At 39.9% G+C, this 62,022-nt stretch overlaps 1 protein-coding gene and 3 long non-coding RNA genes across 4 annotated transcripts in view; 3 read left to right on the forward strand and 1 right to left on the reverse strand.

The window, feature by feature from the left end:
- Positions 1-1,053, forward strand: part of LOC120441875 (gastrula zinc finger protein XlCGF42.1-like) — a 9,232-nt gene extending 8,179 nt beyond the window's left edge. The window contains exon 4 of the mRNA XM_039617370.1: positions 764-1,053. Coding sequence (XP_039473304.1) covers positions 764-771 — 8 coding nt within the window. The 3' untranslated portion in view covers positions 772-1,053. The remainder of the gene's footprint in view (positions 1-763) is intronic.
- A 17,691-nt stretch (positions 1,054-18,744) lies between these two features.
- LOC120441885 lies at positions 18,745-19,422 on the forward strand. Its single transcript, XR_005614353.1, has 2 exons — positions 18,745-18,800; positions 19,064-19,422. It is a non-coding gene; the product is annotated as an uncharacterized LOC120441885 (long non-coding RNA).
- Positions 19,423-47,587: 28,165 nt separating this feature from the next.
- On the forward strand, positions 47,588-48,712 carry LOC120441878. The gene is made up of 2 exons (XR_005614342.1): positions 47,588-48,189; positions 48,515-48,712. It is a non-coding gene; the product is annotated as an uncharacterized LOC120441878 (long non-coding RNA).
- Positions 48,713-49,512: 800 nt separating this feature from the next.
- On the reverse strand, positions 49,513-51,836 carry LOC120441883. The gene is made up of 2 exons (XR_005614351.1): positions 51,266-51,836; positions 49,513-50,647 (listed from the first exon to the last, which is right to left on the reverse strand). It is a non-coding gene; the product is annotated as an uncharacterized LOC120441883 (long non-coding RNA).
- Positions 51,837-62,022: the final 10,186 nt, after the last annotated feature.

Genomic DNA, 62,022 nt, shown 5'->3' on the forward strand with positions numbered 1-62,022 from the left:
TTATCCCTTATACCAAAACTTCACAGAGTCTCGTGGCTGAACTGGCTGCATGCATCTCTGAATGTAAATTGGTGCACTATTAATAGATCACTCTGGAACTGTTTCGTCACCCTAATTTGCCCACTTAGTAAATCTCACTCATGGCCAAGAAATTGAAATAAATCTTGTTTCCCTGCTGGATAGTGATCCACTGTAACTCTGCTCCTCCTTCCTGTTTAGGATTTCTGTGGCTGGAGTAAAATTCCCTCCATCCATCACTTATCTCAGCTAACCCAAAGTAAAATAAAGTTTTGATCATCTTAAAAAAGCATTACAATAATGGGCATTACCAATGCAAACTGAATAATACAGAAGATGAAAGAATAGACTTTGATCAGTTAATAAAGCTCATGATCTTGATTCATTGTGGCTCCTACACAGATACTTCTGGGTCACTTCTCTCAGTTAGGAACCTTCCTCACCAAAACTGACTGTTGGACCACACCCCTGGTTTCATGAGAAATTGTTTCAGCCATGATTTCTCTTCCTGTATTTCAGAGTAAAGACTGAAGTGACAAATGGAAACATGTTTACAAAACGCAATGTGAGAGAGACGTTGAGGTCCTTAGAAGTTACCCTGGGTTTTTTTGTCACCCTGCTAGATGTTACACACCTTGTTATTGGACTGATTTCTACTGCTGGACTACTCCTGGGGAGAGTAACAATACTCTTACTAATTAGCTCCTTTTCACACCTTTGAGGATATTTATTTTTGTGCTTGCAGCGCTGTGAGCCAGAACAGCGAGAGAAAAATCTGCAACAGTGACGAGCCGAATGCTTAAGTGAATCCCAGCAGCTGCACATGTGCTACGCTGATTTAGAGGATATCTTTGCTCTGGATTTATATTTATACTCTTTCATTTCTATATGATTCTAATTGCATCTAAACGAAGATGATTCAATTTGATACATTTTGAAGGCTCTTCATGCTTTGGTGTAAATGAGACGTAATATTTGCTCTTGGTTTGGTTCTCCTGTACAGAACCTTGCAGTACAACAGAAACCTAAAAACATTATTTGTAGTTGTTATTCTTAGTTGTTCTGCTGCCTAAATACCACAGGGTCTAATTATGAAGTTATTGAGCTGCACATACTTTACGACCTGCTTAAGTTCGAGGTCACAGTGTCTGTAGAGCAGCTGGAACATAATAAAGTCTACAGGTTAAAGTTTTCTCTTCTCTTATTGTTCTTTCTGCTGCTTGGTTTGATGGATCTGAGAGCTTTTGTTTTTATTACTGTTATTTAATTATTATTAATATTTTACTCTTTAGAAGCTTTAAAATAGTGTTTGTGTTTGGAAAAAATGGATTTAAGAATTGAACAGAAACATCTGTCCTTCTGAAAATCGCCCAAAGGCACCGAGACAAACTCAAAGGATGCAACCTGTAACTTTCTCTTCCTTCATGTCAGTACCATCATCGATTATTTATATAAAATGCATATAGCATCAGTAACACTTTAGTTTGGACTTCATGATTTCTGTAACTGGAAAATATTTTGTTTAAAGACAGAAGTGACCGCATAGTTACAACATTAAAGTGAAATATTTAATAGTCTAATAACAGATTAAATGCTGTGTTGAGGCTGTCGTTTCAGGAGGAGAGAAGCTGCAGAGAGGCGTGTAAGACTGCAGCTCTGCTTCCTGGTCCCAACTCTGGATAGTCATATTTTGGGGGGTTTAATAAATTTGTCCATATTTCTAGAAATGAGAGCTGCTCCATCCAAAGCGGGATGGATGCCGTCTCTCCTAACAAGACCAGGTTTCCTCCAGAAGGTTTGCCAATTATCTATGAAGCCCACATCGTTTCTTGGACACCACTCAGACAGCCAGCAACTTAAGGAGAACATGTGGCTAAACATGTCACTCCTGGGCTGTATCCCAATTCAGGGTCTGCATTTCCCTGAATTTTAAGGATGTGTCAGTGTAGACTTCGTGGCCCAACATATCCCAGATTACATAGCGCGGCGGTGGGTGTGGATAATTTTGCCGGAAAAAAAAACAGTGGAAGCAGAGCAGCCAAAGAGTAAACGTTTAAAAGTAAGTACTCATATGATGTCTCAACAGGACCTGGAAAAACTAGTCCATGCATTCATTTTTAGTAGGCTTGATTACTGTAACAGCATCTTTACAGGTCTACCTAAACAATCAGTCAGACAACTACAGCTCATTCAGAACTCTGCTGCTGCTCGAGTCCTCACTAAGACCAAAAAAGTGGACCACACCAGTCCAGCTCTGAGGTCTTTACTCTGGCTGCCTGTCCGTCAGAGGATAGACTTTGAAGTTCTGATGCTGGTCTATAAATCTCTGAATGGTTTAGGACCAAAATACATCAGTGACCTTCTGACCCAGTATGAACCTTCCAGATCCCTCAGGTCACCTGAATCTGTTTTTTTTTATCAGTTCCCAGAGCCAGAACCAGACACAAAGAAGCTGCATTCAGCTTTTATGCTCCATATTAGTGATGGGATTTCCGGCTCTTTTTAGAGAACCGGCTCTTTCGGCTCGGCTCACTAAAAAGAGCCGGTTCTTTCGGCTCCGAACCGGCTCTTCAGGTTGTTTTGTTGCTTTAATTTATTTATTTTTACAATAATATAAAATTATGCACAAAAGGAATTACTAATGTAAAAAAAGTGGTTTTATTTATATATGTTTATAAATAAATATATACAGTGGCCCCTAGAGACACGTACAAACTCCAAAAAGCATGTACAAACTCTAAAACACATTTCTAGCATGAACTGAACTTCCAAAACAGAGCTACCTAGATCACTTAAATTACACAATTGAAAGCATATGTGTATTGTTTGTGTATTTATACACAAGCACTCATATATATTCAAATAATTTAAAAAAAAGTTCATTTACCTCTTACTACCACACACCGGTCGTTGGTACTTGCTGGCTTGTGTAGCCTCTAGGTAACAAAAGCTCAACACTGCGCCTAGCATTCTGGAGCACTTCTGTTGTCTTTTGTACATGTTTTGGAGTTTTTACGTGCTTCTGAGGCTACGTCCACACGTACACGGGTATTTTTGAAAACAGAGATTTTCTGTTTTTGTTTTAAAAAATAATCCCGTCCACATGTAAATGCAGAAATGAAGGAAAACGCTGCTAGGAACATGCCAAAGCAACAGGTGCCAATATATTCCTAAACGTGTAGAAATGTTGGCCAATCAGAAGTCTAGAAGCCTCGGTGGGAAATAGTAAACAAAGATGGGGCATAGAAGCAGAACTGAGTCGTATGTGTGGAGGGACAGTAACTGTGTGTGTATATGTAAGCATTTAAACACTGCAGAGAGTACAATTAACAGTAACAGTATTATAGAAATTCATTTCACTGAAACAAAACGTGGCGCACAGTGTGACGTCAAAAAAGGCGCACATCTTTGACGCTGCGTTTTCTCCGTTTTCCTCATCCACGTAAATGCAAAAACGGAGTTTTCGAAAATAGACATTTTTAGAAATCTCCGTTTTCAAAAATACCTGGGTACGTGTGGACGTAGCCTGAGTTTTTATGTGTTTTGGAGTTTTTACGTGTTTTGGAGTATGTACTTGCTGCTCTGTCTCTAGGGGCCACCGTAAATATACTTTTATTTAGTCACTCCACATAAAATGTAATAAATAAATCATATAATACAAAAACCAACTAGTCACTGTTCAACTTTTAACTATTTAAATTTTTAGCTTTTCCTTTTAAACAAATTTAAAATGAAACAACACAAAACACTGCAAACCACAGCACAATTAAATATAAATTAAGATATGAAAAAGAAGATGCATATTCTCTGTCATATGGGCTTGCATGAATAAACTTTCTGAATCCTTTATCATCTGCAACTGAAAATAGTTGTGGATGATTACTATACCTTTCTAATGTGACGTTGTTGTCCCTGGATCTCTTTCTCTCTCTCTCCCTCCCGCTCTGTTCCTCTGCTACTGCGACTGTAACTACCGCCCCTCCCCCCTCTGCCCAGCGCAAAGCACAAGGCTCGCGTGCGGAGTGAAGCAGAAAAAAAAGTGCGAGAGAGAGAGAGAGGGTGAGAGAAAGAAAAAAAAAACCCACGGCTAGCGTCGTTCACTTCAAAGATCCGGCTCTAAGAGCCATTTCGTTCGCGAACGACCCATCACTACTCCATATATCTGGAACAAACTGTCAGAAAGCCTCAGATCAGCTGAAACACTCAGTTTATTTAAATCCAGGTTGAAGACTCACCTGTTCTCAGCTGCATTTGAATAAAGCACCAAATCCACACTTTTAAGCTTAATTTTTTTTAATCAATTTTAAATCATGCTTTTTATTTGTTTTTGTTTTTTAATGTCTCTTTAAAGCACTTTGAATGACCTTGTTGTTGAATTGTGCTATAAATAAACTTGCCTTACTGAATATTATGTCACTTATTTATGTGTAAATGTTTAATAATGAAGAACTTTAAAACATCACTGTTGGCCACATGTCGGCAAAGTTATGTGTCATTAGTGATGTTTGTACTAACTTGGTTTTAAAGCCTTTACTTTAAAATATTCGCCGTTAAATAGTCGACCTTAATCTTACAGAGAATGTGATGATTTCATGGATAATTAAAGTCAGTCATATATCCACAAACACAAGCTGAAAGTCAGTGATGCTGCTCGGTTTGCAGTCCTGAATATCACGGCACAAGCAGGATTCACTGCACTGTTAATGTTAGCTATGTTATATTGCTGCCTCTGTTCGGTGGTGTCGAGCCAAACGGACTTTAACGTGTGTTTGAACGAGCTGACGGTTCACTCGTTAAGCTGAAAGAAAGATGCCTCCGTGCAAGCTTGAACATGTTGCATGTGCCGTTGGAACTGGATTTCAGTCTAAACTGATGTCCGTGTTGGTCCTGCAGAGAATCAGAGTTGGAAAAGTTGTTAATGTAGCAAAAAACAAAATGTAATGCATTTTGTTCACAATCTCTTTAAAGCCATGATCTTTTTTATCGCTGTCACTGGAGTGGGTAAATGAGTCTGCAAAGTTTAAAAAAAACAGATTTACATTTATTGTTTATTACTTTTACATCATCCCATCCCATTTAAACACATTTAAGAAATAACGTGGAAAATATCCTGTTGTTTGCATTTGGAGACTCTGCATTTGAACCATCCCAAATATCTGCACCAGGGAACCAACTCCTCAAGCCGGTAAAAAGGTCAAGGACACAGTTACACGATCGCTAAAATAACCTGTTTTTGAATAAAACAAAACCATATATGCATGAGCCCTGGAATCTCGGTTTAAAAAAAAGAAGCACTACAAATTACTTTTCTTATGTTTAGTATACAGGAGTTGCTGCTCACACTCTGAGTTGCACTAATGTGTCTGTCAGACGTCCCAAATGGACAGACCGCACGCGCACTCACGCCGGAAACCTCCTGACCTTATTTCCACGAGCCCTCGACTCAGCTGCAAAGTGCTTACAGGGTCAGTTTCATCAGAATTATCTGCCGTCATTCAGACATAAGTTGAGCAATGGTTTAATCAATTTTCCATCAAACCATAAAGGGATGCCGGAATTAAACAGAACATAGGATGTAAGTTAAGGAAATATAAGTTTGACTATGGAGCACATCTCCTTCAGCGTTCACAATAATGGATTGCATTTCTCTCAGTCAACTGACTGTTTAGGGGGGAAAGCGGCTAATAGTTAGTGGGCTCTGTGTTTGTGGTTGTTGTTTTTTAATCACACTAGGAGTGAACAAAAGCAGAAAACAACCCTGTAAAGATGCAGACTGTGAAAGTCTGGTTTATACCATAAATCTTACCAGCTGTAACTGAGTTTTTTGTGTTTTAAGTTATAAGCACGTGTCAAGACTTCTGTCTCCCAGCAACATTGCCGATGTGATCCTTCTTTTTTGTTCCCTATTAATGATCTACGGTAATTTGTGATATTGCCCCCATAAAATAATAAGGCTTTAATGAAATCATTGTGATACAGAGATTTGGATTCTTGTGCATGCAATGTGCATCAAGTAGATAAACAAGAAATTTTGTCAAGGTTGGATGTACTTCTGTGTTTACCAACTGCTCCTCAGTCCAAACTGACTTTATGGTTCATACGTGTCAACTCAGGGAACTCCTGTCGTGACCTCCCCTCTGTGAGCACACACACACACACACACACACACACACACACACACACACACACAGAAAGAGAGAAAGAGAGAAACAGAGATCATTAATGCAGAGGATTGCAGCAGCTTTTGGATTTTCACTCTCTGCTGGATTTTAGATGAACAGTCACATAAATTTCATTCCAAATTTTTCACCTTTTCTTCAATTAAGATGTGTCTTTAAATCCTTTCTAGTTCGAATAGTTTATTCACATAGTAAAAAAGTAGCTTGGGAACTCAGTAAGTAGGAACAGCGATAGTTTAAAGACATTTTCTAAAATAAAGAGGATTTCATCATCCACAGTTTGTGAAAACTGCAGTTAAAAACAAATCAGTAAATTCACAAATGATGGACTCTTTTCAGAGCTACGCTTCATGTACTGATTAACATACACTTAAAAGATGTACATTAGGCTGCAGACTGGTTATGTGGATTTGCTATATGAATATGCTCAAGAGTCTGTTTGAGCTAAAAAACTTGAAATATATACATATAATTTTAAATCAGTAACATAGATCAAATGTTTTTGGATAACAAACGAGTCACATTTTAAACACTGTTTGAATAAACAAAGAGACAATTATAAAGCGCAGGCTACAACAGACATGCTTACCGGGAGCAGAGAAACAGGCTGTATTTTCCATAAGCCACACCAGAAACGCTCTGTGGGGATAGCAAATCTGCGCCGTGGGAGTGTCTGGACCCTCCATGCCGGTGTTCTGACAAACCATCCTACTTTGGCAAAACGTCCTACCGTAGGTAGTTTCTGCACATTTCTGCTGGCACAGAGTAATTCCAGCACAAACTAAAGTAGGTATGGTGGTTTGCCACTTAACGTTGCCCATCAGAGTATGCTTGTAGCTCATATTCTTAAAGCCAGGATGGTTTGCCACTTCATTTTACCCATTAAATTATGCTTATAGGTAACATTCACAAAGGTAGCATGGTTTGGCACTTAATGTCACCCGTCAGAGTATGTTTCTAGCCCTTATTAACAAAGGTAGGATGGTTCGCCACTGAATTTTAGCTGTTAAAGTATGCTTCTTGCCATTTTCTCCAAAGGTGGCAAATGTCAACTTCCAACAGTCTCCTCAGTTCTCCTCAAACGTTCTTTTCACAAGCACAGTGAAGTTGCAGCTTGTTGGAAACACAGTGCCATTCATCCAATCAGTCAGGATGATGGGTTTGCTCTTCTTCTCCGATGCTGTTTGTCCACACTGCTGCTGCTTGCTGGGACTCTTTGCTCAGGACTTTGCTGCTGTCTCTTTATCTGCCATGTTATTGCTCTTTGGAACTGCATTCCTTGTCTTCAGGGAGGAGTGAGAGCTCGCTTATGAGGTTGAGGAACACATGGTGCTGTACATAAGTTAGCCAGAAATTGGCCTGAACATTTCCAATGGTGTAAAACTATAACTTTCTTCCGACCGCTGCATGTGGAAAATCGATCCAGGTCTGCTTTTCATCTGAAAGTGACAAAACTAAGACATTTTTCATTATTATCATCACTGCTTAACCGACACACAGAACTCTCTCTTTTTTTTTGAAACCTCCTTTTCTCTATGATTGTTTTTTTTTCATCTTCAATGTAAATTTTGTCTCTTCTTTACTCTACACTTTTTTTTTTTTTTTTTTTTTGCATAGTGACCTACAGAATCACCGCTCTCACAATTGGAGGCTTAAAAGTTACTTTTACACAGCGCACACACACACTGCGACGTCAGACACATTCACACTCACTTTTTCATCTGCATATATAAACCATATGACTGATGATGGTGATCCATAAGTATGATCACAAGTTTATCTAGTTAGTTTTCAACCCAACAAAACAAATAAACAAAAACATGATGCTGATGCTATAAACACTCTACACACATAAGTCAAGAGACAGGAAAACTGCTGAGCATCTGAAAGAACTCACGAAAACGCTGCACACTCCAGTTATCATAGTTATCAAAGTTCTGTTTCCCTCTCTTTGATGAGTTCTCAGCCAGCTCCTGATCTGATAATGTGTAGCTTGCTCATCAGCTCAGAAGAGACAGCAACGCAACCTCACACAGTGGTTGCGTGCTTTGCCCACAGTGGCAAAGACTTGCACTTTCATATTCAATTCAGCTCCTCCATCATGTAGTTTTCAGCGGTTTCATACAGGGTTCTAGAGATGGCACGATACCACTTTTTTATGTCCGATACCGATATCATAAATTTGGATATCTGCCGATACCGATATGAATCCGATATAGTGTGTTTTTTAATCAATAAAACTGTTTTTTTAATATCTTGCTGCATTTTGTATAAGTTCATACTCAAGTTTAAATAAACAACAACACTAAAGCTATTCTGTTATACCTGTATGTAAAAAAATACACTGCACCCAAAATATTTCATAGTTCAGCAACACTGATCAATCTAATAAACTTAAACCTACTCCATCCTCCCTATTCTGGTATTTTAAAGAGTACTTAGCAGAAATATTAAGCAACCTAACTAATAGGGTTGCAAACTCCCAGCAAAAAAAAAAAAGGGAACCACCCCCCACCCTCCACCTCATGATGCTTAATCGATGTAATCAACTTTAATTTGATGCAGGGTGAAAAAAAATGCACAGAATTAAATTATTTTTCAAGAATAATTAAATAGATTCAACATCTGTCTTCAACAGAATTGTAGACTGCACAGACGGTACCTTCCCAAAGGAAAAAGTACTAGCTTACTAGGGTATATTAGACTTAACAGTTACTATATACAGTAGCCTAATGGACTTCTATACATTTTACATCAGATTAAAACTTTGGGTGTAAGATTCAGATAATTATTTATTAAAAGCTAGATATTTTAAATGAGAATAAGAAAGAAAAGTATGTCTTTGTGCCCCTTTTCCCTGTTCATGCCCTATCGCCCCCTGGCTAAACTTTGCTAGATCCGCCCTGCACAGTTACCAGCCGTCAGCTACTAGAAAAGGATCCTGGTGTAGAAAGTAATATTAAATAAATTCTAACAACAGCTTATCAAGCTTAAAGGTGCTGCTGTTGTTCCGCCGCTGGTTTCTCTTTCTGGTGCAAAGTGGACCAAAATGGACCAAAAACAAAGAAGAGAGACGGACTCGCGACAGAAAAGCTGATCAGCTGATCATTAAGCAGTTTCACGATTGAAGTAGCAGCAGGAAGGTGAGGGAGAGAGAGAGGCAGTCGCTCCATGTATCGGTTGTTAAGTTTAACATGGGAATGCTTTACAAACATTCAGAGATGAACTTACACATTTGCTTTACTTCTCTCTATAACTTCCTCGGAGATGAAATGCTGGTTTGGGAGCAAGGCTACAAATACACACAGCCGCTCTATCACGTGACGCACACTGCTCCGACATGCTACGGTTATGAGCCGAGTTACGCCATGTCGCAAGTTTTGTGAGGTGGTTTTTTTTTATATTTAATGGATCGGATTATATTTTTAATTTCTCACCGATATCCGATCCAGTAATTTAGGTCAGTATCGGACCGATACCGATACGTAATATCGGATCGGTCCATCTCTACAGGGTTCAGCATATTAGTTGTTTTCATATCTGTGCTCTATATCTCAACAATGGCTCATATTAGGATGACAGTCTTTCAAACAGGTCAAGTGCCTCTATGCACGTCATTAGTTCAAATATTTACCTATTTTACTTCATCTCATATGTCATTGTACTGTATTTGAGCAACCTTAAGCTTAATGCAGATTACTGTTACACAACGCACACACACACATAGACATTTGCGCGCTAATTTGTCACAAAGTATTTCACGGCTACCTCTGAAAACCAGTCTAAACACAGTTCCTTTTGGCGAACTTAAACCTAATTTAATTTCTTTATCTCAACGTGTTTTAATTTGTCACGAAGTAATTTCAGCTACCTCTAAAACTGGTCTAAACACAGTTCCTTTTGGCGAACTTAAACCCATTTTATCACGTTTCTTTAAACCTTTGCGGCCGTTTTATATATCAAAATAGTGTTTCTCACCCTCAGACGTCTCACTTGTGGTTTGGATTGTCAGACTGAATCCCACCGCCGTGGAACAGACCGGCCCGGACTCAAACGTCCCGGGTCCTCCTCGTCTAAGAGGGCTGTGCACAGTCTTCGGTGCTGGCTCCACGGCGTCAGGAAACAGTGTGCCAGATCCTGGAACAGAGTCACAAACAACAGTTCTGATGTTTCTGATCCGGCTCGGAGGACCAAAACAATATCAGGAGATTTATTCTAAAACACTTCTTCAGTTGAGAATCAGAGAGGAGAAACACACACTGCAGTTAGTTACTTGCAAGCAAGGGCCGCCACAGAACTCGCACAGAAATGCGGGCTCTGAGACTCGCGCCGTGCCACTGCCCTGGTCTTTATTTATACATCAGTGGGTGTTTGTTCTTTACATTGGAATGTGGATGTTTAGGTGTGTGTGTGTGTGTGTGTGTGCGTGTGTGTGTGTGTGTGTGTGGTCAAAGCATGACCCCATATATGACTTCCCTAAACCTGCTGGTCTGGAAAATCCAACAGTTCATCTATATGTAAAAAAGGCACTTAGACTAAAACTGACATAGCTACGTTAATCCTACCGTAAAACAATAAGACAAGGTATGTCCTTTCCCATGCTCCCAGGATGTGGGGGGTGAATACCAGAACACTCTGGAATCACACAAAGTTGTTACAAACTTCCTAGGATGGTACATTCTTTCAATATGCCAACAACTATATACTTCTAAACACAAATGATTACATGCAGTATTCTACCATATCCAAACTTACATCATTAAAGATTATACTGACTACTAAGTACAGTACAATTTTCCATTGACACTCAGGTACTTTAATGTTATATAAAAACACTGACAGTTGGTCTGTTGGTCTTCCTTGGTCTCTTGTGTTCTGAGGGCCTCTGGATGTCTGGAGTCTTGATCTCCTCCATACCTGCTTCATGTCCTGGAGGACGGGGCAGTGGCCCCCCACACCCTCTAGCAGATCATTACATGAAGGAACCTTTTAAAAAATAAACCAGCTTGTCCATGCTCACAGGTGTACACACGGGTGATCTCACACACAAACTACACCCTTTTTGGCTTCTACCTCCAAGCACACTGTGCGTTGTCGATCTTACGTGCAGCACAATAATGTTTAACATTTAATATTTACTGCCATATTCCCATATATCATTGTGATGTTGTTTATTCTATTACTCTCGTTTTCTTCTGTTTGTTTTCTTTTTTCTTTCTCAACAGGTGATCCAGGTGATCGATATATGTATTTTTTGTCTGCTTATTCTGTTGGTTTTGTTTTTGCCTTTTTCCCCGTCCCTCTTCTCAGCTGTTTTTCTTTCCCTCTTTCTTTCTCCCTTTCTTTCCCCAGTCAAGTCTGTCCCGTATTCAGCAAGTGAAAATAAAATAAACAATAAAAGGTGAATCAAATAGACTGATACGGCAAGGCTGGGATGGTCAATTTGGTAAAGTAAATCCGTTGGGCATCTTTCTTTCTTCAATGTTGATTTATCATATGTAAGAGAATATGCACAAAGGGAATTGTCAGGAAAGAGATGGCTGTTTGGAGACACATCTCTTTTATTAATATTTTGAAAAACAAGTTATGGGTACATATTTGCATAACTTTTTAGGTATATGTACAAGTACCGGTAATTACAAGTACAAAACATGTACTGTGCTTCATAAATGAGTAACAAATGTAGTACATAACAATAACCTACAGCACACCAGAAAATAGATTCAGGCTACCTTTTAGGCTCAGGTGCAGTGACACGGCTTTAACAAGAAGAAAAGTCAGTCATTCACCACCACCATCCTGTGCACTAAAACCACCAAAGTCCTCTTCTCCAGTGTCGGAAACGAACAGGCTCAGGATGGCTTCGTCATCCACTCTCCGCTTCTCTACTTTGTTGTCACTTTCAAAACCAAAGGAATCCTCGTTGTCAGTGTCAGAGTTGAACACCCTCAGAAGGGCCGTGGCGGTGTCCTCCTCTCCATCATGCAGCAGTCCAGCCCTTCGAAATCCGTTGGTGATCATGGATGTTTTCACACTTTTCCACGCTGTCAGAATCCACTGGTGGAGTTGGGCATAACTTGCTTTTCGCAAGTTTATCGCCTCTCATCATCCACGCCTCCCACTGAACGCGTAGCGCTACTTTGAAGTTTGTTTTTCGCGCTACTTCGTACGCCACTACGTTGCCTGGCGGACGGACATATGACCAACATACCACTCTTGTCTTAAATAATCAGGCCCCACCTTATCTTAATGACCTTGTAGAACCATATCATCCTATTAGAGCACTTCGCTCTCGCTCTGCAGGCCTACTTGTTGTCCCTAGGGTATTTAAAAGTAGAATGGGAGGGAGAGCCTTCAGTTTTCAGGCCCCTCTTCTGTGGAACCAGTTTCCAGTTTGGATTCGGGAGACAGACACTATCTCTACTTTCAAGATTAGGCTTAAAACTTTCCTTTTTGCTAAAGCATATAGTTAGGGCTGGTGCCCTAACTATATGCATTGAGTTTTTCCTTTCCAGTCACCTTCTCACTCACTATGTGTTAATAGACCTCTCTGCATCGAATCATATCTGTTATTAATCTCTGTCTCTCTTCCACAGCATGTCTTTCATCCTGTTTTCCTTCTTTCACCCCAACCGGTCGCAGCAGATGGCCCCGCCCTGAGCCTGGTTCTGCCGGAGGTTTCTTCCTGTTAAAAGGGAGTTTTTCCTTCCCACTGTCGCCAAAGTGCTTGCTCATAGGGGGTCATATGATATGATTGTTTGGTTTTTCTCTGTATTTATTATTGTGCTATCTACTGTACAATATACTGTGGCGTGTCCAGCGGGGTGGCCTGGGGGGCACAGGCCACCCCCAACCAGACTGGCCACCCCAGGTGCCACCCAAGCCAAAACAATAAAATCCAATGAAATATCAAATGTACGATTATGTTTTCACAGTGAAGCTCAGATATCCGAGTGTACGTGAATGCAGCATCGGCTTCTGCGCTATGAGCATGTTAGCAAAGGTAGGAGAGCCAAGCACGAAAGACAGCACCACAGAAAACAGTTTTTCGGTGAAAGATTAACAGTTTAACATAGCTGGACTGGCCATCGAGCATGGCGGAGCTTCCACGGCGGCTAGCAGGTGGATGAGGGAAGGGTAGGCAGGAGGAGGAGAGACCCGAGGCAGCCGCCAGTCCGAGTGTCAGGTGAACTGAACTTCAGGTAAGAAGTTATGACCTGCAGTCTATCTGGGTCAGATATAAACCAAATTTAGGTGGAGTTTATTTTCGTTGTGCTGACTTTTTACAGTCAGTTACAATAACTCGTACTGCGTGCTAGCTAGCATGATGGAGTTTCTATACAGCTGGGCGGGTGCTGTGATGTTACTGATGGTGAACTTTATTTTATTCATAAGGTTAGTTTGTAGAGTTGCCAACGGCTCCTTAAAAATGGAATGGTCCCTCATTCAGAGAAAATATTACACGTTTCGTATTGAGCTGAGAAGAGACGCAGTTTGTCCCGGACTTCAGCTAGAATGAAAAAAAGACACAAATCTGGAGTTATTCTGTGTCTTTGCTGCACAGCTGCCTCTTCTTCTCTCATTCTCTCTCCTCCCTCTCCTGTTCCTACTTCAATCATGAAACTGATCAATGATCGGCTGATCGGCTTTTCTCTTGTTTGTTTATCACCCACTTTGCGCCAGAAAGAGGAAACCAGCAGATGTCGCGCTAAACAACAGCAGCACCTTTAAGCTTGATCAGCTGTTGTTAGAATTTATTTAATAATAATTTCTAGTATCAGCTGATGTTTGCTGGAGCCACAGCTGTAAAAGCTGCTGGTCATGATATCGGTTTGGATATGTGGTGAGAGGAAACATGAAGATGAAACCAGGAGATGTCCTTACTGAATCATCAGAGCTGAACAGGTGATGGAGAAACAGGTTTACCTTTTAGGTGACATGAATGAGTTGAAGGAAGTTATGAACTGTTTCTGAGAGACAAATAACACCAGGATCCTTTTTCACGTAGCTGACAGCTGGTAACTGTGCAGGGGCGGGTCTAGCAAAGTTATGCCAGGGGCCAGGTAGGGCATTAACAGGAAAGGGGGCACAAAGAAATACTTTTCTTACTTATTCTCATTTAAAATATCTCGCTTTTATTAAATAATTATCTGAATCTTGCGAACAAAGTTTTTATCTGACGTAAAATGTATAGAAATCATACATATACCAACAAGACAGTGTACATCACTGTCACAACAGCGTTGTTTTCATTCAAAGGCTTTTATGGCTTTAATACCTGGTGGGCGGTCTCTGGTCAAAATGCCCAATTTTTTGTCCCAGTCCAGCCCTGCAGGTTTATACTGGCAGTGTCACCATGCCAGCTGACTGTATTTCATCATCAGCCAGTGTTGTTCTTTATACATCAATATTACCAAAGTTTACCATAAGGCAGCATAGAAAGTATTTACTTGCTTTCAGGTTTCATTCAAATGTTAGTCTTTTCATTTGTTTCCCCACTTTTTTCCTGTTTCAAAATCAAACACCAGTTTGTAAGAAGATTATCTTCTTTTTTTAAGAGGCAGATAAAGTTTTGCATTGGCTAATTTGGCAATTGTATGTTAAAAATGTTTGTATTTTAATATTCAAAAATGTTTTTGCCCAAAACATATGTGCACTATATGTCAGTAAAAATACTATGCAAATATTGCTGTCCTTGATTGCTGAATAAACACTGACAAAGCACTGATTGTATCTTTTCTACTTCATCAGCGCAGTATCTAAAAACTTTGCACCGTAGTGGTTAAAACCTCATTCTAATAAGAGTTAAAAGCGCATTCAGTTATTAGGTTTACAGGGTTATTGAATTATGGTTAACAGTTGGTAGAATTTTTTTTTTAACATTATCTGCAAATTACATCTGCCACCCTTCTCCAAATCTGTGCCCCTACCTGGCCCCCCCAACAAAAATTTTCTAGACACGCCACTGTTCACACCAGCCAACTAATCAACGAAACCAGTCTTATTTGTCAACATCTATCATCCACCTGGGCCTTACACTGAGTTTCTCTCTGATTTCTCAGACGTTTTATCTGATTTAGTGCTCAGCCCAGATAAAATAATTATTGTGGGTGATTTTACCATCCATGTAGATGCTAAAAACGACAGCCTCAACACAGCATTTAATCTGTTATTAGACTATTAAATATTTCACTTTAATTTTGTAACTATGCGGTCACTTCTGTCTTTAAACAAAATAATATTTTCCAGTTACAGAAATCATGAAATCCAAACTAAAGTGTTACTGTTGCTATATGCATTTTATAAATAAATAATGATAATAATAATAATAAATAAAAATAAATAATTTATGATGATACTGACATGAAGGAAGAGAAAGTTACAGGTTGCATCCTTTGAGTTTGTCTCGGTGCCTTTGGGCGATTTTTAGAAGGACAGATGTTTCTGTTCAATTCTTAAATCAATTTTTTCAAACACAAACACTATTTTAAAGCTTCTAAAGAGTAAAATATTAATGATAATTATAATAAGAGTAATAAAAACAGAAGCTCTCAGATCCATCAAACCAAGCAGCAGAAAGAACAATAAGTGAAGAGAAAACTTTAACCTGTAGACTTCATTATGTTCCAGCTGCTCTACAGACGCTGTGACCTCGAACTTAAGCAGGTCGTAAAGTATGTGCAGCTCAAAAACTTCATGATTAGACCCTGTGGTATTTAGGCAGCAGAACAACTAAGAATAGCAACTACAAATAATGTTTTTAGGTTTCTGTTGTACTGCAAGGTTCTGTACAGGAGAACCAAACCAAGAGCAAATATTACGTCTCATTTACACCAAAGCACGAAGAGCCATCAAAATGTATCAAATTGAATCATCTTTGTTTAGATGCAAGAAGAATCATATAAAAATGAAAAAGGTAGAAATCTTCTGACCAAACCTGCTGGGACTGTGTGAGGTCCTGAGGCTAAGAGTAAGGATTTATCCACAGGAGAGCTGCGTTCTTACAAACCATCCCACTGTGTAAACCTGACATCTGTGGAACAGCTGAGCTGTATGATGTGTACAAGGACACAAAACATTATTTACCATCAGATCCCGAGCCCTCCATGTGTTAATCAAGAAACTGCTGCTGTGCTACATCCATAAATAATGAATAAATTAGGAGCTAAAGCTAAAAGGACAGTTTATTTGTACCATCTTCATGTGAACACATTCAAGAACATCACAGATGAAATAAAAATTAAAAACTTCCACACTACATAAAGCAAGAAAAATAGTTTCTTCCTTTATGTAGAAAAAACCAGAAACATCAAACAGCTCCAAGACTCTCTTTGAAAGAACTAAAAACCTTTATTCTCATGGTCCAATCATGAGTGAACTGCCTGATGAAGCCTTGTGTGCTAAAACATGTCAGAGTTTTAAAGGTTAAACATGAGTTTCCAAAACGTTTTGCTGGAGAACAATGAACTATTTGACTGAGTTTCAATTATTTACAGACGAGCAAAACCAGGACAGAGAAAAAAGGACAAAACTGACTCAGTAAAACGACAGAAAATAAGATCCCATGTAAATCTGTATTATGTAGAAGTTCAGCCAAGCAACCAGTTCAATTCAACACAAGTTTAAATGATTCTATCTGAACTCTGTGGAGCCTGATCTCAAGCTTTTTGAGTCTGACACTGAAACCAGAGGATCTTTCTGTCTCTTCAGATTCACTGTGATCCAGTGATGGGAGTGATTTCAGCCCTGAGTGATCACGCTGATGTTTGCACAGAGCAGACAATGAGGTGAATGTTTGGGCACATTGGTAACAGTGAAACAGTTTATTAGTAACGTGGGATCGTTTGAGTGTGGAGTATGAACTGAGATTCCTGAAGCTCTTGTCACACTGGTCACAGCTGTAGTTTCCTTCCATGTGTGTACGTTCATGATAGTTACGACAACTTGAATGTGAGAAGCTTTTGTCACAGTGTCTGCACTTGTATGGTTTCTCTCCTGTGTGGACTCGTTTGTGTGTTTTAAGCTTACTTGCAGTGGTGAAGGATGACCCACACTGATCACAGAGGTGCTTTTTAACCCCACTGTGAATCAGTTCATGTTGTTTTAAGTCACGTGATGTGGTGAAGCTTCTCCCACATTCTTTGCAGTATTTCAGTTTGCCTCCAGTGTGTCTACGTTGATGTCTTTTTAGGGTCTCTTGCCAACTGAAAGTTTTTCCACAGAGGTCACAACGAAAGTCTTTCCCACCACCACAGTGATGACAGGGTTGAGAACTGGATCCATCTGTGTCGCTCTGCTTCTAAACAAAGACACAAAGACAGTGTAAGTCAGTCCTTCAACATTTTTATCCTGAACGTCGCCTGAAATAAAGAGCATCTCTGCAGACGTCCAATTACATGTTACTGTTTCAGTTAACACACTCAGTTTACTGGGCTGCAATAACTACAATACTACCACCATAATACTACAGTAATACTAAAATCATAACTGACATGAAAATCTGAATAATCACTCAGAGCTGCTTTTCCATGCAGTAGAATTGCTAACATGCTAACACAGTTTAATGAGCAGAGTTGTTCCAAACAGTCAGGCTAAAATGACAAGATAACAATATAAATACATACCTCACAGTAACTGCACTTGTAGAGTCTCTTTCTGGTGTGGATCTGTTGGTGTTGTCTCAGGTGACGTGGAGATTTAAAAGTCTTCTCACACAGGTCACATTTATAAGGTCTCTCCTCAGTGTGGGTAAACATGTGTTGTTGTAACTGTGCATCTGTTGTAAACTCTTTGCTACACTGTTCACAGCAGTACACATCATGTCTGGTGTGAATGCGTAGGTGTGTATTTCGGTGCCCTCTCTGGCTGAAAGTTTTTCCACAGATGTCACAGCTGTATGCCTTAATTCCAGAGTGGGTAACTAGATGACTCTGTAAGGTGCTACTGTGAGTAAAAGCTCTGCCACACTGATCACAGCTGTACGCTTTAACTCCACTGTGGATGAGTTCGTGATTTTTTAGAGAATCCTTCCAGGAAAAAGACTTTCCACACAAGTCACAGCTGAACGGTCTCTCTCCAGTGTGGATGACCTGATGACGTTTTAGTTTAGCCTTCTCAGTAAACTCCTTCCCACACTCGTCACAGCTGTATGCCTTAATTCCAGAGTGGGTAACTAGATGCCTCTGTAAGTTGCAACGTTGAGTAAAAGCTCTGCCACACTGATCACAGCTGTACGCTTTAACTCCACTGTGGATGAGTTGGTGTTGTTTTAGGTAATCCTTCCTGGAAAAAGACTTTCCACACAAGTCACAGCTGAACGGTCTCTCTCCAGTGTGGATGACCTGATGACATTTTAGTTCATCCTTCACAGTAAAATCCTTCCCACACTCGTCACAGGTGTATGTTTTCTCTCTCTTTCTTCTGTCAGGTTTGTCGGCCTCCTGAGAGCGCTGACTTCTCGCTCCATGTTGGTCCTGCAGTGACAGAGATACAAACAGAGGCAGTGAGTGAAATGCAGTCGTGGAACAAACTCAACCTTCAAACTCCCTCCATTAACACTAGTTTTAAACCTGAAGGTGGAGTGTGGCACCAAACACCTTAAAGGTCTCTTATCACCACCTGCTGGTAGTTCTAACACATTACATCCAACCTGCTGTTAAAAATAATTCATGACTGTTCAAACACTAAAATCATGCCCATCACTCCTGATTGTATGTACACACACACACACACACACACTTTTGTATCATTTTATAATTTATGTTATATTGTTGTTTCCTATTACATATATCTATAATTTGTATGGATTTATACATAATTATTCAGTGATAATAAATCCTATGTTTGTTTATTTGTTTATTCATAAGGAACCCCATTAGCTTCCACAACAGATGTTGTTCATCTTCTGTCAAATACAATCACATGGAGGAAAAAGCATGGCAGTGACGGAGAACGAGAAGGGCGAAAGCGGATCATTGAATGAAACAGATGAACCAGAATTGGTTTGTAAAAATGCTGCAACTTCAGTGGTGTGGAACTGGTTTAGCTTTCGTCCGTCAGATACACAACAAACACTATTTGTGGTAGGACATGCTAGCAGGCCGTCGTTATTACTGTGTTTTTTGTGGAGTTGTAAAGTATTTTGTCTAGTGTCAATTATATCGTCAGCTACATCGTTAACGCAAATTTTCCAATGTATATCGTGATAAATATTTTTGGTCATATCGCCCTGCTCTGTCTGTCACCTTCTGTGTTGAGCTCATTGTTTTCTCTGTAGTGGCTGAGCTGAGTCCAAGTAGCTGAAAATGTTCCTCTGCTGCTCCGTCAGACTCTTCTCCTCCTGCTGATCAGCTGGGACACAAAACAGATCTTTGTTAGGCTCCACACTGCACTGAAGAGTCAAAGTGTCTCATATGTTCATCTGACAAGTAAAAGAACACATTTTTGTTTCCTGAGGTGGGCAACTTATTGGAAACAAACACAAAAGGTTTGAGCACTGATACCTGGCATTGCTGGCATTGAAAGATGCAATGCCAGCAATGAGGATTGTCAAGACTAAAACCAATCATTAAGCAAAGACAACAGGGATCATTTGTTTTTGTTTATTTAGCATTCACAACATTTGTAGTTGCCTTCTGTACAGGGGAAGTCCACGCACACTGTGTGGTACCGCCATCCGCAGAAGGTGCATTCAATCTCTGTAAGAAAAACTAGATCGTCTGAGACTGAAATGATATTAACAAAAGGAGTGGTGATTTGAAAAACTTCAAGTGTATGATAAGGTGAAAACAAATACACAATTGCATCTCATGTAGTTGAAGGTTTTTATTTTCTTCTTTTGGAAGACCGGAAAACACTGAAAGTTGCAAATGTATTGTGCTTGAAACAAATTCAAAATAGGTGATAAAGCCAGCTGCACATGTGTGTCACAAGTAAATCTGGCTGTATAATAAACAGAAACAAGTGATCCCTGCTGTCTTTGCTTAATGGTTGGTTTGAGTCTTGACAATCCACATTGCATTTTTCAATATGTTTGTGGGTGGATTTGAATGCACCAGTGTAAGTGCAGCCACTCAGACTCTACTCAATGTGGTCATAGAAACAGGTGCAGATGTGTCACGAGTTAATCTAGTAGTAGGCTGTGGTACTTGGCCACAGGTGGCAGTAGTGGACTGACCTCCATTTGAGACTGCTCCAGCTGCTCTGTGATCTGCTACAAATTGCAGATCATATGCAAGTTTCGGAAATTACATTATAAATATCCCTAACTTAGCCATGGCAGCCATGTTGATGTATTACCTATATTGGCTGAAAATGTTCATTTCCAGAGAAAAGACACAGGCAGACTATGCTTACAGGATGTGATGTTACATGTTATTATGTGATGTTATCATGAATAACGGGAGTGGTGATTTCTATAACTTTGTGTATATAATTTGGCATTTCTTACTGATGTAGGCCAAACATAAATACATAATAAAATTGAATTCATTTTAAAGGTTAATTTCCATGTATTGTGGAACTTTACACACACACATAAAACATATTAAGGATTGTGCATAAACATAAAACTGTTGTCGAAATTCACCAGAGAAACACATGAAGGGAGAGAGAGAGAGAGAGCAAGCAGCCATCATAATTCGTCATACAATGAAAACAGGACAAATCAACAATGACTAATTAATATTAAAATCTGTAACATAATGTATTGTTTGGAGTTTAGTCTGATTGTTTCAGGATGACCTGCCATTATCCAATGACACATCTGCTTACTTGTATCCTTTGCTCGTTTCTCCTCCTCTTCTTTTCTATTTTTTCTAAACTGAGCACCTGATGGCTTTAAAACTTTTCTTGTCCACCTTCCATTGGTTTTAATTTTGCACTCCAGTGTGAACACAAATCCCCCAACCCCAGGATCACTACAACTTAACCTAATAGACCTACACCTTAGTTCACAGATTCACTTTGTGTAAGGTTTATTTCTGGGATTTCACACAACCCAGTACTCAGATCGTGAATACATAATGGGCTTGGATTTACAACATTATGAATGAAATGTGCTCTATTTGGAAGCAGCATGTCCCCCTCCCCTTTCCAGGGGTTGTGTGTGAGACTTTAAATCATCAAACTGTAAATTATTAATTTTTAATTGTTATTGATCCCCTTACCCCTGGTCATAAAGTGAATATTTATTTTCTTACTTTTCTTATATTTATTGTTTGTTTCCCTTCACTGCTGTAACTGGAGCCTCGTCGTCTCGTCTCTCTATATACTGGACTGTATGTAGCGGAGATGACAATAAAGTTTACTTTGACTTCAGCAGCAGGCGCACCTCGCAAACGGAGGGCGCCCTTACTCCCAGCAAATGGACGATAGAAAACTGATCGGTGCCTACGACATTTCCAATATGCGCTGGCATGATGTCGGGGCAGCATGAGTACGAGCAATTTTTATTTTTCGCCGATGCCCGTGATGCCGCCACCCACCACGATGCCGCTCCGGGAAACCGCACGTGTCAAAAAATCGCTACTGCCTATACTACTGCGCTTTTATGTCGCTCGTAAGGGTGAAACTCATTGTGAAACGTTTGAGAACCACTGCTACAGAACAATGGAGATTTCCGTTATATGGTAACACCTGCAACTCACGTGACGCCCAGAATTGTACAATACTGATGCTTGAGAGCGCGTGTGTGATGCAAGTATGTGTAGTGTTGAGCGCGTGATCAGTGGTGAGAAAAACAGCTCACGAAACTTGACCTTTCTATACTCGTGGCTCACTTGCACTTCTAATCTATTCGTTTGCACACTTACACACACACAGCTGTGGTTTCCTGTTTTGCTACACTCTGGAGAGCCTCGCCTTTAACGGTCTTCTCTCACAGAGAGCAACAGAAAAATTCGACATTGACTGAACTCAGTTCAAAGTTACCTTGGCACTTACCTTTAGATGTGAGAGGTAGTGATGGTCCGCTTGAAGCTGACGCTCCGGTACGTGTGTCAAAAAGATCAACATGCTGCTTCAGAAGCACTGTGTCGAGGCTTGATTCGTTCGGCCAGAGTCACGTGATTAGTGACGTCTGAAGCTTCATTTAGAACGTACCTTTTTTTTTTACCTTTATTGAACACACAATGAGTGTAGAACATACAAACAGATGAAGTTTACAAAAGAAAAGAACATGAACATACAGAACCAGGGATAAAAAAATTATCTTATGAGTATGCGCAAAAATTCACATATAAATGAACAGATGACATGATACAATCCAGTAAGAGTGGCTGGATCCAGGCAACTATCCACTCTTACTAGATTGTATGATGTCATCTCAACAAGAGCAAATTAAGTTGCTGAATTTCATGCAGATGCTACATGATTTACCGTAATTGTCGGGTTATAAGCCGCTACTTTTTGCACAAGCTGTGAACCCTGCAGCGTTTTAGTCAGGTGCGGCTTTTCTAAGGATTGTCCATGATTTTTGTGATATCGTAAGACGATTTGTTTTGTTTGTTCCGCAGTTCTACGGCACTACGTTGCTGGCGGAAGGATCGGGGTTCAATTCAATTCAATTCAATTCAATTTTATTTATATAGCGCCAAATCACAACAAAAGTCGCCTCAAGGCGCTTTATATTGTCAGTGGCGTGTCTAGAAAATTTTTGTTGGGGGGGCCAGGTAGGGGCACAGATTTGGAGAAGGGTGGCAGATGTAATTTGCAGATAATGTTAAAAAAAAAATTCTACCAACTGTTAACCATAATTCAATAACCCTGTAAACCTAATAACTGAATGCGCTTTTAACTCTTATTAGAATGAGGTTTTAACCACTACGGTGCAAAGTTTTTAGATACTGCGCTGATGAAGTAGAAAAGATACAATCAGTACTTTGTCAGTGTTTATACAGCAATATTTGCATAGTATTTTTACTGACATATAGTGCACATATGTTTTGGGCAAAAACATTTTTGAATATTAAAATACAAACATTTTTAACATACAATTGCCAAATTAGCCAATGCAAAACTTTATCTGCCTCTTAAAAAAAGAAGATAATCTTCTTACAAACTGGTGTTTTATTTTGAAACAGGAAAAAAGTGGGGAAACAAATGAAAAGACTAACATTTGAATGAAACCTGAAAGCAAGTAAATACTTTCTATGCTGCCTTATGGTAAACTTTGGTAATATTGATGTATAAAGAACAACACTGGCTGATGATGAAATACAGTCAGCTGGCATGGTGACACTGCCAGTATTAACCTGCAGGGCTGGACTGGGACAAAAAATTGGGCATTTTGACCAGAGACCGGCCCACCAGGTATTAAAGCCATAAAGCCTTTGAATGAAAACAAACGCTGTTGTGACAGTGATGTACACTGTCTTGTTGGTATATGTATGATTTCTATACATTTTACGTCAGATAAAAACTTTGTTCGCAAGATTCAGATAATTATTTAATAAAAGCTATTTATTTTAAATGAGAATAAGTAAGAAAAGTATTTCTTTGTGCCCCCCTTTCCCTGTTAATGCCCTACCTGGCCCCCTGGCATAACTTTGCTAGACCCGCCCCTGCACAGTTACCAGCTGTCAGCTACGTAGAAAAGGATCCTGGTGTTATTTGTCTCTCAGAAACAGTTCATAACTTCCCTTCAACTCATCCATGTCACCTAAAAGGTAAACCTGTTTCTCCATCACCTGTTCAGCTCTGATGATTCAGTAAGGACATCTCCTGGTTTCATCTTCATGTTTCCCTCTCACCACATATCCAAACCGATATCATGACCAGCAGCTTTTACAGCTGTGGCTCCAGCAAACATCAGCTGATACTAGAAATTAATATTAAATAAATTCTAACAACAGCTGATCAAGCTTAAAGGTGCTGCTGTTATTTAGCGCGACATCTGCTGGTTTCCTCTTTGTGGCGCAAAGTGGGCGATAAACAAACAAGAGAGAAAAGCCGATCAGCCGATCATTGATCAGTTTCATGATTGAAGTAGCAACAGGAGAGGGAGGAGAGAGAATGAGAGAAGAAGAGGCAGCTGTGCAGCAAAGACACAGAATAACTCCAGATTTGTGTCTTTTTTTCATTCTAGCTGAAGTCCGGGACAAACTGCGTCTCTTCTCAGCTCAATACGAAACGTGTAATATTTTCTCTGAATGAGGGACCATTCCATTTTTAAGGAGCCGTTGGCAACTCTACAAACTAACCTTATGAATAAAATAAAGTTCACCATCAGTAACATCACAGCACCCGCCCAGCTGTATAGAAACTCCATCATGCTAGCTAGCACGCAGTACGAGTTATTGTAACTGACTGTAAAAAGTCAGCACAACGAAAATAAACTCCACCTAAATTTGGTTTATATCTGACCCAGATAGACTGCAGGTCATAACTTCTTACCTGAAGTTCAGTTCACCTGACACTCGGACTGGCGGCTGCCTCGGTCTCTCCTCCTCCTGCCTACCCTTCCCTCATCCACCTGCTAGCCGCCGTGGAAGCTCCGCCATGCTCGATGGCCAGTCCAGCTATGTTAAACTGTTAATCTTTCGCCGAAAAACTGTTTTCTGTGGTGCTGTCTTTCGTGCTTGGCTCTCCTACCTTTGCTAACATGCTCATAGCGCAGAAGCCGATGCTGCATTCACGTACACTCGGATATCTGAGCTTCACTGTGAAAACATAATCGTACATTTGATATTTCATTGGATTTTATTGTTTTGGCTTCGGGGTGGCACCTGGGGTGGCCAGTCTGGTTGGGGGTGGCCTGTGCCCCCAGGCCACCCGCTGGACACGCCACAGGGTGTGAAGAATTGCTGCCACACCGCCCCTCGGCCTGTGCTTCGAGGTTTCTGGTAGTTAGAATGACTCGGGGTGTTGATTCATTTAAACTAACATAATCATCCTGCTGCAACCAGGTTTCTTTAAGGCAGAGTAAATTGATTTGTTGATCAATTATTAAGTCATGTACTAACAGAGACTTGGAGGAGAGAGACCTAATATTTAATAATCCACATTTCACTGTTTTACTCTTTGGATCAGATGTGGATACTGTATTATTGTTTCTTTGTGATTTTTGTTATGTTTAAGTTGTTTATTGCTGTTTTTTACTTTGTGTTTTTGTCTGTTTGGGAGCTGACACAGTCTCAATGGAGATGGGTTTTTGGGGGGTAACAGGAGGAGAGAAGCTGCAGAGAGGCGTGTAAGACTGCAACTCTGCTTCCTGGTCCCAACTCTGGATAGTCATATTTTAGGGGGTTTAATAAACTTGTCCATATTTCTAGAAATGAGAGCTGCTCCATCCAAAGTGGGATGGATGCCGTCTCTCCTAACAAGTCCAGGTTTCCTCCAGAAGGTTTGCCAATTATCTATGAAGCCCACATCGTTTCTGGGACACCACGCAGACAGCCAGCAACTTAAAGAGAACATGTGGCTAAACATGTCACTCCTGGGCTGTATCCCAATTCAGGGTCTGCAGCCTTAAAGGCCGCATTTTAAGGCCGACACGTCACAGCAACGCAACCAAGGCTGTCCCAAATCGAAGGCTGCTCGAAATGCAGCCCTCAAATGCGTCCTTCATTTCCCTGAATTCTAAGGATGTAGCGGTGTAGACTTTGTGGCCCAACATATTACAGATTGCATTGCGCGGCGGTGGGTGTGGATAATTTTGCCGAAAAAAACGGTGGAAGCGGAGCGGCCAAAGAGTAAACGTTTAAAAGTAAGTACTCATATGATGTCTCAACAGGACCTGGAAAAACTAGTCCATGCATTCATTTTTAGCAGGCTTGATTACTGTAACAGCATCTTTACAGGTCTACCTAAACAATCAGTCAGACAACTACAGCTCATTCAGAACTCTGCTGCTCGAGTCCTCACTAAGACCAAAAAAAGTGGACCACATCAGTCCAGCTCTGAGGTCTTTACTCTGGCTGCCTGTCCGTCAGAGAATAGACTTTGAAGTTCTGATGCTGGTCTATATATAGACTAGCATTAAGCTTAAATTTTTTAAAATCAATTTTAAATCATGCTTTTTATTTGTTTTTGTTTTTTGATGTCTCTGTAAAGCACTTTGAATGACCTTGTTGTTGAATTGTGCTATATAAATAAACTTGCCTTACTGAATATTATAAGATAAGATAAGATAACCTTTATTAGTCCCACATGTGGGAAATTTGTTTTATGTCACTTATTTATGTGCAAATGTTGGATGGAATGGAAAAATGCACAACATGAGGAAAGATAAGGAGAAAAAATAACTCCCCCCAGACTGAGCTGCAACAGGGAGATTAGTTTGAGAACAGAAAAAAACACCTCTGCACATAGCACATGAAAAAACTCTTAATACACCATAGAAACACATGACAAGCAACAGGGGAAGGTAAAGGGTGAGAGACAGCCAGTGTAGACAGTACATCCGGGCCTGCAGCCTATGCACTGGTCTCCTTGATCCACCGTCAGCATCGGAGGGGAATAAGCGTCGAAGGCGTTTGGAGGGGGAGAGGGGATGAGTGTATGTCTGCATGTGTATATGTCTGTGTGCGTGTGTGTGTGCGTGTCCAGACTTCAGCTGAGACAGTGTCCTTCACCCTGCCAGGCTAAGTAAACAGTCTTCCAGCCAACCCAGGTGGCCTTGCATAGAATGGGAAGAACAGTCTAAACACAGTCTGTTATCAGGGTGTTGTTGTTCAGCTCCAGCCTTGAGAGCGCAGCTGGCGCCAAAGAGGTATCCGCATGAAATGATGGTTGGTGGTGGTTTTTACTTTAGTGCAAACAAACTCATATGAATTTCAAAGCTGTTCTAACACTGGTCTCTCAATCTCCCGTTGGCGAGCTGTGAGCTTCTCCACGATGTTATCAAACTTAAGCTCCATGATGTTGTCATTCTTGTGCTCAAAGAGCCGATTCTGAGAACTCATGACCGCAGTGCGCTTCTTCAAGATGTGATTCAATTTGCGCTCAGAGGTCTTATTCTGAGTATTCACGGCAGCCGCAAGCGGTTCTCCAAGATCTCATCTGTGCTGCACTCAATGAGCATTTTAGAAACTCACGCCTCGTCCCATCGTTTCAATCCCAGCGGGCAGCCTTGTGGGGGTTTGAACAGCCGGTTCTGCTTTCTTAATTCTTCGATAAGCCAGGGCCAAGCCAGCCCCGATCAGCAAGAACCCTTTTATCATGGTTCCCAATAGGTAGATATCTTCAACACTCAGGCTCACCCGAGCCCAGACTTCTCGTTGAGAAAAGGGTGTCAACTGCATTCAGGGGCCAGTTGATCAAATCCATAATTCCTCTTTTAGGTTTTAGAGAACAGACGGTGAGAGAGTGTTCCAGGGAAAAGTAATACAAAAAAGCACGAGACTAGACAAGGACACAAGAGGCTAAGCAGGGAAGCTAAGGGAGAGAAGCTAAGACCAAAAAAGTGGACCACATCAGTCCAGCTCTGAGGTCTTTACTCTGGCTGCCTGTCCATCTTTGAAGTTCTGATGCTGGTCTATATATAGACCAGCATTAGGCTTAAATTTTTTTAAATCAATTTTAAATCATGCTTTTTTTTGTTTTTGTTTTTTAATGTCTCTGTAAAGCATTTTGAATGGCCTTGTTGTTGAATTGTGCTATATAAATAAACTTGCCTTGCCTTACTGAATATTAAGTCACTTATTTATGTGCAAATGTTTAATAATGAAGAACATTAAAACATTACTGTTGACCACATGTCGGCAAAGTTATGTGACATTAGTGATGTTTGTACTAACTTGGTTTTAAAGCCTTTAAAATATTCACTGTTCAATAGTCGACCTTAATCTTACAGAGAATGTGATGATTTTATGGATAATTAAAGTCAGTCATATAACCGGATGCTGGCGTAAATTCTTGACCATCTCACACTTTTGTTTAATCAGTTTTCTGTTTGACGTCTTTTCAGCTGTGTGAAAACCCCGGAGGAACCCTCCCGAGGGAATAATAATGTTTTATTTAATCTAATCTAATGACTTATACAAGCTGAAAGTCAGTGAATGCTGCTCAGTTTCCAGTCCTGAATATCACGGCACAAGCAGGATTCACTGCACTGCTAATGTTAGCTATGTTATATTGCTGCCTCTGTTCAGTGGTGTCGAGCCAAACGGACTTTAACGTGTGTTTAAACGAGCTGACGGTTCACTCGTTTATGCTGCTAACACTAACACTAACAACTCACTAAACAAGGAAGATACAACAATTATAAGGCAAGAAGCAGCAAAATGCCTAATCAGAAAGAAGCAAGAAGGGGACTGGAAAGTTCCAAGTCTAAGATAACGCCTGAGAATGCTAACGAGGAGAGTGCTACGCCCAGCAACGTGCTAATGGATAGCTGCCATAACTACGCAGCTACTGCGGTAACACTCACGTTAGCCGAAGAGGAAATGAATGAGTTCCCACCTCTCCATCTTAACCTCTTAAATCACCAGCTCTGAAGAAGGTGATGTACAAACGCAGCTCTGACCCAGTTGATGTAAACCAGATCATTTCCAGTTTATCGGCACTAATAAACACCAGGTCTGATAACATCGAGAGCATGGTAAGAGAGAACTCGAACATGGTGAGAGATAATATGATAAAGATTGAGGGTCTCAAAAAGACGATTGATTTTGTGTGCGCGGAAATGAAAGACATGAAGGGGAAAATTCGCGACCTGGAAAAAAAAGTAACTAAAGAGGAAGGCCGGGTGGACAACGGCCATCAGGGAATATCTGAGCTGGAAAGATATTCCAGGAGTTGGAATCTCAGACTACATGGAGTCAAAGAGACTGAGAAAGAAGACGTAAGAGGAAAGGTGATAGAGATATGCCGATCTGTTCTGGCAAAACAAAATCACAGGCTGCCTGACGCCATCGACACCGTACACCGACTCGGAGCCAAGCGCCAAAATAGCACCAGACCCAGAGGCATCGTTGTGCAGTTCACCTCCCGAGTCTACAGAGATGCTGTATGGAAAGCGGCCAAAACATCCCCCTACCTGCATGACAATCACTACCTTTGTTCAATAATTAGACACAATAACAGTACTTTCATTACAGTAAATATACAATAATAAAACTGAAAATGATAAATTACTTGACTGCTTAGAAGAAATAATTAATTTCTGTCTCTCCAAATACCCAAATTCAATCCTCTTAATTGGTGGAGACTTTAACATCGCTTTAGATAATGCAGTTGATAGATGGCCTCCAGGGCACCAATCTTCATACCGTGCAAACTTAAAAATTTAATGTTATGGATATCTGAGAGAAAAATTTCCAGATGATAGACTTTTACCTGGAGCAATAAGACAGGATCCAGGATATCCCGTATTGACTTCTAGCTTGTTTCTGACTGTATTGATAAAGATAATATTACTGTTAATATACTCGCCACCCCCTCACTGATCATAGAGCAATTTACATTAACATCCAAATGCTCACACTGGATAATATAACTTATAAATTCTCATTGGAAGTTAAATAACTCCTTACTAAAAGATAAAATGGTTAACACACAGATTAATAAATTAATGGCTCATTATTGAAATAAAGCTAACACAGAGAAGTCCTTTTGTACCAATTGGGAACTTTTTAAATTTGAAGCATGCAAATCTTTGAGAAGATATGGGAGTCAAATTACTAAATCGAGGAAAGCTGAAGAGGAAGAAGTGATAACCAAAATTGCCTCTTCCCATACGGAAAAGAAATAAAAAAAACTTATAAAAGACTTGCATAAGATGTGGCCTACTTCATATAGTGAATCATATAAGGCTTATATGTAGGGATGGGTATTGATAAGATTTTAACGATTCCGATTCCATTTTCGATTCTGTTTAACGATTCGATTCTTTATCGATTCTCTAATCAATTCTTATTTTTAAAAAAGGAGAACACTAAGGTCAATTAGCTTAGAACTGTTTTATATCTTCTCTTTCAACAAGATAGAAATTTAGGAGTAACATCGCCTTACAAACCCAACAGTGGGATCTTAAGAGATCCAGCCTACGGCTCTTCAATGGGGTGTCACAGGGTCCCCGGGGAAAATTATAAACGTAAAATAATAAAATAAATATTCTTCTGTAGCAATAACAAAGTATAACATAAATTATTCTGTAGCAATTACACAAGAATATCCAGTAATGTCCCTGCCTACAATTAAACACATTCACTTACCATCTGCTGTGGCAAATGGCTGCAAGGTTTTGACCACAAACTAGTCACTGCTCGGTAACATTCGGGCCTGAAAAGAGACGCTACCGGTAGACTGCAGCGACAACTGCCAGCGAGCGCCAGCCAGACTCTGTCTGTCTGTCTCATCATGGTCACCTAAATGCACAGTAATGGCAGGTTTTGTAATAAGGCAGATCGCGCTAACATAATATGCACTGTTAGTTGATTATTTACCTGCCGCATTAACGGGAGATGACGTGCAAACGTTACAGCTGCTGCTGCTGGGTTGAGATTCACGAGTCCGGAGCGGTTTTGTGAGCGAATGCTTTTGCATATTCGTAGTGTTTCCTCCCTTAATGAAATATCTACTTTGCAAGTATTGCAAGTTGCCCTGTTGTCATTCGTTCTCGTAAAGTATAAACAAACTTTTAAGCGTTTGAGCCGCTTAGGCGCCGTGTTTCCTGCCAGGTACCCTCCGACGCTCCGCAACGTGGTGACGTCATTCGGGGCGACTGGAATCGATAAGGGAATCGTTTGCAAAAATGGCAAACGATTCCAAGGAATTGAAACAGTGGGAACCGGTTCTCAACAAGAACCGGTTTTCGATACCCATCCCTACTTATATGATTTACTCATGAAAGTGGCCACTTTCATATATTGTTTTTTTAAGTATCCAAAACATACAAGTTTCATTTACATAATTTTTCTAGGGATCTTGTATCTGTTTTTACTATTGTATGCTTTTCATACAAGTTTCACACAAGACAGATACAAACTTTATAAGATTTATATTTATCTTTTCCATGTGGGTTATTACCAGAAATCCCCAGAAGAAATCTCAGAGGAAGATAAATTAACTTTACTAGACCTTCAAAATAAATTGCACGGTTTATATCGACACAAGGCTGAGGGTGCTTTTGTAAGATCCAGGAAGAGGTGGCTGGAGGAGGGAGAACAAAATTCTGCTTTTATAGGCTTGAAAAATACAGATCCAAAATCAACTAAATATTAATGGCATTGTCTCTGACAAGCCTAGAGAAATTTCAAAGTTTTGTGCCAAATTCTATACTAAACTGTATAACTCAAAATATAATGAGGATGTCTCAACACTGTGTCTCAATAATATTAAAAACCTAAAAGCTATTGTTGTGGAAGATAGAAGTCACTGTGACAGCCCTCTGACTGTGGAGGAAGTTTGTAATTCTATTTCTGCACTTAAGGCCAACAAATCTCCTGGCACAGATGGTTTAACTGCAGAGTTTTATAAATCATTTTCTAATCTCCTGGCTCTGTTCTTACTGCAGGTTTTCATAGAAAGTATAGAGAATAACACCCTCCCTCCTACTCTTACTCAGGGTCTCATAACACTTATCCTAAAGCCAAACAAAGACTTACTTCTTATTGATCATTGGAGACCCATCTGTCTGCTCAATAATGACTATGAGATTATGGCTTTAGTACTTGCTAACAGAATTAAAGAGTTCTTGGATACAATTATCGATGAGACACAATCAGGCTTTATGAGAAATAAACACATTTCTAATGACATTAGACTGGTTTTGGATCTACTTGATTACTCTGATTTGGTATCTGACAATAGCTTCATTCTCTTCCTGGATTTTTAAAAGGCTTTTGATACAATTGAACATCAATTTATTTTCCACTCTTTGGAAAAATTTGGCTTTGGAGAATTTTTCTGTAAAGCTGTTAAAACCTTGTACACGAATGGCAATAGCTCAATTAAAATGTTTAAGACTCCACCCCGAGATTTGACCTGTTATACAAGGAATCACCATAGCTGATAAAGAGCTCATCATCAGCCAGCTAGCTGATGACACCACTCTTCTTGAAGAATGCAAATCAAATCCGTCCAGCCCTTAGTGTTATTAGTGATTTCTCTGAGGCATCTGGTTTATGTCTAAATCTAAAAAAATATGAATTACTAGCAATTAAAGGCTGCACTGCAAATGCTATCTGTAACATTTCTGTTAAACAAGAAGTCACATACCCAGGACTGTTAATATCCAAAGACCAAAAGTCAAGATGCTCGTCAAACTTCACTCCGATTATACAAAAAACATGACAAAAGTTCAACCAGTGGCTGCAAAGGGATTTATCTCTGACAGGTAGAGTGTTAATTACTAAAGCTGAAGGGATATCCCGACTGGCACATGCTGCTCTCTCCTTACATCTGGATAAGAAAATTAGTAAAGACATTGACCGCATGCTCTTTAATTTTATATGGAAAAACCATAACAACAGAGATATTTTATTTTAAAATAAAACACTTTTCCTGGAAACTTGGGTCCAAAATGGGATCCTATTGGTGGCTCAGCTGGTTAATAAAGAGGAGTACTGCTTACTTACAATGAATTCCTTACACTATATATTTTTTCCCATCAGTGTTTGGGAATTCTCAGTGGTGCTTGGTGCCATGTTATATAAAATGTTATATAAAAACACTGACAGTTCAATATCGACCTCAGTCACTCTCCCTGATCCAGCTGAGTCAGCAGTGGGAAAAATCTGCTTTTCACAGGAACTTGGTAACAGCAATAAGAGAATACGTAGTTTATTCCAAGAAGATTTCGTGTCTCTCCCATATATATAATATCTTACTGGAACCGACATGTTCCAGATATCACCTGGAAGACAGTCTGGATGATCCCATAAATATCTAATTGTAAACAAGGTGAAGGAAATCTCATATAAAATTCTTCATAAATGTTACCCAGCCAGTCACTATATGGTAACATTTAAAAGAGACATAAATACTAATTGAACTTTCTGTGGGGATCATCCACAAACTGTGGCACATCTTTTTTGGTACTGTTCCTCTACACAGAGATTCTGGAAGGAATTTAGCAGTTTTGGTAATGTCCATGTTTTGAGGGAGTTTTCTTAATTATGGGAAAATCTTTTATTCTGTTTCTTTAAGTTCCCCAGGAAGAATGATAAATTGTTTTTTATAATACATTTCTTAATACGTTTAGCTAAATTTTCTCTCCATAAATGTAAGTTTATTAATAAAACACCATATTTCTGCGTTTTTATAAGGATATGGAATTGTACATACAATCAATATCAGACTCAACCAACAAAAAGCCTCTCAGGACAATATTTATATGTTGATTTTTACGCGTACTCATAGGATAATTTTCTTTACCCCTGGTTTTGTATGTTCATGTTCTGTTCTTTCTTAAACTTCATCTGTTTGTATGTTATCATCACAATATCATTGTGTGTTCAATAAAGTTCAATAAAAAAAAAAAAAGTACGTTCTAAGTGAAGCTTCAGACGTCACTAATCACGTGACTCTGGCCAAACGAATCAAGCCTCGACACAGTGCTTCTGAAGCAGCGTGTTGATCTTTGACAAACGCACCGGAGCGTCAGCTTCAAGCGGACCATCACTACCTCTCACATCTAAAGGTAAGTGTCAAGGTAACTTTGAACTGAGTTCAGTCAATCTCGAGTTTTTCAAAGTTTTCTGAATGAAGTTTTCTGTTGCTCTCTGTGAGAGAAGACCGTTAAAGGCGAGGCTCTCCAGAGTGTAGCAAAACAGGAAACCACAGCTGTGTGTGTGTAAGTGTGCAAACGAATAGATTAGAAGTGCAAGTGAGCCACGAGTATAGAAAGGTCAAGTTTCGCGAGTTGTTTTTCTCACCACTGATCACGCGCTCAACACTCTACACATACTTGCATCACAGGCGCGCTCTCAAGCATCAGTATTGTACAGTTCTGGGCGTCACGTGAGTTGCAGGTGTTACCATATAACGGAAATCTCCATTGTTCTGTAGCAGTGGTTCTCAAATGTTTCACAATGAGTTTCACCCTTACGAGCGACATAAAAGCGCAGTAGTATAGGCCTATTTAACACCACATACACATGAACACGTTTCACCTCTCATCCGAGAAGCTTCTTCCGTTCTAAGGGTCAAATGGTGGAGAGTCCCAGATTTAAATGTATTTCAAGCTACTTAAAGAAGTCCAGACGCTTTTCTTTCCAAGCTCCTTAGATTACGATGACCTGGATGACTGAGAACCTTCACAGACACCACATACACATATTTGCCAACATTCAAAAGGGCACTGTGTGTGTGTGTGTGTGTGTGTGTGTGTGTGTGTGTGTGTGTGTGTTTGTTTGTTTGTACACGTGGCCCGGGTCCTTCGAAAGTCAGGTAGGCTGGAAGTGAGCGATTGTGAAGTTGGACGGTCTAGCCTTCAGAATTACGTCACAAGCTCTCTCAGTGGAGTGAAACTCTGCCGTCTGCTCCTTGCTATCTTAAATATAACCGGATGCTGGCGTAAATTCTTGACCATCTCACACTTTTGTTTAATCAGTTTTCTGTTTGATGTCTTTTCAGCTGTGTGAAAACCCCGGAGGAACCCTCCCGAGGGAATAATAATGTTTTATTTAATCTAATCTAATAACTTTGATCTCAGTCTAACCGATTTACTCAGGAACAAACAAAACACTGAAAAAATCCAAACAATAATATTTTTAAGTTGTCTAAGTGACGTATACATCATGTTTAACCTGAGTAGCAAACGATGATGCCAGGAGTTCGCTGTTCTCGCCGGCTCAGATATTTGAAGTTTACACAGCTACATTCTGACCTGAAAATATTTCAATAGTTTATTTTGCAACCCAGAAAGAGTAATAAGAGTAATATTAAGACTAAGTTGCTACCGCCATTGTTGGAAACTGGAATTAGCTGGGGCACGCTAGGGATTCTTTGATATGATTTTTCAATTTTGTTGTCTGGGTGGAAAATCGGGAGAAATTTGGGAGAATGGTGGTTCCAGGAGATTTTCGGGAGGGGCAATGAAATTCTGGATTCTCCCAGAAAAATTGGGAGGGTTAGCGTAGTCCAATGTTTTCCTCTTAGCCATTTTTGGGTTTTAGCTGTGTATTTTGGGTCATTCTCCTGTTGTAAGACCCATGACCTGCAACTGAGACCAATCTTTCTGACACTGGCCGGCACATTTTTCTCTAGAATCCGTTGATAGTCTTGAGATTTCATTGTACGTGCACAGATTCAAGACACCCTGTGCCAGATGCAGCAAAGCAGCCCCAGAACATAACCGAGCCTCCCCCTATGTTTCACACTTTTCTTAATATGCTTCATTTTTCCATCTGTGAACATGGAGCTGATGTGCCTTGGCAAAAAGTTCAATTTTTGTGTCATCTGTCCACACAACATTCTCCCAGAAGCTTTGTGGCTTGTCAACATGTAGTTTGGCATTTTCCAGTCTGGATTTTTTGTGATATGTTTTTAACAGTGGTGTCCTCCTTGGTCGTCTGCCATGTAGCCCACTTTGGCTGAAACAACGACGGATCGTGCGATCTGACACTGTTTCTTGAGCATGAACTTCAGCTTGGATCTCTTTAGAAGTCTTTCTGGGCTCTTTTGTTACCATTCGGATTATCCGTCTCTTTGATCTGTCATCAATTTTCCTCCTGCATGCCACATCCAGGGAGGTTGGCTACAGTTCCATGGATCTGAAATTTCTGATTAACATGTGCAACTGTAGTCACAGGAACATCTAGCTGCTTGGAGATGGTCTTATAGCCTTTAACTTTAACATGCTTGTCTATGATTTTCTTTCTGATCTCCTGAGACAACTCTTTCCTTTGCTTCCTCTGGTCCATGTTGAGTGTGGTACACACCATGTCACCAAACAACACCTGGAGTTTTATATATAGGCCCACTGACTGATTGCAAGATTGTAGACACCTATGATGCTGATTAGTGGACACACCTTGGATTAACATGTCGCTTTGGTCACATTTTCTAGGGGTACCATCATTTTAGTCCAGAGATGTTTCATCCATTTATTATTTAAATAATGCAGTTGAAGCATGGTTGAAAAGCAATGTCTGACTTTCATTGGTTAAGATTTATAGAATTTTATTTATTATTACTTTTGTCAGATTAAAGTTATTTCTGTAACCATTGTGAGTTCTTCTTTCATTGACTGAAGGGTACCAACAATTTTGTCCACGTCTACGGCGCTACTCCCTCGGACCGAGAAACTTCTCTCTCTCTTGGGCCTGGATGATGGTATTGCTCTTGAGCTCATGTAGAGCACATCGTCCTTGCTAGGGACGGATGATGGCGGATTCCTCTTCACTCAAGTCTTCCTCCTACAGCTGGCTTCGCCAATTCACTGTTGCTGACTGCAAAGGATTACTACTCACTTGCAGAAGCGGCCGTGACCACTGGCAATAAGGAAAGGCTGCTCTTTATAGAGGACTCATGCTCGGGGAGACGTTTTCTGGTCCACCCTCTCTCCCAGAAGAGCCCCGGGAACGCTTGTGTCGTCTTTGCATACCTCCACAATTACATATTGTTTAGTCTTTAAAAAAAAATTGAGATTTTCCGTGTACCACCAGAGAGAGACTAAGTACCACTAGTGGTATGTGTACCACAGTTTGAGAACCACTGTGCTAAACCATGCTGTGAACCTCCTGGGGACCACCCCTTAAGGGTGAGATTAAAAGTATATGTGTATGACTGAGGGACTGCCCCTCAGATCTGCTCTGGGAGAAACATAGGAATGTAGAAGAGGTGAAGGGAGTGTGTGTTTTTAAAAAAACAAAAAAACCAGCATGTTGGCGGTAGGGGTGCAACAATACTTGTATCGATATTGAACCGTTCGATACAGTGCTTTCGTTTCGGAATGCATATGTATCGAACAATATAAAATTTTATGTAATGTTTTATCAACTTTTGTTCCGACAATGCTGTCTGTGTTGAGCGCTCAGTGGATCTGCGTTCAACTACTCCGCCTAGGCTGCACTGTCGAGTGCAGATCCACTGAGCGCAGCGCAAGCTAGCAAGACAGAAGCTAAGCTCGTTGCAACACGGCAACTGCCTCAACGCTACCCGAAATTTAACCTCCCCCACCCTCATTCAGATCTGGCGTTTGGAACTGTCTTGATTTTCATGTGAAGCATGACCCTGTTGGTAAGCGCGTCATGGACAAAAGTAAAACAGTATGTCGGATGTGCCACGCAATGCTCAATTGGTGGGAACTAGTGCGTTAGTGCAGTTAGCTTGTTAACGTTTTGACACCGTCCAGCCCCACGCACGGGGCGATCCGCAGTAACTCGTTAACGGAGATTTGCGGCATTATGGCATTAATGTCATTTTAACGAGATTAACGCTGACAGCACTAGTGGGAACACAACGAATATGACTGCGCATTTACGCCGACATCATCCTAGTGCAAAGACAAGTGGAAGCAGACAAAAACAACAAACACGCATGCCACAAACTTTACCGAGTCATTTAGACAGCCGTTAGGACATGATTCTCCTTATGGGGACGTGATATGTTTAATATGCTGCTGAGAATATAGCCCAGAAGAAGCATATAGTATAGCTTTTATTTTGGAAAGAGCTATTTCTCTGTAATAAACTCTCTTTTCCAAAGATGAGTGATTTCTCTATCAGATAGATTTATTTATTTTTGTTGTTTCAGCAACATTAAATTTAAAACTGTACTTTTGAGTTTTTAATAAATGACAAATTAAAAAGGAATGAACATTTTTGTCTCTATAAAAATATTGAACTGTGACACCAAAGTATCGAACCGAACTGCACTGTGAATTTTGTGTATCGTTGCACCCCTAGTTGGAGGTAAAAGTGCTACAATGAAAAACATTTCAAGAAAATGTAAAAGAAATGTATTCCAGAATAAAACACAGCTGTTGTTGTCTTATCGGTACAAATCGTTGTGTCGGCCCACTGGGCCTTAGATTCTAATAACAGGCCTCAGTCTCTCCTGCTACTGGTCTGCCATACTGCTAAATTTGGTATCGGTGCTCAAACCTTTTGTGTCTGTTTGCCCACCTCGGGAAGCAAAAATTTGTTGTTTTTGTTGTCAGATGAACATATGAGACTCTTCAGTGCAGTGTGGAGCCTAACAAAGATCTGCTTTGTGTCCCAGCTGATCAGCAGGAGGAGAAGAGTCTGACGGAGCAGCAGAGGAACATTTTCAGCTACTCGGACTCAGCTCAGCCACTACAGAGAAAACAATGAACTCAACACAGAAGGTGACAGACAGAGCAGGCGATATAACCAAAAATATTTATCACGATATACATTTGAAAATTTTGCGATAACGATATAGCTGACGATATAATTGACACTAGACAAAATACTTTACAACTACACAACTTTATTAGTGCAAAAAAAAAAAAAACCCAATGTATTTTCACCTAAAGAAGCTGTTTTTATGTGTATTAAAGTTGTATAAAAATATTAACAGTGCAAATGCAAATTCCTCAGAGCAAATGTTGGCCAATTTCCACTGGAAATGCCTTTTGGTTAAACTCTCAGCAAGCAATTTGCATTTGCACTGTTAAACAGTGTCGACCAATCAAAAAATGATACGGCAACAGGTGGTATTTGGTTGTTGGGAAGAGAGAGAGTAAGTGAGCGAAAAAGAGAGAGAGTTTTGATGCGTGAGAGATTTGTGACGTTTCTCCTGTTTGGAGTCTCAAGTTAGTGTGTTGTCTTGTGTAGTTAGTGTGTAGTGTAGTCGTTTTGTTTTGTGTGTCAGTTCTACCTTTTGGTAACAACAAAAGGTAACAATCTTGCCGCCGTCGTTTAGCCGCTCCGGTTCCGTGTACCAGGACCCTCCGTCCTTTCGCCTGCTGGGACCGGGACGGCTCCTGGATCTGGTCGGTCCAGCTGCCTGCGGTCTCCGTTTTCGACCGCGCGGAGCCGACCCTGCTGCTGGCGCTGCTGACGACTAGCTGTGGCGTTCGTGGGTGTGGCGCGGGAGACAGCGAGGAGGCACAGACGGAATCAAGGTTCAGAGGATGGCCCTCTGCTCGGATGAGGCTTTTCAGGAACTATTACAAAGAATCCACGACATGGAAATGAAAATCCGACGCCTTGAGGAGAACGCCAAAAGTAATAAAAATCTGCCGGTGGCCTACGGCAAGCAACCACCGGGCGGATCAATACCATCAGCACAGAGTGGGACCCCTCCAAGCGGAGGGCGTTTGTCGGGAGGAACTCCCCATTCATCAGACCTCTGGCCCCCACTTAAACGGGAGACTCCAAAAAAGACAAAGGAACATCGAAAGACACCCCAACAAGAAACAACTTCGATTATTCCCCTAAAAAATAGATTTGCGCCTCTTAGCTCATCACCGTCCAGCCTGCAAAGACTGTCAGCTGCAGAGCGAGGTCACCGGAATGTAAATAAAGATAAAACAAGCCGCACGAAATGGGCAAAGACAACAGAGAACAGCAAGCGAGGGAGAGCACTTGCTATTATTCATGACGGATCAATCAAAGGAATTGAACAGCTATGCATCAACACTAGTGTCTTTAATTGTCCACAAATGACAGTAAAAGAAATTTCTGAGAGGATTCCATCAATTATTGAGAATAACCCAGAGCTAGAAAATGTTGTCGTCCATGTTGGAACTGCTGACATCGTTTTGAAAAAATCCGAAATTTTAAAGAAAGACTTTTTGGATTTACTTCAGAACTTTGACAACCACAAGGTACAACTCCACGTATCTAGACTGATTCCAGCAACGCCTCACGATGAAGAATATAGCAGAATGAAATCGTTCAGCAGGTTTGCTAAGACTGTCTGTGCTGAAAGGTCAATTCGATATCTAAATAATTTTAAGATTTTTGTGGAAGGAAGCACTTGTTTACAAGAAATGAACGTAACATCAATAAGAAAGGTCAGAGGCTTTATCTTCTGAACTTGTTGTCTCATGTGAACTCACCACCCTGTTCTCAAATCGAGATAAAGACATCAGTATCAGCCGAGACACAAAGCGGACGCCAACCAGCTGTATCACACAGAGACCACGACGTACTTGCACCTTTCAGTGATAAGCCTGCCAGAGACGTATCAGCCGACCCAAAACAACGGCACCCGACAACTTTCGAAGAAAAACAGAGTTTCAGCAACGCTGTGCAGAAACACATCAGTGGACATAGCTCAAACAGCTGAGTTACCATGCCAGCTCCCAACAACCTCACTTCCAGCAGAGATTACAGAGACTCCAGCTAAATATGAAGGTTCAACTCCGTGCAGAAACTCACCAGCTGATGCCTGTACACCTTCATCATCATCCTCATCAGTGATCATTTCACCATTTAAGTCGTTTCCCGATTCCCTTCAAACCCAAATAAACAGGAATTCGTCTGACACCAAAAGTGGGACCACGCCCACCTACTAATTATAAACAATATGGCTCTCCGATCCAACTAACTGAGCCTGATATCTGATACCGACCGGACGCCGTTACCAGACTGCATCATTCCCACCAAAATGTGTCCGGTCACTCTCATTCATATACTGAAAGCAAAATACCAGTTATTATAAGCAACAGATCCTTACACACTAAAAGTACTTATAATCGAACAGTACAGAATTTGAACATAATACTGTGCAAAATAATCTCTCAATCACTGAAAGGAATATTAAAGCTGCTGCACTAAATATTAGATCTCTATCCGGAAGTCTCTCCTAATCAATGATTACATCATTACACATGATATACATGTTCTCTTTCTTTCAGAAACTTGGCTAGATGGAAATTCAGAACAAGCTGTATTAATAGAGACTTGCCCAGCTGATTATCACTTCGTTAGTGAGATCAGAAAAAAAACAAAAGAGGTGGTGGTCTTGCTGTAATCTTTCACCAATCACTAAACTTTAAAAAGGTATCTCTAGGTGAATTCAGCACCTTTGAATATTTAGCTACTGAAATAAATGAACCAAACAAAGTCTTATTTCTAAACATATATAGACCACCAAAATCAAAATCCAATACAAACTTTTTTAATGATTTCAATGACCTTTGCTCTGCAATATGTTTAGACTATGACCAGATAGCAATTGTGGGAGATTTTAACATTCATACTGACAAGCTTCAAGATAGCGGAACAAAAGCATTAAATGATGTCCTCCACAGCTTTGATCTAATCCAGCACATTAGTGAGCCAACGCATAATCGAGGACACACTCTGGATTTACTTATTAGCAAAGATTTAAATATCTCTAACATTGCTGTTACTGATGTTGCATTATCTGATCATTTCTGCATTTCATTTGATAGCAATATCTTAGCCAATTTGCCTAATCAAAGTAAGTTCACTGTTAAAAAACGCTTTCTTAAAGAAAACTCAGCTGAATATTTTAATCTGATGTACACTTCTACCTTATTTAAATCACCAACATCCACCAACACACATTCAGTAAACAAACTGACAGATGATTTTCTATCCAAAATCTTAGACATGATGGATAAGATTGCACCACTCAAGGTTAAAACTGTCTCTAGTAAAAAGAAATCTCCGTGGAGAAGTGATCCACTGGTATGTAATGCAAAAAGAGAGTGCCGGCGTGCTGAGAGAAAATGGCGGAAAACTCGACTCCAGGTTCACTGCGAGATATATAAAAAGAGGCTGAATAAGTATCAACTAGCCCTGAAGGGTGCAAGGGAGTCATTTTTCTCTAAGATTATTCACAGAAACAACAATAATGCTAGGACATTATTTGCTACAGTGGAGAGATTAACTTCTCCCCCAGTGGCAATAGCACCTGAACTAAGCTCCATCAGGGCCTGCAATGAATTTGCCAACTTCTTTACTAAAAAGATATTGGAAATCAGAAGGTCAATCGGCACATTAGTTTCAACTCCAATCCCGACGTTAAGCCCAATTAGCATTTATGCAGAGAAAATGACTCACTTTCAAACAATAAATCAATCAAGCCTCGATAAAATTATTAAGAATCTCAGCTCTGCCACCTGCTGCTTGGATATATTACCGACAGGTTTTCTTAAAAAGGTCCTCCCAGCGATCAGGGAGGATCTGATCCAAATAGTTAACGCATCCATCCTATCAGGTGTCTTTCCCAAAGCCTTAAAAACAGCAGTTATCAAGCCAATATTAAAGAAAAAGAATCTAGACAGTACATTAATGCAAAACTACAGACCAATCTCTAATCTTCCATTTATCGGTAAAGTTATTGAAAAAGCTGTTTTCCAGCAGTTAAACAGCTTCCTCACAAAGAACAACCGTTTTGATATTTATCAGTCTGGTTTTCGTAAGCACCACAGCACCGAGACAGCCCTTGTCAAAGTGTTTAATGACATCCGTATAAATACTGACCGTGGGAAATCCACAGTATTGGTACTACTGGACCTTAGTGCGGCGTTCGACACCGTTGATCATGATATATTACTGAACGTCTAGAGAGCTGGGCGGACTCTCTGGTACAGCACTCAACTGATTTAAGTCCTACCTTAAGAACAGGAACTTCTATGTGTCAATTAGCCAATTTTCATCACAAAATATAGAAATCACATGCGGGGTCCCCCAGGGTTCCATCCTAGGGCCCCTCTTATTTAGCATTTACATGCTCCCGTTAAGCCAGATTATAACCACCTATAATATTAACTACCACAATTATGCAGACGATACTCAACTTTATATTTCTATGTCACCAGGTGATGTTGAACCTATCCAAACCCTTAATAAATGCTTTGAGCAAATTAACAACTGGATGTCTCATAATTTCCTTCAACTAAACAATAACAAAACTGAAGTACTTATCTTTGGACCCAAAAAAGATCGATTAAATATCAGTAATCAGCTCAAACTGGTCTAACTAGAAACTACCGACCAGGCCAGAAATTTAGGTGTAATAATGGACTCAGACCTGAACCTCCAGGGCCACATAAAAGCTATAACAAAGTCAGCATTCTACCACCTGAGGAACATTTCCAGGATTAAAGGACTGATGACACAAGGAGACCTAGAGAAACTCATCCATGCATTTATCTCTAGCCGCCTTGATTACTGTAACAGTATCATGACAGGTTTACCAAAAAAATCAATCAGACAACTGCAGCTGATCCAGAACGCTGCTGCTCGTGTTCTTACTAGAACTAAGAAAATAGAGCACATTACCCCAGTTCTAAAGTCATTACACTGGCTACCTGTAGCTCAGAGAATAGACTTTAAAGTGCTTTTATTAGTTTATAAATCCTTGAATGGGTTAGCACCAGAGTACATTAGGGATCTGCTATCATGGTACAAACCCTCTAGATCACTTAGGTCCTCCAGCTCTTGTTTACTGACCGTCCCTAGAACCAGAACTAAACATGGAGAAGCAGCTTTTAGTTCCTACGCTCCTCATATCTGGAATACAATACCGGGAGAATACAAAGCTGCAGAAACGTTGAACTCTTTTAAGTCTAAAATTAAAACTTACTTATTTAGACTTGCTTATGAGTAACTGATCCTATTATGGCTCTCTACTTGTTTGTTTTAATATCTTCATATAAATTATTGTCTTGATTATTGTTTTATTGTAAATGCTTTCTTGTAAATGTTTATTGTATTTTACTCTTATAGTGTTTTATGTTTTGTGTTCTCTTTTAATCATGTAAAGCACCTTGAATTGCCTTGTGCTGAAAGTGTGCTATACAAATAAAATTGCCTTGCCTTGCCTTACTAGTGAACGTCACAGTTGCTGCAAAAAAGCCACCAAAGGCAGATTGCAGTGTAAACGCTGAGTGACACACCTGCTGTCAGACCTGCAGGATTGATCCCTGCGCTGTTCTCATCTGTTGTAGTGGACACAAACTATTTTTTGGAGTTGTATAAATAATTTGTATGCCTTCTTATTTGATGCAGAACACCTGATTGCTCTGTAAATAGTTTTGAATGGTTAGATAAAAAAAACGTCTGAGCCTTGGCTGCATTTTTAGGTAAATAGTACCATATAACTTTGTTGTTTGCAAAACTTGTTCATATTTTTTTTTTAAAACTGTACAATTTCTATTTGCATTTCAAGTTATGAAAATGATTCCTTAAACATGCTTGTGGTTTTTACAGTGAAAAATATCACTTTCTACTCGTATTTTAAATTTTGTCTGAATTTAGATAAATTGTGCTGACACATTATGTCAAAAATGAGTAAATAACAGATTGGCAAGATAAACAGTTTTTAAAGGCGAAATATAGAGGCCAAATCAAAAGTAGTCAAAAACGGCCAATTATATCCTGGACTACAGAGGGTTAGCGGCTAAAAGCAAAGTTGTCACCAAGTACTGTTTATATTTGTGTGTATTGCTGCAGCTTTTTTGAGTATTAATTTTGTGCCTTTGGGTGAAATAATAGTAAACTACTTAAACAGTCAGTGCTGTTCTCCATGCCTGTCTGACTTGATGTTATTAGCACAAACACTTTAAAGGTGATCATTTAGGACTTCGGCAATAATACAGACAACAATGTAGTTAACAACAAAACAGTTTTATTGGGAAATAACTTAAAAAACAAACAAACATCTGTCTCCTATTTTTTGTCACACAGGAAAGAAGCATCAATATCTGATGAGAAGACTTATTTCTTTATTTTTTATTTTTTTCAACAGGAGAAGAATATCTCTAACAAATTGATATATTCACATTTCCATCCATCCATCCATTCACTGCCACTTATCCTTTTCAGGGTGGCGGGGGGCGCTGGAGCCTATCCCAGCTTTCATAGGGCGAGAGGCGGGGTACACCCTGAACAGGTCGCCAGTCTGTCGCAGGGCTAACACACAGGGACAGACAACCATTCACACTCACATTCACTCGCACATTCACACTTAGTGGCAATTTGGATTTTCCAATTAACCTATCCCCACAAGCTTCATGTTTTTGGACGGTGGGAGGAAGCCGGAGTACCCGGAGGGAACCCATGCAAACACGGGGAGGACATGCAAACTCCACATTTTTAAGTGAAATGTGCATTTTGAGTTTATACACTATGTATATAAGGTGACCGTTTCCTTTTGCAGTATTTTTGTGTGGTCCTAACAAAACAAAATGTCCTAACAAAAGGGGAGCAAAGGAGTCTTTTCATATAGTCTTACTGAGGTGATGCAAATTGAAACATGCATTCTTTTTTTTCTTTTTTTTGGCAGGGGGGGGGGGGTGCTGGAAAATCTTAAAAAGGGACCTTGAAAGTGCTTAAAAGGTGCTTGAATTTGACCCTGAAAAAAGTGTACGAACCCTGGTAAAAATAACATGATTTTAAATGTATCGAAATCCAAATCTAAGTTAATTAGAAGCAGATTAGTCAACAGCCCACAACTGAGTCTTTCCATAGCCAGTGTTAGAACACGTCACCCAGATTAAACTACTCGGCGTTACCATAAATCACCACCTTTCATGGTCTCAGCACATCAACTCTGTTATTAAGAAAATGGGACAAGGCATAGCTATGGCTATGAAATGCTCTTTCTGTATTACTTCTTCAATTATGAAAGATGTCATTAATGCACTAGTAATGTCTCATCTGGAGTATTGTTCAATCATTTGGTCAGCAGCTAATAAGACAGATCTTAACAGACTTTAGTTAGTCCAGAGTAAGATGTCCAGATTAGTGTTAAGATGTTCATATTATACTAATATTGATAAAATGCATAATCAACTTTCTTGGCTTCCTGTACAGGCTAAAATATTCTATGGCTTACTTGTAGTTATAAAGAAAACAATTCTGTTAAACACACCACATTTATTTCTGCTCAGCTGCAGTATCCAGATGAAATACATAATCATATTACACAGTTTTCAACAAACTGCAATTTAGTAAATGCTTGAGTTAAAAGTAACTTTTTGTAAAACTGTTATATTTAGAGCAACTTTTAAGTGGAATAAATTGCCTTATAAAATTAGAAAATTAGCAACTATTCAAAACTTCAATGAACACTTAAAAGCCGATTTATAGAGCTTTTAGTTGTTTTGTTTGTTATTGTAAGAGAATATTTGTTTTTGAAATTTGTGTAATGTGCCTCAATGTTTTTGATATTATTATTATTATTTTTTGCTTATATTTTAACAATTGTGAAACCTCACTGTGGATGTAAGAGCCAAATTATGTGGATATCTTGAATCCACTTTATTGTATAATATTTTATGTGATTGTATTTGACGGAAGACGAGCAACATCTGTTGTGGAAGCTAATGAGGTTCCTTTTAAATAAACAAATAAACAAACATAAGATTTATTATCACTGAATAATTATGTATAAATCTATACAAATTATAGAAATATGTAATAGGAACAACAAAATAATATAAATTAAAATAATATAAAAGTGTGTGTGTGTGTGTGTGTGTACACAATCAGGAGGGATGGGCATGATTTTAGTGTTTAAACAGTCATGAATTATTTTTAACACCAGGTTGGATGTAATGTGTTAGAACTACCAGCAGGTGGGGATAAGAGACCTTTAAGGTGTTTGGTGCCACACTCCACCTTCAGGTTTAAAACTAGTGTTAATGGAGGGAGTTTGAAGGTTCAGTTTGTTCCCCGACTGCATTTCACTCACTGCCTCTGTTTGTATCTCTGTCACTGCAGGACCAACATGGAGCGAGAAGTCAGCGCTCTCAGGAGGCCGACAAACCTCACAGAAGAAAGAGAGAGAAAACATACACCTGTGACGAGTGTGGGAAGGATTTTACTGTGAAGGCTTCACTAAAACAGCATCAGGTCATCCACACTGGAGAGAGACCGTTCAGCTGTGACTTGTGTGGAAAGTCTTTTTCCTGGAAGCGTTCCCTAAAACAACACCAACTCATCCACACTGGAGAGAGACCGTTCAGCTGTGACTTGTGTGGAAAGTCTTTTTCCTTTAAGTTTTCCCTAAAAACACACCAGCTCATCCACAGTGGAGTTAAAGCGTACAGCTGTGATCAGTGTGGCAGAGCTTTTACTCAAAGAAGCAAGTTACAGAGGCATCTAGTTACCCACTCTGGAATTAAGGCATACAGCTGTGATGAGTGTGGGAAGGAGTTTACTGGGAAGGCTTCACTAAAACATCATCAGGTCATCCACACTGGAGAGAGACCGTTCAGCTGTGACTTGTGTGGAAAGTCTTTTTCCTGGAAGCGTTCTCTAAAAACACACCAACTCATCCACAGTGGAGTTAAAGCGTACAGCTGTGATCAGTGTGGCAGAGCTTTTACTCAAAGAAGCAAGTTACAGAGGCATCTAGTTACCCACTCTGGAATTAAGGCATACAGCTGTGATGAGTGTGGGAAGGAGTTTACTGGGAAGGCTTCACTAAAACATCATCAGGTCATCCACACTGAGAGAGACCGTTCAGCTGTGACTTGTGTGGAAAGTCTTTTTCCTTGAAGCGTCCCTAAAAACACCAACTCATCCACAGTGGAGTTAAAGCGCACAGCTGTGATCAGTGTGGCAGAGCTTTTACTCAAAGAAGCAAGTTACAGAGGCATCTAGTTACCCACTCTGGAATTAAGGCATACAGCTGTGATGAGTGTGGGAAGGAGTTTACTGGGAAGGCTTCACTAAAACATCATCAGGTCATCCACACTGGAGAGAGACCGTTCAGCTGTGACTTGTGTGGAAAGTCTTTTTCCAGGAAGGATTCCCTAAAAGAGCACCAACTCATCCACAGTGGAGTTAAAGCGTACAGCTGTGATCAGTGTGGCAGAGCTTTTACTCACAGTAGCCACTTACAGAGGCATCTAGTTACCCACTCTGGAATTAAGGCATACAGCTGTGACATTTGTGGAAAAACCTTCAGCCAGAGAGGGGACCGAAATACACACCTACGCATTCACACCAGACATGATGTGTACTGCTGTGAACAGTGTGGCAAACAGTTTATAACTCACACAGAGTTACAACAACACATGTTTACCCACACTGAGGAACGACCTTATAAATGTGACCTGTGTGAGAAGACTTTTAAATCTCCACGTCACCTGAGACAACACCAACAGATCCACACCAGAAAGAGACTCTACAAGTGCAGTTACTGTGAGGTATGTATTTATATTGTTATCTTGTCATTTTAGCCTGACTGTTTGGAACAACTCTGCTCATTAAATTGTGTTAGCATGTTAGCAATTCTACTGCATGGAAAAGCAGCTCTGAGTGATTATTCAGATTTTCATGTCAGTTATGATTTTAGTATTACTGTAGTATTATGGTGGTAGTATTGTAGTCATTGCAGCGCAGTAAACTGAGTGTGTTAACTGAAACAGTAAAATGTAATTGGACGTCTGCAGAGATGCTCTTTATTTCAGGCGACGTTCAGGATAAAAATGTTGAAGGACTGACTTACACTGTCTTTGTGTCTTTGTTTAGAAGCAGAGCGACACAGATGGATCCAGTTCTCAACCCTGTCATCACTGTGGAGGTGGGAAAGACTTTCGTTGTGACCTCTGTGGAAAAACTTTCAGTTGGCAAAAGACCCTAAAAAGACATCAACGTAGACACACTGGAGACAAACTGAAATACTGCAAAGAATGTGGGAGAAGCTTCACCACATCAAGTTACTTAAAACAACATGAACTGATTCACAGTGCGGTTAAAAAGCACCTCTGTGATCAGTGTGGGTCATCCTTCACCACGGCAGGTCAGCTTAAAACACACAAACGAGTCCACACAGGAGAGAAACCATACAAGTGCAGACACTGTGACAAAAGCTTCTCACATTCAAGAAGTTGTAACAGGCATGAACGTGCACACATGGAAGAAAACTACAGCTGTGACCAGTGTGACAAGAGCTTCAGGAATCTCAGTTCATACTCTGAACACAAACGATCCCACGTTACTAATAAACTGTTTCACTGTTACCAATGTGCCCAAACATTCACCTCATTGTCTGCTCTGTGCAAACATCAGCGTGATCACTCAGGGCTGAAATCACTCCCATCACTGGATCACAGTGAATCTGAAGAGACAGAAAGATCCTCTGGTTTCAGTGTCAGACTCAAAAAGCTTGAGATCAGGCTCCACAGAGTTCAGACAGAATCATTTAAACTTGTGTTGAACTGAATTGGTTGCTGGGCTGAACTTCTACGTAATACAGATTTACATGGGATCTTATTTTCTGTCGTTTTACTGAGTCAGTTTTGTCCTTTTTTCTCTGTCCTGGTTTTGCTCGTCTGTAAATAATCGAAACTCAGTCAAGTAGTTCATTGTTCTCCAGCAAAACGTTTTGGAAACTCATATTTAACCTTTAAAACTCTGACATGTTTTAGCACACAAGGCTTCATCGGGGAGTTCACTCATGATTGGACCATGAGAATAAAGGTTTTTAGTTCTTTCAAAGAGAGTCTTGGAGATGTTTGATGTTTCTGTTTTTCTGAAACCACCTGAAAGAAAAACTATTTTTCTTGCTTTATGTAGTGTGGAAGTTTTTAATGTTTCTTTCATCTGTGATGTTCTTGAATGTGTTCACATGAAGATGGTACAAATAAACTGTCCTTTTAGCTTCTTTAGCTCCTAATTTATTCATTATTTATGGATGTAGCACAGCAGCAGTTTCTTGATTAACACGTGGAGGGCTCGGGATCTGATGGTAAATAATGTTTTGTGTCCTTGTACACATCATACAGCTCAGCTGTTCCACAGATGTCAGGTTTACACAGTGGGATGGTTTGTAAGAACGCAGCTCTCCTGTGGATAAATCCTTACTCTTAGCCTCAGGACCTCACACAGTCCCAGCAGGTTTGGTCAGAAGATTTATCCCTTATACCAAAATATCAGAGTCTCCTTTGCTGTGCTGTTTTCACAAAGAAACGTAAACTGAAGACCTGAACTTACAATGTTTTAATTAGTTTAGCAGATTCAGTGTCTCCATGATCGAATCTGCTGTTTTTGTGCTGCTGTTGGTAGAAAGCCGGTTAATACTGAAATGAACTGGCTGCATGCATCTCTGAATGTAAATTGGTGCACTATTAATAGATCACTCTGGAACAGTGTCATCACCCTAATTTGCCCACTTTGTAAATCTCACTCATGGCCAAGAAATTGAAATAAATCTTGTTTCCCTGCTGGATAGTGATCCACTGTAACTCTGCTCCTCCTTCCTGTTTAGGATTTCTGTGACTGAAGTAAAATTCCCTCCATCCATCACTTATCCCAGCTAACCCAAAGTAAAATAAAGTTTCACTCATCTTAAAAAAGCATTACAATAATGGGCATTACCAATGCAAACTGAATAATACAGAAGATGAAAGAATAGACTCTGATCAGTTAATAAAGCTCATGATCTTGATTCATTGTGGCTCCTACACAGATACTTCTGGGTCACTTCTCTCAGTTAGGAACCTTCCTCACCAAAACTGACTGTTGGACCACACCCCTGGTTTCATGAGAAATTGTTTCAGCCATGATTTCTCTTCCTGTATTTCAGAGTAAAGACTGAAGTGACAAATGGAAACGTTTAAAAAACGCAATGTGAGAGAGACGTTGAGGTCCTTAGAAGTTACTCTGGTGTTCTGGCTCCTTAAGAGTCGCCTCTCATGTTATGTAGTGTTATATAAGTTCATGCAATCTTTATTTGTTTCTGGTACACTGTTCATTTTATTTTGACATCCTACCGGAAGGGCTACTTCTCATTACTTCCTGTCTAACGGGAGAAGGACGGTTTGCTACTCCTGTGCCTGCCTATGCTGCCTCTTAAGCCAGCACAGTCTATAAGTTGGCAGTAATGTTGTGTTTTACCAGTGAATGTTTAGCACTAACTGCCGTGAGTTGTTTGTGATATTTTGACAGAGTAAATTCACTCATTAATGTGCTTTATTAGTCATTAGACTAGACGCTAATTAGCGCTAGCTAACCGCTAAAGTTAGCTTGTTAGCTTGTTTCGTTCCGCTTTGCATAGTAACAGGTCATAACATCTTCCAATTGTAAGAATGTTTGCTTATGTCAGCTCACACGTGATATTTTGTGTTTGTTTACAGTTTTACCATTCATCCATTCATGTATTTCAACAAAGCCATGCTATGCATCCAATCAAATAAATCCACCAGAAAGGAACAACAGTGTGGTTTTTCTACATGGGATGATGGTTGTCTGTCTGCCTAGTTAAGTGCGAGGGCAGAATACCTGGGTTTTTCTGTCACCCTGCTAGATGTTACACACCTTGTTATTGGACTGATTTCTACTGCTGGACTACTCCTGGGGAGAGTAACAATACTCTTACTAATTAGCTCCCTTTCACACCTTTGGAGATATTTATTTTTGTGCTTTTAGCGCTGTGAGCCAGAACAGCGAGAGAAAAATCTGCAACAGCGACGAGCCGAATGCTTAAGTGAATCCCAGCAGCTGCACATGTGCTACGCTGATTTAGAGGATATCTTTGCTCTGGATTTATATTTATACTTTTTCATTTCTATATGATTCTTCTTGCATCTAAACAAAGATGATTCAATTTGATAAATTTTAATGGCTCTTCGTGCTCGGGTGTAAATGAGACGTAATATTTGCTCTTGGTTTGGTTCTCCTGTACAGAACCTTGCAGTACAACAGAAACCTAAAAACATTATTTGTAGTTGTTATTCTTAGTTGTTCTGCTGCCTAAATACCACAGGGTCTAATTATGAAGTTATTGAGCTGCACATACTTTACGACCTGCTTAAGTTCGAGGTCACAGCGTCTGTAGAGCAGCTGGAACATAATAAAGTCTACAAGGTTAAAGTTTTCTCTTCACTTGTTGTTCTCTCTGCTGCTTGGTTTGATGGATCTGAGAGCTTTTGTTTTTATTACTGTTATTATAATTATCATTAATATTTTACTCTTTAGAAGCTTTAAAATAGTGTTTGTGTTTGAAAAAATGGATTTAAAAATTGAACAGAAACATTTGTCCTTCTGAAAATCGCCCAAAGGCACGGAGAGAAACTCAAAGGATGCAACCTGTAACTTTCTCTTCCTTCATGTCAGTACCATCATCGATTATTTATATAAAATGCATATAGCAACAGTAACACTTTAGTTTGGATTTTATGATTTCTGTAACTGGAAAATATTTTGTTTAAAGACAGAAGTGACCGCATAGTTACAACATTAAAGTGAAATATTTAACAGTCTAATAACAGATTAAATGCTGTGTTGAGGCTGTCGTTTCAGGAGGAGAGAAGCTGCAGAGAGGCGTGTAAGACTGCAACTCTACTTCCTGGTCCCAACTCTGGATAGTCATATTTTAGGGGGTTTAATAAATTTGTCCATATTTATAGAAATGAGAGCTGCTCCATCCAAAGTGGGATGGATGTCGTCTCTCCTAACAAGGCCAGGTTTCCTCCAGAAGGTTTGCCAATTATCTATGAAGCCCACATTGTTTCTTGGACACCACTCAGACAGCCAGCAACTTCAGGAGAACATGTGGCTAAACATGTCACTCCTGGGCTGTATCCCAAGTCAGGATCTGCAGCCTTAAAGGCTGCATTTTAAGTCGGATTACGTCACAGCAACGCAACCAAGGCTGTCCCAATTCAAAGGCTGCTCGAAATGCGGCCCTCAAATGCGTCCTTCATTTCCCTGAATTTTAAATTTCTGATGCTGGTCTATAAAGCTCTGAATGGTTTAGGACCAAAATACATCAGTGACCTCCTGACCCAGTATGAACCTTCCAAATCCCTCAGGTCACCTGGATCCGTTTTTTTAATCAGTTCCCAGAGTCAGAACCAGACATGGAGAAGCTGCATTCAGCTTTTATGCTCCATATATCTGGAACAAACTCTCAGAAAGCCTCAGATCAGCTGAAACACTCAGTTTATTTAAATCCAGGTTGAAGACTCACCTGTTCTCAGCTGCATTTGAATAAAACACCAAATCCAAGCTTAAATTTTTTAAAATCAATTTTAAATCATTCTTTTTATTTGTTTTTGTTTTGTTTATACACATTTAAGAAATAATGTGGAAAATAGCCTTTTGTTTGCATTTGGAGACTCGGCATTTGAACCATCCCAAATATCTGCACCAGGGAACCAACTCCTCAAACCGGTAAAAAGGTCAAGGACACAGTTACCCGATCGCTAAACTAACCTGTTTTTGAATAAAAGAAAACCATATAAGCATGAGCCCTGGAATCTCGGTTAAAAAAAAAGAAGCACTACAAAGTACTTTTCTTATGTTTAGTATACAGGAGTTGTTGCTCACACTCTGAGTTGCACTAGTGTGTCTGTCAGACGCCCCAACTAGACAGACCGCACGCGCACTCACGCCGGACACCTCCTGACCTTATTTCCACGAGCCCTCGACTCAGCTGCAAAGTGCTTATGGGGTCAGTTTCATCAGAATTATCTGCCGTCATTCAGACATAAGTTGAGCAATGGTTTAACCAATTTTCCATCAAATCATAAAGGGATGCCGGAATTAAACAGAACATTGGATGTAAGTTAAGGAAATATAAGTTTGACTATGGAGTACATCTCCTTCAGCGTTCACAATAATGGATTGCATTTCTCTCAGTCAACTGACTGTTTAGGGGGGAAAGCGGCTAATAGTTAGTGGGCTCTGTGTTTGTGGTTGTTGTTTTTTAATCACACTAGGAGTGAACAAAAGCAGAAAACAACCCTGTAAAGATGCAGACTGTGAAAGTCTGGTTTATACCATAAATCTTACCAGCTGTAACTGAGTTTTTTGTGTTTTAAGTTATAAGCACGTGTCAAGACTTCTGTCTCCCAGAAACATTGCCGATGAGATCCTTCTTTTTTGTTCCCTATTAATGATCTACGGTAATTTGTGATTTGCCCCTATAAAATAATAAGTCTTTAATGAAATCATTGTGATAGAGAGATTTGGATTCTTGTGCATGCAATGTGCATGAAGTAGATAAACAAGAAATTTTGTTAAGGTTGGATGTACTTCTGTGTTTACCAACTGCTCCTCAGTCCAAACTGACTTTATGGTTCATACGTGTAAACTCAGGGAACTCCTGTCGTGACCTCCCCTCCGTGAGAGCACACACACACGCACACACACACACACACGCACAGAAACAGAGAGATCATTAATTCTGAGGATTGCAGCAGCTCTCGGATTTTCACTGTCTGCTGGATTTTAGATGAACAGTCACATAAATTTCATTCCCAATTTTTCGCCTTTTCTTCAATTAAGATGTGTCTTTAAATCCTTTCTAGTTCAAATAGTTTATTCACATAGTAAAAAAGTAGCTTGGGAATTCAGTAAGTAGGAACAGCGATAGTTTGAAGACATTTTCTAAAAGAAAGAGGATTTCATCATCCACAGTTTGTGAAAACTGCAGTTAAAAGTAAATCAGTAAATTCACAAATGATGGACTCTTTTCAGAGCTACGCTTCATGTACTGATTAACATACAGTTCAAAGATGTACATTAGGGTGCAGACTGGTTATGTGGATTTGCTATATGAATATGCTCAAGAGTCTGTTTGAGCTAAAAAACTTGAAATATATACATATAATTTTAAATCAGTAACATAGATAAAATGTTTTTGGATAACAAATGAGTCACATTTTGAACACTGTTTGAATAATCAAAGAGACAATTATAAAGCGCAGGCTACAACAGACATGCTTACCGGGAGCAGAGAAACATGCTGTATTGTCTCTTTTGCATAAGCCACACCAGAAACTCTCTGTGGGGATAGCAAAGTCTGCGCCGTGGGAGTGTCTGGACCCTCCATGCCGGTGTTCTGACAAACCATCCTACTTTGGCAAAACGTCCTACCGTAGGTAGTTTCTGCACATTTCTGCTGGCACAGAGTAATTCCAGCACAAATTAAAGTAGGTATGACGGTTTGCCACTTAACGTTGCCCATCAGAGTATGCTTGTAGCTGATATTCTTAAAGCCAGGATGGTTTGCCACTTCATTTTACCCGTTAAATTATGCTTATAGGTAACATTCACAAAGGTAGCATGGTTTGGCACTTAATGTCACCCGTCAGAGTATGTTTCTAGCCCTTATTAACAAAGGTAGGATGGTTCGCCACTGAATTTTAGCTGTTAAAGTATGCTTGTAGGTCACATTCACAAAGGTAGGATGGTTTGGCACTTAATTTTACCTGTCAGAGTATTTTTCTAGCTAATATTCACAGGTAGGATGGTTCGCCACTTAATTTCGTGTTGTGCGCATGCGCAGAAACAACGGGTAGGATGGTTTGTCAGGTAGGATGGATTCCCAGAACACTGGGATCTGCCGCACAACCTCGCTCTGATCCCCAGGGGCACGGCAAACTTGTAAGTGTTACCGGCACCAGACCTAGGGGAATCTGGACTGGCAGCAAGCGGCACACAGGCTAGAGAGCACTGCGTAGCCAAGTATGAGCAAACTGTGGATTAATAGAGAGGACACCGAAGTTAGCGTCTTGCTCAGGCCGGAGCTCATTTATTTTCCCACATATACACAATACAAATCACACTAGACCATGCATTCTTCCCATAAAATAACATAATTGATAAACAAAAATAAAGTTACAAAAAGAATTCTCTCAAAAGCAAAATAAATACAAACTAATTCAAAATAACTTTACATACTTACAACTTAAACAAAACACTCATGGTTAAAGCATAACAACATACCAAAATAACCCATCTCACATTCACACAACCTGTCCCCACATTCGCGCCATATAGGCTATCACTTTTGAACACAACACAACATGGCGGCAGAGCGACTGCAAAGCGTTGTTTCACCAACGAAAAGCTTTCCCTTAATACATGTACTCAGTACTGCTTGGCTAACACTAAAACAAACAGTACAACACATTTTCTGAAGTCGCAGGTTGCCACTTTCATGGTATATACTTATAGTGCTACGTAGCATTATAGCATTATGCCGATGATACACTAATACTCATTACAACAACATACCACAAAACAACATCATCACAATCATCTCAAAATATAGCCGAACAGTTGTTACTCAACTTACATGACATTTAGAACCAGTTTGGTAACATAAAAGTTTGTTTGTCTCTCTGGTAGTTCCACAGCAGTGCAAGAGCACCATCTACTGGCATAATGAAATATAACCATGGTCTGGCAACACATAACAATGTCAAAATAAGTCACAATAATAAACAAAAATAAGGGGTAATTGGTTTTCTTATAAAATAAACAAAATAAACATCATCATTTCCTCACTTGGCTAATGCGTACTCCAGCCCAATTTTACTCTTTAAGTGTGTGTGTGGGGGGGGGGGGGGGTGTGTGGAGAGAATGTGTGTATCCATGACCGTTTCTGTTAATGAGAGTGTGGGGAATGAGTGGGAGGTGAGAGGGTGGGGTGGGGTGGGGTGGGCTGCTTTTAACCATGTAAAGCACTTTGTGCTACAGTTTTTTTGTATGAAAAGTGCTTTATAAATAAAGATTGATTGATTGATTGATTGATTGATTGATTGATTGATGTAGCTTTTTTAACCTGCTACATAAGCCCTAGTTTAGCTCCCGAAAAATATGCTGGAGTTGTTCTTGTGTCCAACAAAAATGAGTTCTAATATGTTTTATTTTTAATGTTACTGCGTTGAAGTTAGCACAATTTAAGTTCTAAAAATTATTAGACTCTTAAATGAACGGCATCTTGATGTGGACTCAGTGAATGGCTTAAAAAACTAATACATTGTTTTACATCTTGTGCACTTGAGTACACTCCAATGAAACTCGAAAAGTGAGATAAATCCAGACAGATTATGGAGATGATGACTCGGCATTTGTTAGGGAGAAGTGTAAGTATAGAGAGGAGGAAAATAAAACAGGAAACAATACACAAGGACACAGACTAAGAAACACGGACCTTACACAGGCAGAAATAAACCTAAATCAGAATAAGCTGGAACCTAGATCATCATCATCATCATCTAGACCAAGAAGATAACCAAAAATACAAAATCAAACTAAGACATGAAAACTCAAAATACTGTGTCAAACTGACCCAGAACCGTGACACTCTTTGGGTAAAAATTAAGCCAACATCCAAGTGTCAAAGGTCGGTTCTAAAAACATGTCAGTCCCTGGAACTTATTTGTCTCACAGATGCTAATTCGGTGACTGCGGGAATGTTTTGGGACTGTACCCCTGTCTGATCTTAAAAAAAACTAACTTTGTTGTTACATTACGGCAACATTGAGGAAACATTTAACGGCTGATCATGGAGCAGGATGAATGTCAAAGGAAAGTCCTGGGGACGCTTCCAGTTATGCTTCCATCCGCGTAGTCATCTGACCGGTCCGTGCTATATCGCCCCTCCTGACCCGGAGTGGTATAACGTTTTGTAGAAAAGTTTGATCGATTCGCTCTCTCTGTCACTCTTACAAAATAATAAATTCTCTGGGGTTTTTCTCATATGTTTATGGTACCTGACGGAGGAAGCATTGACCGGGATGAACCGACGGTCGTCTGACTCCTTCTTGATGTGCGTAAAACAAGACCATTTTCTTTTAGGGTTTCTGTCTATTGTACCCGTTGTAAAAGTAGCTAAAAAAAATGAAGAAAAACTCTTTACTTTGGTATGAGTGGCTGCACAAAACCAAAATACCTCATCGGGGTGTTTTAATAAAATTATTTAGTTCTGAATTTAGTTCTGAGTTCTGAATATGTGTGCGGTGCTTTTTTTTCCCACTAAGGGTTATTTTACACGTAGGAGTTGAGGCCTGCATGAAATTCTTTGCTAGGTTACAAGCATTAAGAAATACTAATATCGATTAGAGGGGTTGTTGACGCCTTCTTGACCCATGTGTGTGTGCAAAATAAGACCGTTGTAAAAGTAGCTGAAAAATGAAGAAAAACTCTTTACTTTACGTCTGATAAGGAGTGGCTGCACCAAACCACAATACCTCATCGAGGTGTTTTAATAAAATTATTTGGGATAGAGTTCTGAATATGTGAGCGGCGCCTTTTTCACTAAGGGATATTTTTTTACACATGCGAGGAGACGAGTGGGCGGCCTGTAGGTTAATATAAGAAAGTAAAATACATCCGCTATTGTAAAAAGAAATGGCTCTCTACAAGCAATAGAAAGTCCTTCTTTTCATTACAAGCGTTGGTGTAGCATGCCTCCACCAGGCTCTATAAATATAAATGCAATCCGTTACTAGTCAGATAATCTGAAAGGTTTTTATTTTATTGCGCCTGTAATAAGATTAACATAAGAAAGCAAAATAAAGCCGCTATTGAAAAAAGAAATAGCTCTTTACAGAGAAAAAGGTTATCAAGATCATTGTCATAGTACTGAAACATTTAAACAGAATTCAAATTATGAGTTTGTCTGTGAAAAACTAACTGCCTCTATCATTCTGTCTGTCTCTATGCAGCATGTGCTCCGATCTCCGCTGACTCATCAGAAATCTGCTGTGTCACCCCCCTGAACTTTTCCTCCCCCCAGGAACCACCCCTCCTTTTTTCCCACCGGATGCAATTAGTCACACATATGGAATCGATTAGACACTTCGGGAGTACTTCCGGTAAGGTCAAAAGGTCAAGGCTAGGGCCATCAATCAAATTGATGACACATGGTGTAGGGTTATGTTTTTTTTTTATAAGGATGTTATGTGTTTGTATACTTTCTGCCCAGTTTGACCCTTTTAGCAGAAGTCAGCCTGTTTAAGGCTCTGATGACTATTCTGTATGACTTAAAGCAGTTATGACATGTCTGTTATGACTGTAAAACAATCATGTTTTACAGTCCTGTGGTCTCAGCCTCAGATACTTATTAAATCACACAGAGCTCATGTAGAAACAAATGAACAAAATATGTTCTCCTTCATTTCTGTGAAACAAAGCTTTATGAAACATTTCCAGATGTTAGTATCATGGTTGCTAGGCAACCTGGGCAGCGCGACGGAGGCTAGACGTCCCATTTCACAAGCCTACAAGCATCGCACTTCCGGCCTTAGCGGTCTTTGAGTACGCGGCCCTTGAGGACCATTAAGGCTGCATACTTTAAGGCTGCAGACCCTGAATTGGGATACAGCCCTGGTCTGATTGGGGAGGGGACCAGAGAAAAATACAGAGTCCGACATTGTTTTGGCAAAGTTACACACTGATTCAATATTGATTTTAGTGACCTCCGATTGGCATAACCGGGTGTTGATTGATTGATTGATTGATTGATTGATAATACTTTATTCATCTCAAGGGAAATTGGGTTAACCCTCTCAGGCTCAAATTGAGTTTTTGTTGCTAATGCACAACCAAGTCCTGCAGTGATACTTCTGAGTAAAAAAAAACCAACTCATAAAATATGTATGTGGGGTAATCAGGTTGTTAGTTTTTAACTGTTCCAAATCGGCAACGCCTGCCTCGAGCGGGTTAAGGTTGCCAGCCTTGCCAGCGCCATCTTACTCTCCCAACCATACATACATTACACAAACATCACATGATTCCAGTCAGTATCAGCAGATTCTTGAGAACAATGTTCAAGAATCAGTGACAAAGTTGAAGTTGTGCCGGGGCTGATATTTCAACAAGACAACAATCCTAAAAACTGCTCAAAATCTAGTAAGGCATTCATGCAGAGAAACGAGTACAATGTTCTGGTATGGTGTTAAGGTTCAAAAATGTTGAGGAGGAATCCAAAATAACCACCACTGATCCGGCCGGTGCAATTAGACGGTATTTTAATGAATACACATGTGTGAGTCCGAACGCTGTGCAGATCTCAGCGTCGAACTATCTTACAATAGCCAGACAAAGGCTTTATAGGGTTTCTGTTGTCAGGCAGACTCAATACAGCATACGTCACACCAAAACCACAAACGTTCAGTTAACTTTGACATAGTTTTAAAAAGAACATTGTCTCCGCGTCGAAGCCAGATGCTTCCTGTCTCCATCCTGCCCAGGCTTATCTTCTGGAACATCAGGTCCACGTTCTGCACAAACTGTCACTCATGCACAACTTTGCAGTCGCAAGCAAAACATAATTAAACTCTTACCTATATAAATGAGTCTATCTATCTGTGTGTGCGTGCGCGTCGCGAAGGCGCGTGCGTGCTGTGTACTGCGTACGTGTCATGACCTCTCTAACTATATGTGTCTGTATGTGTGTGTATGTGTGTCTCGCCCTTAAATGCTCTCTCATCTCACCCGTTGCACTTCTGACCTGTCACCAGAACAGAGGCTCATCCTTACATGTAATACCCTAACTGGAACTATATATGTAATATGTTGAGTACATGTTTAATCAAGAGCCTCTACTAAAAGCTTAATACAGTTTCATAACCTACTCACAGTACTTGCACTCAGACTCTGCTTTCAGTTTCACTTCTGCAAAAGCATGTAACTTCAAAAACATGTACTTCCTGTCGCTGCAGCTCAGTTTTCTCACCCACTGAAGACTCCAGTGTAAGAATATAAAAACATTCAAAAGCCTTTAAAATTATAGATTCAACTCAACAGTTTAAAGTGGTTCTTCTTGGACCTGTAATAAAGACTGATATAATACCCGTATATTTGAACATCTGAATGCATCTGGATGCAACATCACTATTAATAATGAAATGGTAATGATGATTATAACAATAGCAGCAAATAATAGCAGTAAAATATTTCTCCTCCTGACAATGGCCATGTCAGTCCCCAGACCTGAATATTATTGAAATTCTATGGTGTGACTTAAAGTGACTCATGCTCAAAAACCACAAAAACTGGCTAAACTGGAGATGTTGTGGAGATTGTCCAAAATACCTTCAACCAGAATCCAGACTGTCATTGGAAGCGATAGGAAGCAATTAGAGGCTGTTATTTCTGCAAAAGGAGGATCTACTAAATATTGATGTAAATTTTCTGTTGGGGTGTCCAAATTTATGCAGCTGGCTAATTGAAGATTACGAAATGGTAATCTTAATGGTAATCTTAAACCTCTAGATTAAGGTATGTTGTCAACTACTAAGTGAAGAAGCAGTTTTTGTGAAGACCACTCATTAAACACTATTAAAGACAAAGTCACAGGGAGAAGTCCTTTTGAATGTGGCCACAAATTAATTTAATTTACAGGTGCTGCGCTGCAGTGGTTTGAATCATATCTATCTAATAGACTCCAATTTGTGCACGTAAATGGAGAGTCCTCTTCATACACTGAGGTCAGTTCTGGTGTTCCACAGGGTTTAGTGCTAGGACCAATTCTGCTTACATTATTCATGCTTCCCTTAGGCAGTATCATTAGAAGACATAGCATACATTTTCTATGCTATGCGGATGACACGCAGCTCTATCTGTCCATGAAGCCAGATAACAGACACCAATTAGTTCAACTGCAGGAATGTCTTAAAGACATAAAGACCTTGATGGCCACTAACTTTCTTCTTCTTAATTCAGATAAAACTGAGGTTATTTTACTCGGACCTGAAAATCTTGTAATATTTTCTGATTTCTGAAATATGGTATCTAACCAGATTCTTAGTCTGGATGGCATTACCTCGGCCTCCAGTAACATTGTGAGGAACCTTGAAGTCATTTTTGACCAAGACATGCCCTTCAATGCACATATTAAACAAATATGTAGGACTGCTTTCTTCCATTTGCGCAACATCTCTAAAATTAGAAAAATCCTGTCTCAGAGTGATGCTGAAAAACTAGCTCATGCATTTATTACTTCCAGACTTGACTACTGTAATTCATTATTATCAGGATGTCCTAAAAACTCCATGAAAAGCCTTGAGTTAATCCAAAATGCTGCAGCAAGAGTACTGACAGGGACTAGAAAGAGAGAGCATATTTCTCCTGTTTTGGCTTCCCTTCATTGGCTTTCTGTTAAATCCAGAATTGAATTCAAAATCCTGCTCGTCACATACAAGGTCTTAAATAATAAGGCCCCATCGTATCTTAATGACCTTGTAGTACCATATCACCCTATTAGAGCACTTCGCTCTCGCTCTGCAGGCCTACTTGTT

This window comes from Oreochromis aureus, linkage group 9, assembly GCF_013358895.1.
Source record: "Oreochromis aureus strain Israel breed Guangdong linkage group 9, ZZ_aureus, whole genome shotgun sequence".
Lineage (NCBI taxonomy): Eukaryota > Metazoa > Chordata > Actinopteri > Cichliformes > Cichlidae > Oreochromis > Oreochromis aureus.